Here is a 72,089-nt window from a genome sequence, read left to right as displayed (position 1 = left end):
AACCAATTGACACAGATAACCTCCGCCCCATCTCTCTCACCTCATGCGTGGGCAAACTAATGGAGACGATGGTGCGGGATCGGTTATCTACATATCTTGAACACAAACAAGTCTTTGCGAGCACCATGTTCGGATTCCGCCCACACAGATCCGCACAGGATGTCCTCCTGCAACTCAATCGGGAAGTCCTTGACCCCCTCGAATGCCCCCATAATGACCGGGTAGTACTCGCCTTGGATCTTAAAGGGGCATTTGACAATGTAACACATGAGATCATACTCACTAACCTAAGTCACACCGACTGTGGCCTCAACACATTCCAATACATAAGCCATTTTTTAATGGATCGTCAATCCTACATTCGAATTCAAGATAGAGACCATGGTCCTTACCTACTCGGCACGCGGGGAACCCCACAAGGCGCGGTACTTTCCCCGCTGCTCTTCAATCTGGCCATGATGCACCTGCCGGCCCAGCTGAGTGGTGTCGCCGGCGTACAGCACGCCCTGTACGCTGATGACATCACTCTGTGGGCCACGCAGGGCAGCACAGGAGACATTGAAACCAGCCTGCAAACAGCGGCGACGATAGTAGACCGCTACGCCCGCCGCTGCGGTCTTCAATGTTCCCCTCAAAAATCGGAATTTGTGCACCTCCGCCCCTCACAGAAGTGCACAACTAAAATATCTCTCTCTCTTGAGAGTGGTCCCATACGCGAAAGTGATGAGATACGGGTACTCGGACTCTACATCCACAAACACAGGCAGTCAGACACTACATTGGCCAAACTCCGTAAGGTGAAGGACCAGGTGGGCCGCATGGTCCGCCGGGTTTCCAACAAACGCGGTGGGTTACGAAGTAAGGATGCCTTGCGGCTGGCAAATGCCTTCGTAACTAGTCGAATTCTCTATTCGACTCCTTATCTCCACCTACGGAAACAAGAGGAGGACGCCCTTGAGGTCATCCTTCGCAAAATTGTTAAACGTGCCCTTGACCTCCCTATCACTACTTCAAACAGCCGGCTTATGGCTCTTGGGGTGGTGAATACTTTCCGGGAGCTCCGGGAGGCGCACCTTACAAACCAGTACACGCGCTTGTCGCTAACGGAGTCGGGTCGCCGCCTTCTTGCTCGACTCCATATCCAACACACCCCTCCAATGGAAGACAGGTTTCGCATCCCGGAACTGTGGAGACGTGCCCTCCACGTGCGGCCTCTTCCAGCAAACATGTCACATGAAGACCATAATGGTCGGCGCCTGGCACGAGCGGAAGCGCTAGCCCGATATTATGGCAACAAAACAGGTGTATACTACGTGGACGCCTCCGGCCCTCACCATGGGGGATGGTACACGGCCGCGGTAGTTCACAACAGCAACACAGTTAACGGCCTAACTTTTAGAGCTCGCAGTGCAACACAAGCAGAAGAGATCGCGATTGCTCTCGCGGCCTCACATTCCAATTCAAAATACATAATCACCGACTCGCGAGGGGCCTGTCGGAACGTCGAACAAGGCTGCACTCCCTTCCTAGCCTATCGAATATATCAAAATTGCATACGGGATACGGACCCCGCACACCGTTACCTCATATGGGCCCCTGCTCATCAGGGGTTGGCAGGAAACGAGGCAGCAGACGCAGCCGCCCGCGCGCTCTCTCACCGGGCTGTTTTCTCCTCCCCATCCGATCAGGAACCCGATTTTAATCCGGTCTATACATTCAAAGATATTACAACATATTATCAAAATTGTCATCGCCTTTACCCTAGCCCATGTAAAGGCCTGAAGAAGGCGGATGAGCGGCTCCTTCTCCGCCTTCTCACCAATACTTTGCTGTGCCCGGCAGCGCTAAAACATTTTGACCCCTCCTTTAGCGGCAGCTGCCCACACTGTAGTGCAGTGTCTTCTGACACCTATCACATGGTGTGGGCCTGCCCCTCCAACCCCGCTATTCCCCCCATCCCCAACCCAACCCGGGAGGACTGGGAGGCGACCCTGCTCGGCTGCCACGACTTACAGGCCCAACAAGCCTTAGTCGGGCGCGCCCGGGCGGCGGCAACCGCCACTGGGGTCCCATACTAGGGACCTCCACCTAGTGTTTGTAAGGATCGGTCCCTTACGGGCTGATCCAAACATACCTCCAGTTCATTCGAAATAAATGTTTTCACCACCACCACCACCACAACGTTCTGCGACCTACGACCGGCCCGTGCATGCTGCTGCTGTCACCGCATCGTTTGCTACCTCCGTGAGCCACCCTGACGATCTGCGCGAACTGATTCGCACCATCGTGCATGAAGAGGTCCTGAAATTTTAAGGCGGAAGCCTTTAATGCCTCATCGTTGTAGGCAGGAGTTGTCGACAGAAATGTCACGCATTTCAATTGGTCGAAACTATCGTGAAGTCATAGTGCGCGAATTTCAAACGGGGCCAATTAAAGGGATCGTATAGAGATCCTCCGAGTGGGAATGAGTTTAGTTAATTCCTTAATCACCACATTAGCCTAATAAACCTTTCTAATCAGACCAGATAAATAAATAAAACCGAGTAGGAAATTTGTCGAGTTCGGGAATCGAACCCCGGTCTCCGGAGTGCGAGATGAGCGTGCTAATCACTCCGCCATGCCAGCTCGATGGTTTGTAATGAACAAAGGCGCGTCTAGTGAATTCTGTGTCTTCGTTCACGCCCATCTTCCTCCCTTCCCGTTACGGCGAGGTTCGGGTGTCCACAGAGGTATGCGAGACACACACATTTCCTTATCTCAAAAACAAATTTACCGACTAGAAAGGCGTAGAACCGAATGGGCGATGGCGTTGTGGACTCCCTGGCAGCGTTGCAAGATGCTGTCACGTTTCACTCTTAGAGGCGAAGCTTTACATCTTAACACATCAGTGACACAAGCAGCAACACCGCGTTTAAGGCTTTCGCCTCACCGCACTTTAGGTGAACAAAGTGCCCCCCTGAATTTGCAGCCCTTCGCAGGCTGCGCTAGGTTCGATTTCTGCTCTTGTTCGCGAGGAGGGGCAACAGGCGTTCAGGGCTCCTGCTGTCGAAACACCTCCTCTACCAGGAGACTGCCACCGCCCCACCTATGCTGAAATTGCGAGGTGGTGGTGGTGAAAAACGTTTATAATGCAATAAATATTTACAGAGAGGTGATTGGGGTAGGCCCTATTGGCCCTTTCCCCTAACAATACTAGGTGGAGCCCCTATTCCGGGGCCCCATTGGCAAGCAACGCCGCCCGCGTACGGTGAACCAAGGCCTTTTGGGTCTTTAGGTTCTGACAGCCGAGCAGGGCCGCCTCCCAGTCCTCTCTGGTGGGGTTTGGGGGGGATAGATGGGTTTGACTGACACGCCCAAACCATGTGGAAGGTGTCAGCCACCTCCCCACAGAACTGGCACGCGCCATCAAAGGATGTATTGAAATGTTTAAGCACCGCCGGGCACAGTACAGTGTTAGTAAGAATATTGATGAGGAGGCGCTCGTCAGCGCGATCCAGACCCTTACCCGGCTGCCGTTTCGCCCTGACCGTTTCCGGTAACGCATCCTGTGCCGCTGTCCTCAGTGCCTATAATATCTCGGTTGACACCCGTCATCCGTTTGTAGAGGAAAGGAGGAAGTGGGAGTGAAAGAAGAAAGAGAAAAAGGGGCCGTAATGAAGAAAATGGAAATAGTAATTGAGGAAAGGAAATTACGCAGTGCTGTCTCACATATCTCGGTGGACACCAGTCAAAAGCGTGACACCTCTGCTGACAAGCTTCTGCTGGCAAACGTCTGTCGACAATGATGACGTATTGCCTGTCGACAATGATGACGTATTAAAGGCTTTCGCCTTAAAAATGCTGTGGTTCAACTACTGCTGAACCTGGTTAGAAAGCGAAAGCTATGAGATATCGGGCAACTATATATACGGGGCTTGGCGTCTGTAAGGTTGAGTGCATTTTCGACACTGCATAGGGAGCGCACCCACCCGGCCACCCTGGGAGGTGGCAGTTAATGGTTGATCGCCAGAGTTCGCTCACCCAGTGAACCCTGCGGCATATTGCAGCATAGCCGCGTGTCTGCCACAACGTCGTCAGCGCTAGAGCATGCAGCCCACATCTCTCTGTCATCATCCCACGTACCTGTTAGCGCGATTGAGGCATCTACTGACCCAGGGAGCCAGTTATGCGCACTTACTTTCCTTAAAATTATGGCAGTGTAAAACATTTCCAACGCCAACGCCAATAAACACAATGAACGCCGATGGATGGATGGAAAGAACTTTATTACACAAAAAAAAAATCTTCCAGGGTGGTACCCTACTGGTCCAGAAGTCCACGGACTTGCGGTTCACGTAAAGCCTGATCCACCAGCCATTTCTGGCCGGCGGACTAAGGGGTCCGTAAAGCAGCCTCCCAGGAAGAATCAGTGGGATTGGGGATGGGGGGTACTGCCTTTGTGGAAGGACATTCCCAAAGGTAGTGGAAAAGTGTGGATCTGGGTACGCCACAGGTGGTACAATCAGGAGGATTGGTTGGTTTTGGTTTTATGGGGTTTAACGTCCCAAAGCGACTCAGGCTATGAGAGACGCCGTAGTGGAGGGCTCCGGAAATTTCGACCACCTGGGGTTCTTTAACGTGCACTGACCGCACAATACACGGGCCTCTAGAATTTCTCCTCCAAAGAAATTCCAGCCGCCGCGGCCGGGATCGAACCTGCGTCTTTTGGGTCAGCAGCCGAGCACCATAACCACTGAGCCACCGCGGCGGCTCTCAGGAGGAAAGGTGGGGTGAAAGCAAGAGAGACGGTGGGGGGAAATAAAACAGCCTGTCTGTAATTGTCGCCATGTGGCGCTGGATGAGGGCGACAAGGTACTGTGGGGTGGTGGTAGTGTCGTGCAGCTGAGTTTGTAGAATGTTGTAATTTGATGATATGTATACAGGACCGATGTAGTCTTTCGCATGGTTGGGTGCCTGATCCGCCGGGGTCCGGGAGGAGAGTTCTCGGGCCAGCGCATGAACGCGCTCATTACCGGAGATCGAGGCATGCCCAGTGACCCACGACAGAGTAACCGTTCGGTCGAGAGAGGTGACTGTGGCAAGAATACGATGTGCTGCCGGCGTCGCCACGCCCTTTAGGTAGTGGCGGTACGCGGCCTGGGAATCTGTGCAAATTTCGGTTACGTTTTTGTCAATGGTGGAGTGGGCCAGAGCAAGTGCGATGGCGGCTCCTTCCGCTTCTGCAGGCGAATTAGTCCGGATAGTGGCGGCGGCTCCCACGGTGCCGTCTTCATAGGCAGCGACTGCCGTGAAATATCCTGGTTTCGAATTTTCTGCCGCGTCGACATAAAGGATATCGGAGCGGTTGCGGTATGTTTTCGTGTAATAGCTCGCTCGTGCCTGCCGCCTACCCTGATGGAGACTAGCGCTCATAGTGCGCGGTAGGGGCTTATGATCTGTCACTACTGCTATCTAGCTTGAAGCACGACTGAGGTGTCCACTGTTCGAAGGGGGCAGTGATGCGCCTTTCCTTTTGCTTTCCAAGCTCGCACTTCATTGGTTTCGTAGCTTAAACCGCCGGTAAGGTGTCCACTATCCTCGAGGGGGGGGGGGGGGGGGGGGCGTTATGCGCCTTTGCTTTCGAAACTCAAGGTCATTTCAAGGCCAAATTTCCACGGTCTGCGATTCGTGGTGGTGGTGAAAAACATTTAGAGTGCAATAAATATTTGCAGAGAGGTGATTGGGGTAGGCCCTATTGGCCCTTTCCCCTAACAATACTAGGTGGAGCCCCTATTCCGGGGCCCCATTGGCAAGCAACGCCGCCCGCGTCCGGTGAACCAAGGCCTTTTGGGTCTTTAGGTCCTGACAGCCGAGCAGGGCCGCCTCGCAGTCCTCTCTGGTGGGGTTGGTGTTGGGGGGGATAGATGGATTTGATTGACACGCCCAAACCATTTGGAAGGTGTCAGCCACCTCCCCACAGAACTGGCACGTGCCATCAAATGATGCGTTGAAATGTTTAAGTACCGCCGGGCACAGTACAGTGTTAGTAAGAATTTTAATAAGGAGACGCTCGTCAGCACGATCCAGTGCCTTACAAGGGGCCGGGTAGCGTCGGTGCTCCTCCTTGTAGTAATCGGTGATGTGTTTGAATGTAAGGGCCAGATTGTCTGATTTGGAGTAGGCGTCCAAGGACAGGCAGATAGCCCGGGGAGAGAGTGCGCGGGCGGCCTGATCGGCCTGTTCGTTTCCCTGGAGGCCCTGGTGACCGGGGGCCCAAATCAGGTTGCGTGGAGTTGGATCTTCGCATTGGCAGCTATATTCCAATATGCGCCAGGCAAGCGGGGTAGCCCAGCCCAACTCATAGTTCCGACAGGCCCCTCGCGAGTCGGTGATGATGTGTTTCGACTTGGGAGTAGTGAGAGCCAGAGCAATGGCAATCTCCTCCGCGTGTGTTGCGCTGTAGGCTTTGAAAGTGAGCCCGTTGACTGTGTTTGTGTTGTGTACGACTGCGGCCGTGTACCACACCCCGCGGTGTGGGCCGGCAGCGTCCACGTAATACATGTTGTTGGTTACCATAGTATCGCGCCAACGCTTCCGCGCGCGCCTGGCGACGACCGCTATGGTCTTCTCTGGACATGTTGCGGGGAAGGAGTCGGACCCAGAGGGCGCGTCTCCAGGGTTCTGGCACTCTCTCCCTTTCCTCAATAAGGTAGTCATGTTTGATGTGTAGCCGGTCCAAGAGGCGGCGACCGGACGTGGTCTGTGCAAGACGCGTGTATTGGTTGACTAAGTGGGCTTCTCGAAGCTCCCGGAATGTGTTTACCACTCCCAAGGCCAGAAGTCGCTAGTTGGACGTGGTGACCGGGAGGTCGAGAGCCCGCTTGATGACTTTCCGGTGGATGACCTCCAGTTGGTCATCATAATGTTTGCGCAGGTGCAAGTAGGGGGTTGAATAGAGGATTCTACTCGTTACGAAAGCATGGGCAAGCCGCAGTTCATCCTTGCTTCGTAATCCGCCCCGCTTGTTGGAGGCGGACCATGCAGCCCACCTGGTCACCCACTGTGCGAAGTTTGGCTAGGGTAGTGTCGACCTTGCGTTGATGGTGTATGAAGAGACCAAGGACGCGGATCTCCTTGGACTCCCGGATCGGTCCCGAGGGGAGACTGATGCAAAGCGGAGTTGTGTCCCGAGGGGAGGGACGTATGTGCACAACTTCTGATTAAGATGGGGCGCACTGGAGTCCGCAGTAGGTCGCGTAGTCGTCGACTAGGGTCGCCGCTGCTTGCAGGCAGGATTCCATGTGGCCCAGGTTACCTTGCGTGGCCCAGATTGTAATGTCATCCGCATAAAGAGCGTGATGCATCCCGGGCAAAGAAGACAATTTGGAGGGAAGATGAAGCATTGCCAAATTGAAGAGGAGGGGAGACAGGACCACGCCTTGAGCTGTTCCCCTCGAGCCGATGGTGTATGGCCCGTGTTCCGCATCTTGTATGCGTATGTAGGCTTGACGGTCTGTAAGAAATTGTTTTATGTAGTTGAATGTCTTGTGGCCGCAGTTGCTGTTACTGAGGTGGTCCAGGATTACTTCGTGTTTGACGTTGTCGAATGCGCCTTTAAGATCCAAGGCCAGGACCACCTTGTCGTTGTGGGGACATCGACAGGGTCTAAGATGTCGTGGTGAAGCTGCAGAAGTATATCCTGTGCTGACTTGTGAGGGCGAAAACCGAACATGGTGTCCGCGAAAGTGTGCTGTGTTTCGAGAAAATCGGAGAGTCTGTCGCGCACCATCGTCTCCATCAGCTTGCCGACACAAGATGTGAGGGAGATGGGGCGAAGGTTCTCCACATCAATAGGTTTGCCAGCGTCGGAATAAAGGTCACGATAGCCGATTTCCAATCGAGAGGGAGAGGAGTCTCTCCGTCCCAAATGCTATTGATGTATTTGAGGAGCGCGGCGTAGGCTGCGTCGGGAAGGTTGGCCAAGAGCTTGACCGTAACCTTGTCGCGCCCGGGTGCAGTGCCCCGCTTCATCTTGCTTAAGGCTGCCCGGAGGTCGTGGAGTTGGAAAGGCTTGTCCAGCTCCGTGTTCTCTTCGCCTGCATACGAGTACGCCACCTGCCGGGGGTCCTTAGTGGTGCACAGGTAGCGATCCCTGAGCGTGTGCGCTAGCTGTTTTGTCGTTCCTGTAAAGTTGTGCAAGGCCCTATGTAACTGGCGTTGGGTTTCCGTGCGTGTTTGTATTGGATCGATGAGAGCGCGGAACAGGCGCCACGTGTTGCGGCCAGACATCTGGCGAGCAGCCGCGTTGCACCGGTCCACCCAGTTAGTGTCGGCTAGCTGAGTAGCATATTCCGCTGCCTGTTGTGTGAGTTCAAGGATGCGGTTCTTTAGGCGTCGGTTATGTTTCTGTTTCTTCCATAGCTTCGTGAGGCTGCGACGGGCCTCCGAAAGGTGGAGAAGGTGGTTGTCCACGTCTGTTTGTGTGTCTGTGAGCTGTATCTGCTTTTCGTGTTGTGGGAGTGTAGACGTGAGCGATCTGGACCAGGCGTCGTATCCCACTGGAGGTGGTCTACGATAGGTACAGAGGTGCGGAAAGTCGTCCAGTCGGGGATACGAGCTTGTTTTAGTGGGCGTTTCAGGGGACGCATGTAAATGGTTGTTGATTATACAGTGATCACTACCTAGAGTGTCCTCTGTATTCATCCAGTCGGCATGGCGTATGTTGCGTGTAAATGTGAGGTCCGGGCAAGTATCTCGTTGAATGGAATTGCCGAGACGTGTTGGGTTGGCGGGGTCAGTGTGCAGGGTGAGTCCAAGTGTGGAAAGAAGTTCCGCAAGCTTCCTCCCACGCCTGTCCTGCCGGGGGTATCCCCATAGCCTGCTCGGTGCGTTGAAATCGCCGACGATTAGGAGGGGATTCCTACCCGCCACCTGCATAGCTTGAGTGAAAATTTCATTGAAAGTGACGTTCTTAAGTTTCGGTGGGCAGTAAATATTTAGAATGTGTACAGGTGGGTCAGACCGCTTTAGGGGCAGCACTGACACCATCGTGTATGGGAAAGGCGGTGTTGTGGGAAGTGTGACCTCCTGCGCAGTGTATCGCTTGTGAACAAGTATACATGTCTGCGGGTTGTGTTGAAATGTAGTGCAGTTTGTGAGTTTGGCACCGGCGCCGGGTTCCTGAAGGGCAACCACGGCGACGAGGAACTCAAGGTTCTCAAGATAGAGGCGGATATGAGTCCGCTTCTTGTGGTTCTTGAGACCTCGGCAGTTCCACTGCGTTAGTGTAAGCGGCTGAGTTGTTCTTGCTCGCGACTTAGGGTTGGGGGCGATGGTCGGAGGCGGAGGGTGGGGTCACGTTGTTAAGACTCCCCAATCCGCTAATGCCCGGCGCAGACGTGCAGGAGTCTTCCGAAAAGTCAAACTCATCTGGAATAGCTCTATTGAATTTTGAGGGGCGGTTAGCGTCCCTGATGGGTCCTACGCGTTTAAGGACGCGCGGATTGTCTTTTATCCATTTTTGGATAATGTGCGTTACGGCTTGTGTCACCTGTGCGATGACACTCTCCACCTGACGCGCGATGGTATCATGGATAATTTTGGGGAGGTCAGCCAATTGCGTTTCAATTGCGATCACCCGGGTCTCCAGGGCCGCGGCGCGACTCTCCACAGGAGGAGGGATCTCTCTGTCTGTTATGTTTTCTGCCTCGTCGCTCGACGCGGGCGTAGTATGGAATTGGGATTTGAGCGAGTTAAGCTTACTGGCTAATTTTTCGTTTTGAGCTCGCAAGAGGGCGAGCTCGCGCTTGAGTTCCTGCGTCTCGGCGGTGTTGGAGGAGGAGAGAGGAGGGGAAGGAGAGAAGGCGACCCTCGCCCAGCTGCCTACCTTGGGTTGGTTGCAGGCGGCGCCGCCAGATGAAGCGCTGAGAGCTGGGAACTCCGCTGCTCCGGGTGGTGGCGTTACTGTTGCTGTCTTGCTAGGGGGAGGCATCACGCCACGCAGTGGCGTCTTCTGGTTGTTTTGCTGCCGCCCTCCCCGTGTAGGGCCGGCTCTGGCTCCCTTGGATGGCGTCCTGGGCCCTGGCTGCGGCAACTTGATGAATTTGGCGGTGCATTCGCGTGGGCTGGTGAGGTGCGGGCCCCCGCAGATTAAGCACATAGGATTGCAGACGTGGGGGGCCATCCCCTCAGTACCAAGCCCCACGTTTTGGCCACAAAGGCCGCATCTTTCCTTGACCGGGGTGGGACAGTTGTCCACCCGGTGCCCCAGTGTGCCGCAACGGTAGCACGCTGGCACTGTTTTTTTGTACTCCTTGACGGGAGTCACTTCTGCGTTATAGTGGACGTAACGTGGAACGGTGCGTCCCTCGAAAGTCAACACAGCTACGTTTGATTGTCCCAGCTTGCGCACATGAACTAGTTCACCACCGCGCCACTGCACATTATGTTATAGTGACTCACTTGTTTCTAAGTTGTAAACAGATATCACACCGCGACACACATCACCGGTGAGCTTGAGGTGGCCGTGAAATGCGAGCGATCCTCTGCTGGTGTTGAGTTGAATGTCCGTGAGCAGCTTTTTAACCACTTCTGGGTTCTGCGTGCCACAGACGATGATGTTCTGTTCCCAATTTGGTGAAATGGTGATGGAGTTCATGTGCTGCCTACCGATGAGTTGCGAAATGGCAGCGCCGAGCTCACCTTGCTGGAAGGCCGTCTTGAGGGAGACCGTACTGCGTGGCCGCAGCACGAACACGTAGTCGTCAGGGTTCATCCTGACCGTTGGCTTGGGTGCCCACTTCGAGAATGAGAGCCCGAGGACCCGTATTGAAGCCTTCACTTAAAACCTTTTGGCGTTTCTTCATGGCGGACGCTGATGGCGCTCGGCGGAGTTTACATGCGTCGCGATGCAAAGCTGTAGCGCTGACCCAGCTTGGTCTACTCGTGACATTGCGCACAAAAACATTATCGTTCATTTCAAACACAGCATGAAGAGTGCAGCGACACTCCATTTGCTCTTGCTGGCTTACGCCTAATCGTACGCGGTACAGCAACTTCGTCCAAGCATGTACTACCGCGATCAAAATATTACGAAACGAATGATCTCGGAAAATGTGAACTAATGCTCTGCCTGGCCAGGCAGGGCAGGGGTATTGTCCGGATAGAGCGTTCAGGTCCCCTCGTACCACTTTATATATATATATATATATATATATATATATATATATATATATATATATATATATATATATATATATATATACAGGGTGTCCCAGCTAACTTGGACCAAAGTTTATAAAAAAACTAAGCGTTCTTCAGAACTTAAATCGCGTGGATGATGTTCCGGTGTATCTAAAGTTACAGTACCATTTTTTCGGTTCTCCTATTTGAATAATTAGTCGAGATAAATAAATTAACTTTTTAAATATAGCTTGAAACGTTCAGGCGTCAATAGGAAGGTTGTGGAGCTCCACAAATATCGACCAACCCAGGCACTTCCAACGAGATAAACTTCGCGTGGCCGTTTTTATTCAGGAAAAACGAAAGCCCACGGAGTTTAAAAAATACCACGTGACAGAGCGCTCCGTGCGCCCGGATGCGCCGCGATTACAGCGCTCTCATCAGTGCTTTGAAAGAAACATCACCCGCTTCGGCCCTTTCGTGCTGTCCAAGACAGGGCTTCGCGATGTGCTTGGTTCCAAGATAAGCGCCAGAGGGTCGGGCGGGAGTTGAAAGAAAGCGCGGCTCCCGTTTCTGAGGGCAATAACTGCACACTCACGTTAGCAGAATGCTTTCGGATGAACGATGACAATCTCGTGAGTTTGCATTTGGGAGCAAGATCCCAACTAGCAAAGACGCATATAGCAAGCCTGATAACGTCGTGTGATTTACGCTGAAAAGCAGGAGCCGCGCTTTCTTCCGCCGCCCGTACCCACTGGCGCTTATCTTGGAACCAAGCACATCGCGAAGCCCTGTCTTGGGCAGCACGAAAGGCCCGAAGCGGGTGATGTTTCTAACGAAGCACGGATGAGAGCGCTGTAATCGCTGTAAGCGCTGTAATCGGAGCTCCACAACCTTCCTATTGACGCCTGAACGTTTCAAACTATATTTAAAAAAGTTAATTTATTTATCTCGACTAATTATTCAAATAGGAGGAGGGAAAAAATGGTACTGTAACTTTAGATAAACCTCAATAACATCCACGCGACGTCAGGTCTGAAGAACGCTTAGTTTTTTTTATAAATCTTGGTCCAAGTTAGCTGGGACACCCTGTATATATATATATATATATATATATATATATATATATATATATATATATATATATATATATATATATATAAAGTGTGGTACGAGGCACGGTGGCACTGCAGGGATGCGGGTCGCTGGAAATCCGTTTTCTTTCATGACGCAGTTTTTCAACAGTCTACTCCTCCACATCTTGGCTGGGACCACGGCACAGGCGAACGAACTCCGGACGGCACGAGGCACTACCCAAGTCAACCAAGTGCAGCATCATCAACTTCCGATGGCAGCAAAGGCATACGACCCGGTCCACTCATCGGGGACAAGCTGCGTGGTGTCAACTGCGCATCAGCTGACTAGAGCGCCACCGCAAGGCTGGCCTATGTGTGCCACCAACGAACGCTCAGCTGGCTTTGGGCACGGTGGCACTGCAGGGATGCGGTTCGCTGGAAACCCGTTTTCTTTCATGATGCAGGTGAGGAAATAATATGGAAAATGTTTTAGATCAAGTGACCCTTGTTTGATAGTGCTGCCGTGCTCGCGGCTGATAAGCTTTGTGTTTTGCTTGACATCATGTTTGCGAAAGCTACTTTTGTTGGGAGGCGATATAGAAACGAACGAGGATCCGGATATTGCACGACTTGCCAAACAACTCAAGGAAATAGCCTCAGACATCAAGGTTTGGTTTGGTTTATTGGGGTTTAACGTCCCAAAGCAACTTAGGCTATAAGGACGCCGTAGTGAAGGGCTCCGGAAATTTCGACCACCTGGGATTCTTTAACGTGCAAGGATATAAAGGAAAAGAAGCTGGTGGAAATTGATAAAAAACTAGACGCGCTAACCCGAGTAGAAACTACCGTTGCCAATTTCCAAAAGCAGCTAGATGATATGGACTCTGTAATCATCAAAATACAGAAAAAAATTCACGACCTTGATAACCGTAGTAGACGATCCAACCTGACTATATCAATCAATCAATCAATCAATCAATCAATCAATCAATCAATCAATCATTTTTATTCAAGACAACGGAGGACGTGACAAAAGGCGAAAAAGTGCCTGACGAGGTCACGCCACCCTGTGGCAAGCAGCGGTTTGACACTCATGCACAGTTTACAAAGTGTTAGGTCTTTGCAGAGAAATATCTAAGATGAAACTGTATCCCCCCCTATTATATTTTTTTACAGTGCAGGAATATGTACAGGAACGGAATACAAGAATAAGTGCACAACTTCTACTAGCAATGCATGTTTACAAAACACTTCCAAACATAAAATACATGTACACTATCGAACTTGAAGCACATGAAACAAAAATTGAAACAAAGAAGAAAAACATGAAAACATGAAACACTAGTCTTCCTTTAAGAATAATCCCTTCAGTGTTTTCTTAAACCTGGTTAGTGAAAGATTTTTGGTTAATAGGTCATGAATGACTGGATAGCTGCTTATTAAATCTGCTATCTGACAGCTTAATTTTTGATGTCCATAGTTGGTTCGAGCTCTGAGCTTGACTATGATGTTCTTCCTTAAACCGTACACACTTCTTTTTTCCTGGTATTTTGTTTCATAGGTAGATTTATACAACCGGTATTGGCGATAAACTTCCAGACTTAGTCTGTATTTGTAAAACTGAGGCATTTGGAGTATTGCATACAATTTATAGTAGGGCGCACAACTAGAGGACTGCTCCAAGTTACCGATAGCGCGTATTGCTCTTTTTTTATTGATAATAAGGAATCTAAATTTGTTTTCGTCGTGGTTTGCCACACAAGAGAGCAATAGCTAAAACGTGAATATATAAGAAAGGAATACACCAGTCGTTTGGTAGAAGCTGCCAGGTAACACCTCAGTCTGTTTAAGATGCCTAAGGCACGAGAGAGATCAGTTCTAAGCGTGTGCATGTGAGCATTCCATAAGAGATTTTCGTGGAATGTGACAGCTAGGAATCTGGTAGTAGAAGACTGCTGTATGTCCAGGCCAATAAATTTAAACTTGTAATTGTATGCATTTCCGGGCCTTTGGAGCGAAAGAGTACATACTTTGTTTTGTTTATGTTTAATGCGAGCCGGTTACTTCCCAGCCATGAGGTTAAGCCCAACATCCAATTGTTTGCCTCCCTGAACAGCGCATCTAAATCCCTACCCGAAAAGAACACATTGGTGTCGTCCGCATATAAAACCAAATTCGAGGCACCCGATATAATTACATTATCATTAATACAGATGAGAAATAAGACTGGCCCTAGGATGGACCCTTGTGGTACATCATACAACAGTCTTTGTCTCTGAACATACACCATTGATAACAATGTACTGCTCACGTGAAGTTAAATAACTCACGAGGAGAGTCCCAGCTATACCTCTTCCACCTTAATGCTGAAGCTTTTTTAATAGTATATTATGTTGCGAACTATCGAGCGCATTTCTAAAATCGTATTTTGTTTCCTTTGTTTCCAATATTGTGCAGAATTTCATCTTTTATTCCAAGTAGTGTTATTTCTGGCGATTTGTTTTTCTGGAAACCGAACTGTTGCCTTACGATAATATTTATCGAGGTTAGAAATCCAACAAGCCTTTTGTTTATAACATGCTCAGCTATTTTGGAAAATACCGGAAGCACAGAGATCGGCCTGTAATTGTTCACGCACCGAAAGAGCCTCCTTATGTATTGTTGGGACTGGGAGTCCGAGCCAGGAAACGGTCGAGACGACGGTGAGTCAAATGATTTTTATGTACAGTATGTACAAGGGCTTTTACATGATACAAGGGCCAAGAGAACCACGGGCTAGCACAAAGAAGAAGGGCGGCCCCGGCGGCGAGCGTAGCTCCGGCGTGATGGCTCTTCTGCTGCCCGTCTGCTTTCGTTTTGCGGGGCCCAAATCAATGCCCAACTCTTCATAAATTTCGACGAGTTCATATCTCGTCTCGTTTCTTACTATGGCGTTTTCCCGCTAAGTTCTGGTAAGTGTCGAGCATACGATCTAGCAAAAACACGATTGTTATGCTCAACCGTTTCCAGTGTACTAACTACCCTCTGCACCTTGGCGTGCGTCAACATAGCGTACTTTCCAATCCAAAGTACGTAAAGTTTCACGCTCGCGTGGCCAAGAAATTCTGTTTCGTTTCGTTTGCGATATGCCAAAATATTGCCGATTAATACATGACTACAGAAAAGGGTTTGCTATTGCGTAAATTGCTTCCACTGCGTCGTGCTAGAAATAACTGAGCATTATTTTATCATTTGCACGGACGCAATGCTATTCCGGCATAACGTACAGCTGACATTGAAGAAGCGAATTCATTTGTCTTCTCACTATGATACCTTATAGTGCGGCAATATGACCAACAACAGAAAGACGCGTTCTTTCTTACTGAACTGCGGAAAACTGCAGAAGACAAGTTTGATTTGCCGAAATTGTGAACCTGTTGTTTTCAAGGTCCGTTTTCATCTTGAACATATGTATAGCCAGAAATACTTCACAACCGAAGTTTCTCTTGGTGTCCTCTTGGTGACTTCATAACCTATCCTCCGTTCTACTGCTTTTATGCCTGCGTGTTTTTTGTTGCTAGCTGGCTTTGAGACTGCTTTCTGAAGACTTTGTAAATTGATAGCGTTGATAAATGCCATAATTTCAGCACATTAATATCATCTTGTTATAAGGTAGCGCACCCGTTCCGTGCGCTAGATGTCTCCGAAGGAGAGGGTTCCCTGTCGCCGCACTGCTTCAATAGTTTTCCGCAGGCACATCATTTTTGTGGCGTATACGTTTTGAAACCAAGCGCACAACACAATGTGTGCTCCAGTTCTGAGGGCAAAAAAAAAAATTGCTCTGGTACACTTTTTTTATTGTCGTGATCATTTAAAAACGGCATTCTTATAATGTCCAACAATCAGTGATTTTTCTCACAGTAATATTCGGCTGTACGCAGTTCAGCTCGAACATGTATTCGCAGGACCAGTGAAGGTCTTTCATGCGGCTGAGTGTAGTCCATAATGTACAATTTGTCTTCTCTGTAAAGAAGGAGGATGAGGACAAGGTTAATTGGGGAGACATGGGAGAGGCCTTTACCCTGCAGTTGGCGTAGTCAGGCTCATGATGTCGATGATGTAAACGAGAATGATGCGCATCGCCAGAGTTGTTTTGCCCGTCAAATCCGACCATTCGCCGTAAGCTCGACTGCTGCCGTGCGTAGGTTAACTGGATTGCCAGTACTCAAAGCTTTGTGTGCATTAAACATACTATTCCACGTGGGATGATTTCGAGAGGGTTCCTTTTTTTTACAAAACTGGGGCTCAGCTTGAGGCATGTTTGATGATGATGATGATGAATGATTTTTATGGTACTAGGGCATCTGGGCCAAAGAGCGCCATGGCACAAGGTTTTTTCGCTTGCTCAAGGTGGGATCAAAAACCCATTTCCGAAGCATTTCACTCTGAATAAGCCGAGCGCCAAGCCTGGGGAAGCTTGTGGCCATTTATCACCGGTGGGTACCCGGCGGCACTGGGGATGCGAACGCCGCACCTTCCGCATCTGAGGCGGATGGCCAAACCAATAGGCCACCGCTGCTGTCTTCTAGCACATTTGGCTGCTTACTGAAGGCTCACGGCCCTTTCATAGGACTTTGAAGGTTGCAAGCAAAAGACCTCAGGCCATGAGATTCCGTGCAGGCGTTCTTGAGGAATGGAAATGTGTGCTGATTTGGAAACGCACAGTCATCACGACAATACTAGAAAAGGCAAGTCGTGCCTGACTTGAAAGTGCCTGCGAGAAGAGTCCGGCTAGTTGGTACTGCTAGGTACTGGTAGTGAAATCAACCGGTGCCGAAAATTCTGCGCAAGGTATTTGTTTTTGTTTTAACTTATTTCTCCTTTTATTCCATTAAGTTTCCCTGCTACGCAAAGCGTATAAGACAGCGCTCCGACTTCCGCGCAACACGTCAACCGAAAAACTCATGGCCCTGGGATTACATAACACCTTTGAGGAGCTACGAGAGGCGCAGCTTGAGTCGCAAAAACTCAGGCTGTTGCAGACAACGACTGGAAGAGCGCTCCTGCAGAGGCTCGGATACCGCGAGCAGATGCGAGAAATGACGAGGACGGCAACGATCCCCGACGAGCTTCGCAAGACCCTCAAGGTAGCGCCAATACCAAAAAACATGGATCCCAATCTCCATCGAGGCAGAAGAGAAGCGAGGGCCGACTTCATCGAAAGAACATACGCTCCTCAAGCCACGACCGTGTATGCAGACGCGTCTTGGAGAGGAGGAGACACCAAAATCGCTGTGGCGGCGGTGGTCGATTCGTCTTTACGCGAAATGACCAGCGCGTCTCTCCGAGGCTGCACAGCTGCAGAGTCCGAGGAAGTAGCCGTTGCTCTAGCGGTGGCGGAGGGCTATAGAACCGGGCGGTCGCTAACAATACTCACCGACTCTCAAACAGCCTGCCGAAATTACATGAATGGCAGGATAGGTCGTCACGCGCTCCGTATACTCCTCGCAGCGAGCGACATAATTAAAAACCAGGAAGAACAAAGCGACAAGATCCCACACGAAATTGTGTGGGTACCGGGGCACACGGGGGTGGCAGGGAACCAAGAGGCCGACAGGATAGCTCGAGGATACATTACTTTCCGAGCATCCGATGAGCCCGCGGAACTCGCGCCAGCACCCAGGGATTACTCGGCCATACTACAAAACTACAGAGGCAGAAGATTGCGGTATCCCCCACCGCACAAATCTCTCAGCAGAGAGGAAGCTGTCACTTGGAGACAATTACAAACAGGCTCTTTCCCAAACCTACATATACTAAACAAAATGCACCCTACCATATACGCGGACAAATGTCCCTGGTGCGACGGAAAACCTACTCTCTATCACATCACATGGGCCTGCCAAAAGATAGACGTGGTCCCCAAAATACAAAACCCGAGTGCGGAGCAGTGGGAGACTCTGCTGTCCAGCGACCGCTGTGAAGACCAAGAAGGTCTGGTACAGCGAGCTCAACGGGCGGCAGTGGCCAGCGGAGCCCTGGACTGAGGGCAACCGACCACTGATTAGAGGCGGACGACTTCGACAGAGAAGACTCCTGGGGGTAAAATCAAGGAGAAAACGTCTCTGAAGATGCTCCCAACCCGCAGGAAAAAGGACTAGAGTAAAATAAAGTTTTTCCTTCCTTCCTTCGCGATAGGTAAACCCCTGCAAGTTGTCATGAATTCGTTCGGCGCTCGAACTTTACTTTTTTATTTCACAAAAGTCAGGCCCGCGCCTACAGCCGCATATTGGTTACGGTATGCTCTATTACAGCGGCCGCCTTTTTGGAAGCACATGACATATATCCTACTTCCGACACTAAAGCTTTTGCTTCGCAGTTGCTCCTTATTACATTTCTAATGAGGATGTGCATTGCAGACTTCGTCTTATCTTATCTCATCCGACCTACTCCGATGTATGCACTCCCCAACCCGATGAAAATCCCGACCAGAAGTGACTTTGATAAGTCACTTCTTGGTAGAGCGACTGCTCCGGTGAAGCGGTGGTTCCGGGTTCGAACCCCGGACCAGGATGAATTTTTCTTTAACTGCGAAGTTTCTGAGAAAGGTGTGTAGCTTTCCTTTGTAGCCGCATGGCTAAGCTTGGGTGGATGTCAATAAGTAATTACTTCCTTATTACAAATCTACTCCACCTTGGGGGATTCCCCTAAAGAAGTGACCGACTTTGATAACAATAAATAGTAGCGATATCTCTATACGGTAGACATTGTATAACTGACTACTCACAGCGATACTGCATGAATGACAATGTAGGGAGCAGGTCAGGTTATCTTGATATCCAGGTGAGTTGGGAAGGATTGGGTGGTGAAAAATGAAAATCAATAGACAAACAAACAAAGTAGCCTCGGCAGTGTGCATGCTGTCCTACGCGCTCACCGCAACAATGAGAATAGCAATATAAAAACATCAAAGATAAAGCGCGGGAAACGCTCACTAATCTCAAGCGACAACTAATTTTTATAGAACCAAACTCAGCGTTTCACGGAGTTTTTTTTATTTGTTTGTACAGCCGAATTGATTTTTAATAATATAGCGCAAGCGTCGACCGAACTACTGGTCAGTGCCTGGTAACGGCGATACGCATGCAACAAGGCGAGAGTTTGCGCATGCGCACGAAGGCCGAGCGTCGTCTGCTACGCTGTTCCCGGCACGAGTACACGCGCCCTGCCACAATATCAGTTCGACATATCCCGCCAAGTCGTAGAGCGCATGCGCATGATTAATATTTGAGACGTGCCTACGCGGTGGCTCAGTGGTTATGGTGCTCGGCTGCTGACCCGAAAGACGCGGGTTCGATCCCGGCCGCGGCGGTTGAAGTTCTTTGGAGGAGAAATTCTAGAGGCCCGTGTACTGTGCGATGTAAGTGCACGTTAAAGAACCCCTGGTGGTCGAAGTTTCCGGAGCCCTCCACTACGGCGTCTCTCATAGCCTGAGTTGCTTTGGGACGTTAAACCCCATAAACCAAACCAAACCATGAGCCGTGATTTCTTTCTCCCTCTTTTTTTTTGCCTAATACGGGAGACCTGCCTGGCGATGCAAAGTTATGATAAGGAAAAATAAAAGGAAATAAATATAGCAGCACATTGAAATCTTTGCCTGGATCGCGATAAACGCGGTTCTAACTAGCTCTTCGATCAGCCTTGCAGTGTCTCGACGGTACAAAAAGGCATCGCAGCTTTCAAACGCCTTCATCGGTGGAGAACGCCTCCACGCGTGCCACTGGAACGACGCCACCGCCTCATCGCAATGGTGCTTTGCGGCAAGTGTCGGAATGAAATTGCTAAGAGCGTTGGCGCCACTCAGGCTACCGCGTAAGCAGAATAGTTCATGCTTATCGCCACGAAAGGCGCATTTGTGACGCTCCTCAACATTTCAAGCGCAAGACAACCGAACAAGAGGACCATGCCATTGTTGCTGCGGCGTGTGTAGCACCGTTCATGACTGCTGGCTAATTAATTGAAGCAGGTTGCTGGAGTGGACGTGAGTGACAATTTGGTGTGTGTCCGACTTCGAGAAGCAGGTCTTCGCAATCGAGTTGCGGCCCAGAAGCCGCAGCTTTCGGCACGCGATCATTTTGAATAGACCATGGAGGACTAGGAAAATGTTGTCTTCACAGAGGAGTCCGCGGTTAGCACAAAATGGAACCAGCAACAGAAAGGTTACCAGCCAGACCTCATGATGTTAGTAATTTATCGTTGTTCATTTTTTTTCGATTTGTCTGTGTTTGGCTTACATCTACGAAAGTGTATGGCATTTGCTTCATGGGGTGACATGTGATTATGAATGTCAGCTGTCACTGTTCAAGAAATAGATGATGCAGCACAGGCGGGTAAAATGGTTCCTAAAAAGAATTACTTATACTTGGTAAAATTTTAAAGTTGCTTGCTGAGATTGTGGATGGATTATACTTCCATGTGAAGATGGGGTGTATTGTCGCTGTAATATTTTCTTTAGGTCTCGTTTAATATTTTCTAGGAGTCATTCACGCAATATATGTTGTTCATAAAATTTTCTTCCACTGTTGCAGGTTTGATCCACACTATGTTCAGAAGGTCAAGTCTAATGGCAGGACGAGCGTAAACATTTGGGGTGTAATAACAAAAGCCGGCCTTGGTCCACTCCGTCGTATATCGGGCCGCTTCTGTGCTGAATCATACCTGGAATTTATTAATGAGGAGCTTCTTCCCCATCTTCTGGACGGCGTTTTCTACGTTTTCTACCTGCAGCATGACCTGTCACCGGTGCATGCTGCACGCGCCGTGACTGAACATCTGGAAGTAGGCATCAGACGTTGTCTTGGCCTCCCCAGGTAGCGGACCTCAATATAATTGAAAATGTTTGGGGTATCCTCAAGTCCAACTTGTCAAAAATGAGTCTGCACGATGCACCGCCATACGACATGTGGGAAGCCGTGAAGAGTGCATGGGATGCCCTGAAGGATGACGTGGACCTTGTACCCGTACTCTTCGACTCGCTGCCTAGGCGCATCGCGGGTGTAGCTCCGTCCGGAGGAGAATTTCAGCGTTATTAACTTATAAGTCTGATGTGTGAGAGCCTTGAGTCAAGGTCCTGTTTCAGTTCTAAAATGCACCGAGGAAATAAAGGTTATTTAGGGAAAATACACAGAAGTGTTCAACTTCCGCGGATACATGCCGCTATGCCTTACTACCCCCTCCTCTCCTCAAAAAAAAAAAAACGTGCTTATACACCCTATGCTTCTGAATGCATTCATCGCTCCTAACCTGGCGACCACCATTTCCAGCTCAGGTGACGCATACAGGAAGCGGCAACCTTCTTGCAAAAAAAAGGAAAGCACAACCATTCGTGGCTCCGCCCCTGCCGTGGTCGCTCAGTGGTTACGGCGCTTAGCTGCTGACCCGAAAGACGCGGGTTCGATCCCGGCCGCGGCGGCTGCATTTCGATGAAGGTGAAATTCTAGAGGCCCGTGTACTGTGCGATGTCAGTGCACGTTAAAGAACCCCAGGTGGTCTAAATTACCGGAGCCCTTCACTACGGCGTCTCTCAAAACCTCTGTCGCTTTGGGACGTTAAATCCCAATAAACAAACAAACAAACAAACATTCGTGGCTCCGTGTCTTTGCTCGTCAAGTAGTCCAGAAGTGAGCGAGTAAACTGTAGTGAATTGAGACAAAAAGAAAGACAGCATAAGTGGCCTTGGTCCAGAGCCACAAAAACCTAAAAATGATAACTCGCAAGGAGGCACTCTCCGCGGAAGGGCACGTTTGAAAGCAGCGATGCCTTTTTATACCCTCGAGACACTGCAAGGCTGATTAAAGAGCTGGTTGGAACCTTTTTTATCGCAATCAAGGCAATGGCTTCAATGTGCTGCTATATTTCTTCCGTTTTATTTTTTCTTATCATAACTTTGCATCGCCAGGCTGCTTTCCCGTAGTAGGCAAAAAAAATAAAGAAATCACGTCTCATGCAGTCTCACATATTAATAACGCGCATGCGCTCTACGACTTGGCGGGATCATGCGACCTGATATTGTGGCGGGGCGTGTGTCCTCGTGCTGGGAACTGCGTAGCAGACGACGCACTGACTTCGTGGGCATGCGCGAACTCTCACCTTGTTGCACGCTTATCGCCGTTATAAGGCACTGACCAGCAGTTCGGTCGACGCACGCGCTATATTATTGAAAATCAGGGCGGCTGTACTACTTCGGTTACTTCCTGGAACAGCCTTTCTTTTCTCATTAAATCCGTAACTGTGGAAAACAGAGGAATGTCTGAAGAAGCGATTCTGGTATATAGCGGTCCCCGGACATTAACTCACAGAGCTACGAGAGCATTTAACTAGCCTGTTCAAGGCATTTTAATACAGCGTAAGATCTTCCCCGTGAACTGCATAGCTCGAAGTACCACTGCAGGCAGTGAGCCACAGATTGTGTGCGACCATTCAAATCAGCCATTTTTTTTTTTCGCACAAGCGTCACGATACCTTAGCACATAACACAGATTGAAGGAAGGTCGTAAGCAGTCTGGACGCCCTCAAGTTTGAACAGAAAAAGCTAAAGAGAGCTGTTGCCTAGTGAACGAATGAAAGCTTAATTCCTGTTTGAGGTGTACTAGAACCTAAAGCTAGTGAGCTGTGAGATGTTACGGATTAATCAGCTTGCTTCTGGAAGTGTTGTTCTGGGTTTTCATAAAATGTCGCTTTAAACTTCATAGCATTAGAGGCCCCATGGGGCCAGAATGCGCCGTCGGTCATAAAATTCGCCTCTCGGCTGGAGGGATGTGACGTCACTAGACGGGAGCATTTCCATTGGCTCTAATAAAAACGTCACCAGACGGGAAATGACATCACTTCCTGTAAAGGCATCAGCATTTACTAATGGTATCGCATTGCCTACATACAGGGTGTTTCGCCTTATGACGCGTTCACACTTGTCAAAAAAGCCGGAAAACGAAGTGTATTCACTTGGCAGAAAAAAATTAGGACCTGTTCTCATCTGTTGACACCCGGGCGAGGCGGAACAGGGGCGCCGCTGCTGTTTCTCGCTTTTCCGCACCACGTCGCCGCAAGTGGCGTACACAGATATAGCGAGAAAAGTGCATAAATTTACGCTGTCTACGTACCATAAGCGTATGCATGTTTAGATACACGAAATGCAGGCCAATTCCAACCTTTTTGTACAAAGTATGCTAGCAGACTCTCAACTATAAACTGAGCCTAGTGGCGCCATCTGGTTGTCAGGACGGGAACCATTGCTGTCAACAAACAGACTCTTCTGTTAAGCCTGGAAGCGGCAGAATCGTCGCTCTGAACTTCAAAAAAAAATGCAAATTTATCACTTATACGTTTTCTTATAGGCGAAGTGAGATGAAATGAAAGAGCGGTGCCCCATTTACGGCCAGTGAACTTACTGAAAAATGCAGCAACAACGAAGAATTCAGTGTGCGAAGCGAGGGGTCCTGCTTCGAAGGGCGCCGCTGTTTTCGTGGCCGCGGAATTTTTCCGGCGGCGTAAATAGGCCTGGACCGATCGGCCTCGCCGCGTTCTGCCCTCGTCGGTGTCAAAAGCACCCGAATCCCTTCACTCGCGGGATTTTTGGTGCAAGTGTGTACGGGCCTAAAGACCTTACACAGTTCTTGAAGATAGGCTTTTTATTGCGAAGCAATACTACTTTTGCTACCACCTAGCCCGTGCCGTGCCGCGGCCGCATAGCCACGCTTGACCTTTCGCGTGACCTCGCTGCGTGACGTCATACCATCTGTGTAAAAACGGGGCCCCATCTCACACCGTCGCCTTGCGCGGCGCATAGCCACGGCCGTGGCCTGACTCCCGCTCCTCTCACCAGGGGCGCTGCGCGCTATGTGACGTCATACCATCTGCTTAAAAACGGGGCCCCATCTCACGCCGTCGCCTTGCGCGGCGCATAGCTACGGCCTGACTCTCGCTGCTCTCACCAGGGGCGCTGCGCGCTATGTGACGTCATACCATCTGTGTAAAAACGGGGCCCCATCTCACACCGTCGCCTTGCGCGGCGCATAGCCACGGCCCGACTCCCGCTCCTCTCACCAGGGGCGCTGCGTGCTATGTGACGTCATACGATCTGTGTAAAAACGGGGCCCCATCTCACGCCGTTGCCTTGCGCGGCGCATAGCCACGGCCGCGAGCCATACTAGCAAAATCATAACCAGAGCATCACCACAAGCGGTACAATAGCAGAACCAAGTATTGCTGCAATTACCAGGCTTAACCAAGCTAAGCCACCGCCAATTTTTGAGTTATAGGAGCGGTTTTTTTTTGGCATACCATTGTCCACGGTGTATTACATAGAATAGAGCCAGCATGTGCTAACGAGCTCGCTGATTAACTAATATTTAATAGAGAGCTATCTGTTAGGCTCTTAATTACTGAGAGGCGTGTAGCCCACCGTAATTAATATTCATTACAGTTTTTAGAAGATTGAAAATGCTGTTACCCTCTGCGCGGTGTACCAACAAATCTGGGCCTTTTCGCCAAGTTACGTGCAGTGGAGATGTAGCTTTTGCGTGCAAGCTTATCGAAAGCGCATGTATTTTGGCACCTTGTTGTCAAAACTTGTTGGGCCACAGCGCCGAGGGTAACTATGTTATCTAAGTTCCAAGAAGTGATATGGATATTACTTACCATGGGCTACACGCTTTCAGTAATTAAGGAGCCTAACAGCAGTATTTAAAAGTTAGCTGTTCAAAATATTTAACCAGCCTGCTAGTTAGCACGGCATAGCTGTATCCTTAGACACCTGGCAATGCTATGCCGAAACAAAACGCGCTCTTGAAACTCAAAAAACCAGTTAAAAAAAATTGTGTAAAATCGTAAGTGAAACACCCGGCATAATAAATCAGGTGTCCTTGTGAATTTTTCATGTTCCTTCGCCGCTGCACATCCATGAGATTCATTCCTTTTTTTCATCTTTTCTTTATTCTTTCCTACCCTAAGCGCCGTGTAAAAGAAAAAAACTATACTCTGACCTAACTTACTACCCTTGCGTCTAATATCCTCCCTTTTGGCAGACAACAACCCCTTTCCTGTGACCGTTATGAATTGTGCAAATTTGCATTCCAGTTGCGGTTTCCTTCCGTCCTTCTTTGGCTCGTGCACGCAAAAAAAGAAACAAAAAACTGTACAATATTTCCAAGAAAGACTGTTCATTATTTGGCGAGTTAAGACGACAGGATTATCCAGATAATCAATGATCTTATCATTTGAAGGTTGCCTTGCGGTCTTCCACTACATTTTCGACCATGCGTACGACGAGCACTTAAAAGTATTCAAAATACTACAATTACCGGCGTTAAATGACCGATGGAGTAACTTACCTTTTCGTCCAGGGTATTTATCGCCGATTAGAATACAGTTTTCGCTAGCGTACAGGATGTAGTACACTGGCTTATAATCTGGTGGCCGCTTTCCACCACCTGTAAAAAATGGCAGCGGTTCAAACTGGCTTGAACCTAGTTATACGAGCGACTGCTGTGTTAAGCATGGTCTCCACTGTGTCAAACCAAATGTCAAGGTGAAGGTCAAAGATAAAGGTCAGGTACCCAATGATCATAATCACTTGATCACACGGTCATACTACCATAGCTTCGGCTGAGATCTGGGCGAGTTCGTATGCATTCATACTGGTGAACAGCGCAAAAAAAGCGGAAAAAGCTGATAGTCAGCGCTTGTCTTGTTGTTGTCCCGCCTTTTTTGCGCTGTTCAGCAGTATGAATGCATAGCTTGGGCCCTACCTCCCCGCGGTTAAGTTCGGTTTAGCCAGCCGTTCCATGAGCTCCTCTCCTCGGGCGACGCGTTTCGACATCGCCGCCGTAGACGAACCCTGTTACATTCATCCGCTCTTACCATACCCTCCCTATTAAGTGCAGTGTAACCACAATTGCTTATAGTTCCTATTACTTGCCGTAAAAAAAAAGTCTTCATCCATTCATCGTGCCATGAGAAATGAAAGCATATCGGTGAAGTATCGATCAACTCCTTTCTAATGGCATGCGTTTCGTCGGTCTACCCAAATGTTCGGAGTACTGGCCCAGCGAACCTTCTTTGCCCTTGATGTACCCAAGCAGCACAGGCAATCCATCCAATATTGCAAATGCATTGTTTCACTCTGGGTCTTTGCTGGACCGGCGTTTGCCAAAACGTTACTAATATTGGGCCAATTATTTGAGTTGCATGGGTAGTGTGTACCGGCCTATGTCATGCAATGGTGTTATAATGGACGACGGCAGAAAATTAGGCCCCCGTATCCAACCACTAAATACATAGCTGCATTTTCTTTTGATATCGGAGGATAGCGAATCATTTCAAGAAGGAGAAAATACTTACCTTCAGCCTTTACGTGAATGTATGCTTCATCTTGCTTTCGTGAGTAACTCAGTGTGATTTCAAGATCGTATGATCTGCAAGGTAATTTTACACACATTGTACGCTTTTCAAGCACGTGCCTGCCAGCAAAATATCTCGTTGCAAATTTTTATATTGACCCGATGAGGCTCGTTAGGAAAGATCTTAATTGGATGTGACATCAGTAAGGATGTATGCTGTTGGACATGGAAAAGAACAGCATCATTCACTGCTATGATAAGCAGTTCCTTCGAACCTTGAACCAACGTGCCTAAAAAAAATATACATTTACGTGTAACGGACTTTCTACCGTACTGGTTTCCTCTGTTCATGCGGTGTCTACCTTTGCCGCCCTTTTAGCTGCTTTGTTTTTTGTCAGGTTAGTGCAGTTTAGTCACTAGCTGCGTGCTTTGTAAACGGCCTGAATATACAGGGTGTACACGCTAACTTTAGCCAAGGGTTAAAAAATAAAATATTTAAGGTAGGCCAGGGAAACCACTTACATACGTCTACTAACAGGTTTGCGCATCATAGGCAATTTTTTGTTTTGCAATTTTTTAATTAGCAATTAAGATAATTTTTCTAAATTCGTAAATATTGACTTTAGGCAGAAAATGCGAATTGATAAGTTGGAGAGCACCTTCAGAAACCCCCATTCCATTTGTTTGCGGTCTAGAAAACCTCATCTGTATCTCTTTTCCGAGCTCCAAAGAAACCCCGTGAAATACAAAAAAAAAAAATCACGTGACGAACGCATTCGCGCGCCACGATTGTGATGCTCTCAACCGTGGCTTGAGTGAACGAAATCGGCTGCTGTCAAGGCGCGACGACCTCAATCCGCCGGCAGGCCGATATGTCAATGGTGGTTGCGGCGCCCGCGCTAGCCAGTCTACAAGCATGACGGCGCAAGTTGTGAACTATGAAATGGCCAAAGGCGACAAACACAAATGCGACCAGTTTTATTCGCCACTGAGCAGCAAAAGAAGATAGGCAAGTATTTTACTTATCTTTTTGCCTCTCAGTGGCGAATAAAACTGGTCGAATTTGTTTGTCACCTTCGGCCATCCATGTCATAGATTGCAACTTGCACCGTCACGCTTGCAGTCTGGCTCGCGCGGGGGCCGCAACCACCGTTGACATATCGGCCTGCCGGCGCACTGAGGTCGTCGCGCCTTGCCAGCAGCTGATTTCGTTCACTCAAGCCACGGTTGAGAGCAGCACAATCGTGGCGCGCGAATGCGTTCGTCACGTGATTTTTTTTTGTATTTCGCGGCCTTTCTTTGGAGCTCAAAAAAGAGATACAGATGAGGTTTTCTAGACCGCAAACAAATGGAATGGGGGTTTCTGAAGGTGGTCTCCAACTTTTCTATTCACATTTTCTGCCTAAAGTCAATATTTACGAATTTAGAAAAATTATCTTCATTGTTAATTAATCAATTGCAAAACAAAAAATGCCTATGATGCGCAAACCTGTTGGTAGATGTATGTAAGTGGTTTCCCTGGCCTACCTCAAATATTTTATTTTTTAACCCTTGGCTAAAGTTAGCGTGGACACGCTGTATACGCTTTCTGGACGTATATAAAGTTGTGCAGTAAGTACCATGTCGGAAAAAGAAGAAAAAACTTGTGGCGCAGGCGTTGCTTGCCCGCCTGGCACACAGAGGGCCTGGGTACGAACCGCCGGGTAATTTCTTTTTCGAATGGTCCTTTTCGTGCGGACTCACTTTGCCGACACGCTTTGCCGACACGCTTTGGCAACAAGTCCAGTACAGGCCACTCATGAGACAAGAAATGCTTTAACGTTAAAAAGTAAATCAAAGAGCCTGTATTCCGAAAGTTCCAGCGTGTTTCCTTCACTGTGTTAGTCCTTAATATGAAATCCCTAGCTGTTGATCGATCAATACTTTTTTTGTTTATGCCCGTAAAAGGCTTAGTCGCCAAGGATTATCGGCACAGCTGCTCAGCTGGCAGCATGTGAATGTAAAAGAAGCATTATGCCAGCTGTTTATGTTACACACTGTTCTTTGTGTAGCAAGAATTACATGCGTTCTGAGCGAATTAGAAAAAAAGAGGACTTAGAAAACAGTATTATACTGATAGGTTTCTACAAAACCGGATGCTGATTTAGGCGGATTCATGATTTCGAGGGCACCGCCTGATAGCATTGAAGAAGCTTCAGCCCAGTGACAAGTTATTAGCTAGCTACGACTCCAATTACTACTTTGGAAGAAAAAAACGCAGACTCCAGAAAAGTGCCGATTTAGTAAAGATGCGAAAACACCACACTGACTTCGACTGCCCGCCCTGGATGAGCATCGTCAGGTGACTGCTGATCTGACGCCGGAGATGACGTATAATCGTGCCCTAGTCGTCCGTATGTGGGAAGTAAACTTCGTGTTTTTGATCATTTTTACATGTTTTTTTTTCGACCATCTGATGTTCTTTAACGTACACTGACATCGCGCAGTACTCGAGCTCCTAGAATTTCGCCTCGATAGAAATTCGTCCACCGCGACCGGGATCAAACCCGCGTCTTCGGAGTCTGCACCCGAGCGCCATAGCCACTGAGCCATAGCGGCCGCTGGTCCCAATGTGGGAGCTGAACAGTCGGAGACAGAAAAGCATCATGCAATGAACGCAATATCTTAGGGCTAAATTGTCGCCCTATTGAAATGGTTTCCTCATATGACTTTTAGGGTTTATCTCACCGTACGTCAGGAGCCGAGTTTTACATGATGCGTCCTGCTCTCGCTTTTGCCAAACACATACCTGTTGTCTTTATACCAAGCGACAAAATGTTGAAAGTGAATCAAATAAGACCTCCGTTCATACTACTTACCTGTATAACTTCTTTCCCTGGAAAGAAAATACGTATTCATATTTAGTACTGTGTATCGGTCAAGCATTGAAGCAACCTTTAAAAACCAACATTGCCATACCGGTAGTAACCTATGGGGTGGAAGCGTGGAGGCTAAAGAAAAGCGTTCATTTTAACCTAAGGGCATTGCAGCGAGCTATGGAAAGAAAATTGATAGGAGTAACGTTAAGAGACCGGAAGCGGGCGGAACGGGTGAGAGAATAAACGCGAGTCCATGACATCCTGGTCGAAATCAGCAGGAAGAAATGGGCTTGGGCAAGGCATGTAATGCGAAGGCAAGATAACCGCTGGTCCATAACCATAACGGAGGCGATTCCAAGAGAAGGCAAGCGTAGTAGGGGGCGGCAGAAAATTGGGTGGGCTGATTAGACTAAGAAGTTGTGGGAATACGGTGGCCACAACTGGCAATGGACCGGGTTAATTAATTAGACTAGCCCGGCTAGCCGACTAGCCCAACAACGTACGCTCTTAATTAGAGAGACCTGGGAGAGACCTTTCCACTGTAGTGGGCGTAGTCAGGCTGCTGATGATGATGGTTCCCATAAGTCTTTTTGCTGCTTCCTTACGCTCAAAGCCGCAGGCACACGCTTTATTATTTTCTAGGAAGAAGTGGCCTTGGGCAGGGCAGGTAATGCGAAGGCAGATAACCGCTGGTCCTTAAGGGTAGCGGAATGGATTCCAAGAGAAGGCAAGCGTAGCAGGGGGCGGCAGAAAATTAGGTGGGCGGATGAGATTAAGAACTTTGAGGGAATATAGTCGCCGAGGCTGGCGTAGGACGGGTTAATTGGAGAGACATGGGAGAGGCCTTTGCCCTGCAGTGGGTGTAGTCAGGCTGATGATGATGATGATGATATCAGCTACGCGCAACTGCTGCCACTTTGTTCCAGATTGTTGTAGTTGCTGTCTCCCCTTATCTCAATGGTTCCTCAGGACCTTTAAATTGTGCAAGACCGAGAGCGGCGGCCATTTTATTCGCCGACCGCCGAGCACGCGTTTTGCTGCGCCGCCGCTGTAACATTCAATTCTTTGTAGACGCAGGTCTGCCAAACAAACAGCTTATTTAGAAGCCCTTTCGCTGTCTTCCTGACCACTGTACTGCCGTAACGCGACAATATACACCTTTTATCGCCCACAATTCGATGCATGAAAAGCCGTCTAGAAATGATGAAATGTTTTCTAAAGACGTTCCTGGCCTGCAGTTGAGGTGATTTACGGCGTTTTGAGGAACTGGGGAACGATCTTCAAAGGGTCACTCTGCGGTTGTTCTCTAACCTGTAGGCATGCTAGTTAAGAAAAATGAAAATGTCGCGATCATGCAAGCACGTCGGCAAGGTTAACCCGGCAACGCATAGTTGGCTACCGGTGCCAGGCATTAAGGACTGCTAAGACGCTGAAGCATTCGCCGTCTTCCTGACTTCCTTCCGACGCCCCATGAATAACAGTAAAATTTAATTTTAGCTGCGTTGAATGGAGTCTCAAAAAATTTTCAAAAAGCTTATTAGGTTGTCAGCTTTTGTTTATTAGTGTAGATTTTCACATCTTGTTTTGAGAGAGTGATCTACAGACTTGGGGAAAAACCTGAGACGATACTCACCTTATTTAACATTTGGAACTGCACATTTCGGTAGAAGGTGTTGCCATGTTCACGTTTATACTTAGATTTGAAGCAGCTGAACGGATATTGTTTGGTCATATAGCCAGACATCGATTTTTGGTAAATGTCATCGGTGCTTTTAAACCACTGCGAAGAAAGAGCAATAGTTTTTAATTTCAGAAATAATTGCTGCTTGGAGAACAGGAGGAATTGATTGACCAACGCAGACCGCGTTAGGAAGTAGGGCACTGAAATGGTATCACGATGACCTACCGCTCTTGTTTTGAATCAGCTCCATTTTAACCCGGAAATCAATGACAAGCATATGCTATAAATTGTGCAAAGGCGAACCTTTCGTTCATGCGCGCACAGTAATAACTAAACGTCACAGTAAACAACAATCCTCAGTTCCCGGCATATTTCTCGAATCTGTGTTAAGTATCAGCTCCCTGAAATATTGTACGGCTGCAGTAAGGGCAGCCAGAAAAACTGACCCCCCCCCCCCCCTCCTTAGCCTTGCTGTAAAAGAAAAAGAAAAATTTTAAAGGCTAACGCTGCATCCGATCGTGGTGGAAAATTTTTCAAAGTATACCACTCTCATTTTGGGCCCATGTTGAAAGGTTTATTTTTTTAGCCTCCTGGGAATCAGCCAAAATTTGATGAGTTAGAAATAAATTATGTAAAGAGCCGTTTTCCAGAAAAAATAAGCTCGATTTTTGCAGTGCTGCAAAGTAAGTATCTTGAACCATTCAAGACTGCAAACTGGGAACATTTATCTGGCGATATCTTTGACTGGTAATTGCAGAGCTAGTGAGCTAACCTAAACCGATCTTTTGTCGGCATGTTCTTATCATTAATGTGTGGAAGCGCTTTCCAAAAATTGGCTGTGGTTTAGTCTGTTTAAACCTGGAGTAACGCGAGACCTGGAGTGGTTTCACTATCAGCGGCTAGGCGTGCCTTCCAAACCGCGTTGTTGTTACGCCGCCTATCAAGGCGTATCGCACGCTCTTCCTCCGTCTCATCGGCTCGCCGTCTCCTCTTGGTCTCGTTCCAAAGCCGAGCCCTGGCTTCTTTCGGAGCCGCCGGGCTCAGCTCGTCCTCTGCTCTGCTCTACATCTTTGCCCCGGCGGCTCATTGTTGGTGTTGCGACTGAGAAAAGGATGAAAAGGAAAGTGCACGGGCCTGCCAACTGGCTCCAGCCGAGCGACCACCGCTGCCACGTGCAGATAGAGAGAATAAAAAGATCAGAAGAAAGACAAAAAGAAAAGAAAAGACGCCCGTCGCAGCACCAACCGCGTCCGCCGAAGCGGACACTGGCTGAAAAAACAGATAAGCGGCCGTAGCCGCGCTTCGTCACCACCTGTTGTTGTTGTTGTGACTAAGAGAAGGATGAAAAGGAAATTGCACGGGCCTGCCAATTGGCTGCAGCCGAGCCACCACCGCTGCCACGTGCAGATAGAGGAGAGTAAAAGATCAGAACAAAGAGAAAAAGGAAAGAAAAGACGCGCGGCGTTGCAGCAACTGCGTCCGCCGGAGCGGACGCTGCTGAAAAAAGATATGCGGCCGATCCCGCTCTCGCCGAAGCGAGAACAGATACTCACCTGTTGTTGTTGTGAATAAGAAAAGGATGAAAAGGAAATTGCACGGGCCTGCTTACTGGCTCGAGCCGAGCCACCACCGCTGCCACGTGCAGACAGAGGAGAGTTAAGAGATCAGAGGAAATAGAAAAAGGAAAGACAAGACACGCGTTGCAGCAACAACTGCGTCCGCCGGAGCGGACGCTGCTCAAAAAACAGATAAGCGGCCGAAGCCGCGCTCGCGGAAGCGAGAACAGATACGACAGATACTCCCCTGTCCAAGCCGCCTACTTAACCCAAATTCAGAACGCCACTAGCTCCGATTCCCTTCACCTCAAACGTAAGACAGCCTCCCGCCAGGCAGCGAAGGAACACGGTTCAGGCTCGGCAGCTGTTGGGTCGGTGCGGCCTCTCGCTGGGGTTGCGCTGGCTCCCGGCCAGAGCTAGACCGCTCCCCCGTAAATAAATAGAACAACATGGCTAGCACATCTAATAGGAATGATAAAAACCTTGAAAAATTCCAAATCATTCAATGGAACTGCAGGGGTTTCAGGGCTTGGAAAAAACGGTCACACCTCCAGCTCTACCTGCAGTCCCTAGGTGACATGCCGGCACTCGTTGCCCTGCAGGAGCCCGGCATAGATGCTAAATTATCAGGCTACAGCACCTTTCAGGGGGGCCCCTCTACGTGCATCCTGGTGAATAAGGCTTACACCGGGGTTCAGGTCGACTTAGACTTGAGTACCGAGCAAGAATATACAATGGTCCGGGTACTGCCTCTCAGACGCCGCGACCCGTCAATACATATCCTCAACATATACTGCCCTCCGCATAAGCCGCGCGTAACTTTTAATGAAATCTTCCTTCGCGCGATAAAAATGGCAGCCAAAGAGCCTCTAGTGATCGTTGGAGACTTCAATGCTCCCAGCCTTCATTGGGGCTACCACTTCGAACAGGCAAGAGGACGTAAGCTGGCGGAGCTCATCTCCACACTCAGCCTCACGTTGCTCACGGACCCGGCGTATCCCACCCGAGTGGGGAATTCGGTAACCCGCGACACGTGTCCAGACCTTTCTCTCGTCAAAAATGCTAGAGCGGCTGCTTGGGAGAACTTGGGAGATTCTCTAGGCAGCGATTACCTCCTTCTCCGGATTACACTCATGGCGAAGGCAGCGCGCAAAAAATGGGGTCAGGCCAAGCTGACAGATTGGCACAAATTCCGAAATCACACTATCCCTCCCGTACTATTTTCCAGCGGCTACGCGGAGTGGGCTAACCACATATACAACATTCAGAAACAACACGTCACAACACTACAAACCACCGAAGAGATCCCCGCAGTGGACACCCACCTCCTGCATTTGTGGGAGGCGCGCCGGAGCTTAACTAAACGGTGGAAAAAGCAGAAAACTAATCGCAAATTACGCGACCGCATAGTCAAACTCACAGAGCAAGCTGCAGCGTATGCTGCCGAACTCTCAGATTCAAATTGGATAGCACGCTGCGACGCCGCAGCTAATCAGATGAGCTCGAAGGGGACGTGGCGTCTCTTTCGCAGTCTAATCGACCCCTCTCAAACGAGAGGGGAGACGCAAAAGCAGCTCCGGCGGGCTCTGCAAGGGTATCAAGGTACGACGGCGCAACTTGCGGACACTCTGTGCGACAGATATCTTTGTCGTACGGAGGACCCGCCTGGGCCTGAGTACATGTACTCTGGCAGGCCTAATGAAACACTTGATGCCCCTTTTGAGTTGCACGACCTTAAGGCGGCCTTAGCAAAAATGCGCCGGGGTACGGCTCCGGGACGGGATCACATAACAGTGAACCTGTTGGCGAACCTACCGGACTCAGCCTACCTCCATTTATTAGAATACATCAACCAGATCTGGGACGGTCGTCCACTCCCTCCCGAGTGGAAAACGCCACTTGTGACGTTTATCCCTAAAACAGGTAAGGCCGTGAATACGGACAACCTGAGGCCCATATCACTGACCTCATGTGCGGGCAAGCTTATGGAGACGATGGTTCGGGATCGCCTTTCTCCATACCTGGAGAGTAAGGGCTTCTTTGCAGTTACCATGTTCGGGTTTCGCCCCCACACGTCTGCACAGGATGTCCTTCTCCAGCTGCACAGGGATGTAATACGACCCACAACTATGCAACACAATGACAAAGCCATCCTCGCCCTTGATCTGAAAGGAGCTTTCGACAATGTTAAACACGGAAGCATCCTGGCCAACTTGAGTTCTACCGATTGTGGGGCTAGGGCCTACGCGTATGTAAGAAATTTCTTGACTAATCGCCAGGCCTTTCTTCGGATTGAGGGCGAGGAATACGGCCCTTACATGATGGGAACACGGGGTACACCTCAGGGAGCGGTGTTATCACCGCTCCTGTTCAACATAGCTATGATGCACCTCCCAAGCCAACTGGCCCGGGTGGAAGGCATTCAACACGCGTTGTATGCAGATGACATTACAATTTGGACCACTGAGGGGTGCCTTGGGGACATGGAGGCCCGCCTTCAGCAGGCCGCTTCCATAGTCGATGCGTATGCTATTGACTGTGGGCTCCAATGTGCTCCAGCGAAATCAGAGCTTTTGCATGTCAGAGCGAACCCAAAGGATAGGACAGCAATTCATATCTCTCTGTCAGGAGGTCCTATTAGAGAGGTGGAGGAGCTCCGTATTCTGGGCCTTTTCATTCACCACAGACTCAGACCGGACTCCACCATTCTCAAACTCAAGAGAGTAGGCGAACAGGTAGGGCGCATGATCCGCCGCGTTTCCAACAAGCGGGCGGTCTGCGGGGCAGGGACGCGCTTCGGCTCGTCTATGCCTTCGTGACTAGCCGGATCCTCTACGCCGTGCCATATCTCCGCACTACTAAGCAAGACGAGGCGCGAATAGACGCTGTCATCCGCAAGGCAACTAAGCGAGCCCTGGATCTCCCGGTGACTACCTCTAATGCCAAACTCAAGGCATTGGGGGTGCTAAACTCCTACCAGGAGCTGCGGGAGGCCCACCTCGTGAACCAATACACGCGGCTCATGCAGACGGCCCCTGGGCGCCGCCTGCTAAACCGCTTACACATCCAACACGACTGCACTCCAGAGGAGGCGGAGCGTATCCCAGTACTGTGGCGCCATATGCTCTGGGTCTCCCCGCTCCCCCGTAACATGGACACCGACATGCACGTAAACAGGCGACAAGCGCGGGCTCGGGCTCTTGAGAGACAACACGGCTCCCGACCCGGTGTATATTATGTAGACGTAGCAGGCCCATCGCCCACGGGATTTTACACGGCCGCTGTCGTTCACCAGGAAATGCACGTTGATGGACTCTCTTTTCGAGCCCCGAATTCAATGCGAGCCGAGGAAGTAGCGATAGCGCTTGCTGCCGCCCACGCCAATTCGAGAATCATCATTACGGACTCCCGAAAAGCATGTGATCATTACTTGGCAGGGGAGATCTCCCCCTTAGCTGCTTGCATTCTAAGACGGACTGCCACTGATCCAACACCCAAAAGAATCATTTGGGCTCCTGGCCACCAGGGCTTACGAGGTAATGAGGCCGCTGACGCGGCTGCCCGAGCGCTTACTCACCGGGCTCCTCATCCCAGCTCTTCTGGCTCGGAGACTAACCAGCCGCTGCTGCGATTCAAGGAAATTATAACGCATTATAGCGACATCCACCGCCTTTTCCCGGCCCCTGCAAAGGGGCTGAGTAAGACGGAGGAGCGAACTTTAAGGCGCCTGCAGACAGGTACTCTACTCTGTCCTGCAATCTTAAAGCATTACGATCCTAACACGGATGGGCGATGCCCACACTGTGGGGAGACCTGTGATATCTTCCACATGGTGTGGGCATGTACTCAAAATCCCCACCTCCCCCCTTCCCCTACCCCTTCCAGAGAGGCATGGGAGACTGCCCTTCTCAACTGCTCCTCGCTTGAGTCCCAAAGGGCTCTGGTGAAACGGGCTAGAGACGGGGCATTGTCATGCGGTGTCCCGGACTAGGGACGCCGACCATGTAGCGTGGCCACTCTGTGGCTCCCAAACTCTATTTCAGAAATTAAAAGTTTTCACCACCACCACCTCTCCCCCTCTCCACTCCGCCCCTACCCTCACTCGACGCGGCGCATGCGCACAGCTGTTGCAGCTTGGTTTCGCCGGCGCGCCGTGCCGCCGGCAGCAGCAGCTGCTCCGCACCACGTGTCCAACCCACGTGACCAACAACGCCGCACGAAGCTCAAGGGGTGCCACGTTGACCGCTCGAAGAGCTGGCGTAGTGTAGCTCTCGCTACAAAAATGAAAAGCCAGAAGGCCTCATGAAGCAAGCAACCCTCAAAAGGACACATTCAAGAAGCCATTCGTCAAAGCAGGTACTATTGTAATACAGTCAAACTCTGATAACTCGAACACAGATATAACGATTTAGTCGACATATTGAACAAACATACCATTCCCCTGCAAATACTTTGTATAAGTCCAGGAATGTCACGTGGTATATCCTACTTCATTTTTGCCTTTCGTTGGATACATCGAACTCAGCGCCAGGAAGGCTACAGCAGCCGACTTGTTCAGAGTCTCCTAATAATCTCCGCACGGGAGCCAATCGGAAAGTTCCACTCTTTTAAGCCAATCAGATGATCGCCGCCGCATGGAAATATGTGAAGCAGGACAGAGTGGCCGAATGTTTTCGTATGGCAGGCCTTCAGTGGCAGGAGGCGGTTGTCCGGAAGCGTATTGACGACTAGGGAGATATGCACGACGCGTTTCGTGACTTGCCCTGTTTTCCGGGGGCCGTATTTCCAAAGTGACAGAAGAGAATTTGCTTAACGCTGACAGATAAGTTCACGCTGTAGCCAACCTCGCTGACGAGGACATTGTGACGGGAATTACTGGTACTCAGGCGACGACGATCGTTGTTGTCGCCAGGAGGAAACTCGCGTGCACAGCTGCTAAGCTGGCATCAGCGTTTAGCTTTATTCGGCGTTGTTGCTGCGAGAGGAAGCGTACCGGGCTCTCGCACATAAATCGAGACCAGAGCTTCCGCGTTATTACCTAAAGAAGAAGCAGTTAGAACAAGTGATATTTTTTCGTGAAATAAAGCCTGCCTTCACGTTAACTGCCTAACTTTGCGGTTCTTGGCTGGCCCAGTAAATAAACTTGTGTTCGTAACCAAGTTGAACGAACGCGAAATCAACGAGATATTTTTCATGAAAAATACAGTTCTTCGTCAGCACTCTAAGAGAAAGCTCGCAGAACAAAAAAACTATTTTTCGCGAGTATTTTACCTCGAATTTATGTGTTCGCGCTCATGCGTTTCAAGAGTACAACAGTAGCACTCAGTCAAACAATGTTTTGACAATGTAATTGTTCGGCTCATGAAACATGAAAAAAATGACAAAGTAGGCCTTAATAGGCCGAAGAGTAGATGAACCCAGCCCATGTTTAGTGAATGTAGGCTTGAGTTCAGAAAAGTGACGACGAGATTCTTAGGAGAACAACTTCAGCAAAAAGCGCAGAATGCAATGCTCACCTGTTCTGGTCTCAGTTGCCTGGGATCTTTATATATATTTGGTACCAGAAAGTGATTGAAAAAAAAAGGCGAAAAAAAAATTAATTAACACTTTGTGCTCAGCTTTTCATCAATCTAATCTCATATTTACTCTGTATGTGCATATGTAAGCAGCGTTTTAACACCAAATGACATAACATGAAACTGCCTTGCTGCAAGTGCTGTCTTCTTATCACTTGTGAATGTTAGAGGGAGAGAAAAAAGAAATATGACAAGTGTACCGAAAACATCGTCGATGCATTTCAGCGTACAACCCAGCCACAGTGTCTCTACGTTCGACTGCTGTTGCGAAAGTCGCAGGATCGAATGCGCGCCGTGGCGGCCGCTTTTGATGCAGGCGAAATACTAAAACACTGGTGTGCTGTGCGGTGTCAGTGCAGGGTACGTATTCCGAAGTAGTGAAAAATAATCGGTGGCCCTCTCTTATGGGCTCCTCCACTGCCCATGCGTCGCTTCGGGATGCTAACCGCATGTGCCATACCATGCCACATTATACCTGATAGTAAGTTAAAGGCGCCAAAAACCACACTCACACACACGCTCCTACTTCCCCTACTACACTCACCGCTACCCTCACAGTGAGGTGGAGGTGAAAATCGAGTTGCGATGCAGTTACTGCGCCATTGCTTTCCTCGAAAGCTGCGTGCATTGTCGTTGAAGTGCGTGGACTCGCCTCTGTTCGGGCCGTCACTACTTAAATGTGTGCCGGCATTTCTGAGAACCACAGTATTCGATTTATTTCCTTCACAACCCTCCACCTCGAAACCTGCACATCTGTGGGAAGAATTGGGTTTCAAGGATGAAGTAGGTTAAAGAAGACCGGGTGTGGATAGGAGATGGAAAGTAAATAGTTATTTCATGAAACGGATATAAGTCGCTGTTGTGTGCGAATGATTGCATTTGTTGCATATGTGCCCGCAAATGAAATTTTTGTAGCCCTTGTCATCGAGTTCCCCTGTTAAACCTCAGAGGCACGAACATAACGGTAGGGGGCTGATTCTTCGCTCGTGGAGTTTGCCTCCTCGAGAGAATTCAAGAGAATTCAAGAAATGGAGTCCACAGTTTTTACCAGTCACTTTGGAACACAATCTCTGTATTCCAATGTGCCCCATGTCGCCTTCTATAGGCCAAGGGGAACATAAGGATGCTTAAGACTTAAGGCCTTATTAACCACATTCGTAAAGAAAATGCAGCTGCATTTAAATGGTTTCTAAGAGGCTGTGGTCTCTAGAATCAGTGTCTAATGCTCTTGCGATTTTCCCACCAAAACATCTTTGGGAGCCAGTTCCATTTAACTTACATGGTACACATGAGTCAACCTTCTAGAATTTTTGAGTGCCTTCCATTGAAATCATACGGGATTATAATAATAGATCCACTATTCCACCTTAATTCATTTTGTGAGGTGAGCGTACCTGCAACATTTAGGTCGTCCTTAGGGAACTTTGGGGGCTTGCAAACTTCGAAATTCCGGGGACCTCACATTGTCAGCCATGTTGATGCCCTAAGATTGGTCCATGGTGGTCACGCGGTGGTGATGACGTCAAGACCCTTTCAAATCTTCGCATTCAAAGATCGCGGGGAGTCGTCGTGCCCCTACTGGCACAGTAATGCTGTGGTTCACGATACGACACGGTCCCTCCCGGTTAGTGTTTCAAACACAGCCAGCGGGGGTGCTTGGGTGACCCAGGTTGCTGTCGCTGAACTCCCGTAAGGCTCATGTGCAGCGCAGCAGTGGGCATATGGCAACTGGGTTGGATTTGGCAACGGTGGGAAGTTTGCTCACAGTCCAGTAGGCAGGTTGCCACCTTCCTCGGTGGGCAGGTTGTGACGACGTCAGAAGGTAATGTGACCTCTTTAGACCAATCAGCCAATTTCGTAGGGAATTTAAAATTTCGGGGTGCTCTCTGATTGATCAGTCTGGCTCACTGTAGCCATGACAACGTCATCACGGAATCGACAAATCAGGTAATTTCGTTGCGGAGAAGCAGTAAAATGCATTATGACAGCCTAAATGCTGTATCATGAAAAAATTGGCAGTGGCTTAGCTCAGCTATGCCAGGATATACGTAGCGATAGTACAGAATTAACTCGGTTTCACCTTGTCCTTTAACTTTGGTTGCTCCTCCCGGTTAAGTGTATTTGTTTATCTTTGCTTCCATCCCCCCCCCCGTCCTCCTAAGTCATCGAGGCGGCAACCTCGGGGTCGGGCGAGTTGAGATTCTATAGTCTCCAGCGTAGCTCGGCAGCAGCCGAACTCTCCTTCTCCATGGCAACGACTATACCCCGCGGCTTTATCACCCTGCATTTATATGGCGGCGCAGCCTCCTCGCGCAAGCGCAAAACTGCACCTGTTGGATGTACGCGAAACGGCGAAACTGTGGCCAGTGTAGCTCTCGCTACAAAAATGAAAAAGAACATGTGTTGTGGGGAACAGGACGGCGCAGCAACCGTCTCAATATCTGCGGACACATGTGGGGGGGGGGGGGGACGGATGCGGAAGGACTGAAAGAAGTTAGGGGAAGCTAGAGCCATGGGCCAAGGCTCTGGAGTCTTTTAAATGTGCACGGACGTCACTCATCCAATCGGACTTTTTTCGTTTGAATTCAATGAAAAGCGGCCGCTGCCAATGGCATCACTTGATCTCGTCCTGGGCATCCTGAAGACATGTCCACTGAACAGCCGCGGCGGGTCGAAGTCTAAACCTCTCAAACTATGGTGTACTGCATTTCATTTCATACAGATGTATAGGAAAATAGAGCATAAAATGTTGTCATGAGGGCCGTCATCACAGCGTCGTCGTCAGGCATGAAAATTAGTCTGCTCGGGTATTACGAGACAAGCCGACCACTGTTTCACCATAACAGCTGAAAAAAAGATGCACTGACGCAAGCCGCGCGGTCAGTTGTCAAGGAGGAAGCTGCATACCGAGGTGAAGTAGTTCATGCACCGTATAGACTGGGATAATAGTAATATTTAAAAGTTTTTCTTTTTGCCAGATGGCTCCCTGATGAATAAGCGGTAACATGATTATTACTGCAAAACCAATGCATGCACGAGGCATGTGATCCAGAGGTCATGTGAATTGCCAGAGGGAACGTCAGTTTATGCATACGACTGTCTCGAGGCCTATAACACCTGACTGTGGAAAAAGGGTGGAGTACATGACATTCTAAGATGCACTATTTTTATCTAGGGCAGTTTTGAACTCCTCAGAGCACCTGGTAGCTTTTACGCAGGTGCAAAATTAATAAAACCCTTATGATGTCTAGCCTGAAATGGGGTATGGAAATAAACTACCAAAAATCTAATTACATGCAAGTAACAAGGAAGCAGATTGTTATGATGTTTCGATACAATATCGGTGAAAATTCCTTAGATCAAGTAAAGTGTCTCAAGTACTTGGGAGTGACATTAACAAATAATCTTGACTGGCGCACCCATATTGAAAATGTCTATTTAAAAGCCTACCAGAAGGTCTGTTTCCTGAGGAGGAAGTTGCCGAATGCGACTAGAGAAATTAAATTGATTGCGTACAAGACGTTCGTGCGGCCAATAATAGAGTACGCAAGTGCAGTGTGGAGTCCTCATCAAAAGGGTTTAAAACGGAAACTGGAAAGATTGCAAAGGATGTCAGCACGTTTTATATGCTCTAAATACCGCCGCACTGATTCAGTCACAGCAATGCTAAAAGAGTGTCAGCTAGAATCACTAGAAGTAAGAAGACTAAAGCAGAAATTGAAACTTTTTTTCTGATAATGAATGATAAAGTCAAAGTTAATAAACATCACTATGTTGCACCTCCCCTGAAGCGTTGCCCTCGGAAAAATCACAGTAAGGTATTACAACCTATTATTTCACGTACTGATGTCTATCGCTACTCCTTTTTTCCCGATGCTGTAGAAATTTGGAATCAACTACCAAGTGACGTTGTGGACCAAACAGATGTAGACAAATTTGTGATAGGTGTGAACGCGTTCCTGGAAGATTGCTGTGCAAATCTGTAATTCTGTGCATTTGAGTGTTTCTTTTTTTAGCGAAGAGAATTGCACTTGTGTCTGTATATGTTTCCCTCCCTGTAATGACCCTCATGCAGAGGGTTAACAGTATGAATAAATAAAAAATAAATAAACTATGGCGCAGGTGATTCCGTACTCACAGCATTCTCTCTGAGACTTAACGCACTGGTAGTCCCATCGCCGGAAGTACCCAGGCAGGCAGTGGCACTTGCACTGTCCGGGCTTGCACTCTATAAAGGGCACTCCTTCACAAGTGTCTTCGTACAGCTGCCAGCCAACGCACTTTGCCTTTTCTTGATTAGGGCTCCAGCACTCTGGACCATAAAAAAACAAGCATGAGCGGACGTTATAGTCATGAACGCGAAAGAAAGGACACACGCAAAGCACTGCAAAGAAACTAATGAGGAAAATTCAATCCCCCAGGACAGCAACGGACCAATCAGTGCAAGGGTCATGGGCGAGTTTAAGACGAATGTATTCAAGGGCTCTCCCACGAGTCTTTCGCAAAGTTCTCAAAATCCTCTGTACTAGGCGTAAGCATTTCTTGACTCATGAGTGGCGTGGATGGAAGTTGTAGACGGGAGTTTGTGGCCGGAAGTTTGTGGATGGAAGTTTGTGGATGGAAGTTCTCCGCACGAACTGTTTGCCATACGTTGCAAGGCAAATATAGTAACATGTAAAAGTTCATAAGCGACAGTTGATAAGCAACATATATGTAATGAAATGAACAAAAAATGAAGGCAATAAACATAAAATAAAACAAAAATAAACCGTGTACAATTAAGATATTTTCGCATTAACGATACAAAAAAGCTAAAAAAACAAAAAACAAAAAAGTACAACTGAGTGCAGTCTAAAAAGCATTAATAAGACAAAAATAAAGAAAAAATTGCCAACGATTACGTTACTTCCTAATGCGAAATTTGAGCGCACCTCATCACCTCTTTCCGCTTTTGGATAGACTGAGGCAAGGAATTCGAGCAAGACATGTACGCACAGTTACAGATAACTTGTCATTTTTCACGCATTTTCCTTCTTCAAGAAACACTCCACTAACAGTTCTTGATTGCCATGAAGGAAACTTTGCGGTTGGAGAAATAGATGGATATATGCTCGACTTTCTCCGCCAATGACTGGTTCTGAAAGACGAGGTCTGGGCAAGTATTTCGTGAAGTTGTCACAGCCGTGGAAGGCGTTATGAGCGAGAGGAACGGGATGTTCACCCGCATAAGAGCTAAGAAATTCCTGTTTGTCTCTATATGTACAGGTGCCGTTAAAAGTAAATTTAAGGCAATATTAACGACAAAATTTATTCATTGTCCCCCAATTCATGCATTCTTGAATACATATGAGCAGCCTAATTGTAATTTTGTGAATTGCACTGTGCATCAACAAACATGGACCATTATGCTTTAGACTGAAAGAAAATTAAATATTCTTGGCAAAGTCGCCTTCCATTTACTTTTGACGGCGGGTGTACATTAAAGTCCCCACCCACCTTGCCTCCCTGAGAGGTGGCAGTTGATGGTTGATCGCGAGAGTTCGCTCACCATTGTCAGCGCTCACACATGCAGCCCACATCTCTCTCTCATCACCTCACGTACGTACATATACGCGCGATTCATGCTTCCGCTGACCCAGAGAGAGTAGGGGGGGGGAGCTAGCGTCGGTGACGGGAGCGGTCGCATACTGCGTCGGCTCCGTGACAGATCGTAATCAATTGCGATACACCAACTTTCCCCCTGCAAGCCTGGTATCATCGTCTCCAGGAACCTCAGCGGCACCCGTCTATACCACGTTTGTTAAGGTGGGGCCAATTTTTTACCACTTTTCGGTCATTTGAAGCTTTCGTCACGCCGCAGTGGTACTAAGCCTAATGACGCCCGGGCCTGCGATGGCCCCGGTCGGGGATCCCTCGGCTCTGGCGGCTCCAAATCAAGTCACCGAATACGACCCGCAGTCCTTGCAGATCGTAACAATGGATACCCATCAATCCGAAGATACGCCTCAAGGCCAGGATCCTCTACCAGCCGAGGACGATTACCTTCAAGATATGGTCCGCGTCTGGCGCGGAAAGAAGAACGCGGCGGCGGCATTGAGGGACGCTGGTGCTGGTGCCACACAGCAACAGGCGCCGGCAAGCTCTGCGAATACGCAGGGCGGGAGTGCGCTGAACGCAGCCTCGGAGAGCTCCAAGCAACTCCGGTGGCGGCCGCAGAACACGCCGCGCATTGAAAAAGATGACATCGTCGTGGTGCTGAAACCAAGGCACAAGGTCGACGTCCAGGCAACTTTTGGTCCTGGACAAGCCGGCGCTGCAGTCCGCAGCATCCTCAGGGACGACGCAAATGCTGGACTTGCGGTGTGGCCCGTTTGGGACCAAAACGTCCTTGCATGCGCACTGAAATCAGTCGACGCCGCGGAGAAGCTACTCCGGGATATTGTGTTGCCGGTAGGAGAACGCGCGCTGCCGTTCCGGGGACACCCTAAAATCTCCGGTGCGTTCTGTCGAGGCGTCGTGACTGTTTCAACAGACGAAACGTCTGAAAGCGTTAAACGAAAACTAAGTGCAGAACCAAATGTGGTGTCGGTGAGCAAGCTAGGGGGAACCCCGGTTGCGGTGATCACCTTCGCGGGGACCCAGGTGCCACGGACGGTGTTGTACAGCTACGAACGGCTCCCTGTTCGCCTGTACAAGAAGACAGTGCCTGCATGCCACCGCTGTGGCACAGTGGGCCATCGGGCCGATGCGTGCCCGCGACCGCAGCCGGGGCGCTGCAAATGCTGCGGAGTCCAGGTTCCCGATGCCACTCCTGAGGCCCGGTGGAGCATGACTGTGTTCCGAGCTGCCTCATCTGCGGAGGCGGCCACCCTACCGGAGCTCCTGGCTGTGCCGGTCGGTTCCGGAAAGCCATCAAACCGAGCTCCCCTGCCTGATCCAAACCGAAGATAAAGACGGGGCCCAACAAGGCTCCTCCGCCCAAGGCCAAGAAAGCGCCAGCCGATCAGGAAACCAAGGCCCAAACCGGGCCATCGAAACCTGTCAAGTCCGCGACCCAGGCGGTGCCCCCGGTCCTCAACGCCAGGGACTTCCCGCCCTTGGCACCCGCCCAACCATAGGTGAGCAGTTGGAGTAGGGCAGCCTCCGGCCCCCTACCCGTCCCTCCCCTACCCGTCCCTCCCCTACACGTCTCTGCCCTACCGAAACCGCCCAACAGCAGCAGGTAGAGGAGCTCAGGCGCCAGAACCAAATTCTAGCGCGCAAAATTCAAGAATTAGAGGCCAAACAGGCCGGGTCATCCGAACCAATGCAAGAAGCTGAGCCAGATGACGAGGATGGCGGAAAATCCGTAACATCTTGCCTCACTAGCGTCTCGCGGCAGAGCAGAGAACGGTAGTTGGATCTGCTGGTCGCGTCGTCGGCCTAGAGGCACTGCAGCTCCAAACCGAGCAACTGGAGGAGCAAGTGGCGGCCGTCCCGAATCAAATCATGTCAGCAGTCCGCGAGTCCTTCCAGGACATGTTCAAGGCAGCTTTAACGCAAGCACTTCCCGACCTTATGGCCCAGGTCACTGACTCGGTCCTTAAAGCCGTGCAGCTTTGAGTCAGCACCCAAATTAAGAACGACACTTGCTGCGAATCCCCTCACCTCAAACGTAAGACAGCCTCCCGCCTGGCAGCGGGGGAACATGGTTCAGGCTCGGCAGCTGGTGGGTCGGTGCGGCCCCTCGCTGGGGTTGCGCCGGCTCCCGGCCAGAGCTAGTCCGCTCGCCCGTAAATAAATACAACAAGATGGCTAGCACATCTAATAGGAATGATAAAAACCTTGAAAAATTCCAGATCATCCAATGGAACTGAGGGGGTTTCAGAGCTTGGAAAAAGCGGTCACACCTCAAGCTCTACCTGCAGTCCCTAGGTGACATGCCGGCACTCATTACCCTGCAGGAGCCCGGCATAGACGCTATATTATCAGGCTACAGCACCTTTCTGGGGAGCCCGTCTACGTGCATCCTGGTGAATAAGGCTTACACTGTGGTTCAGGTCGACTTAGACTTGAGTACCGAGCAAGAATATACAATGGTCCGGGTACTGCATCTCAGACTCCGCGACCAGTCAATACATATCCTCAACATATACTACCCTCCGCATAAGCCACGCGTAACTTTCAATGAAATCTTCCTTCGCGCGATAAAAATGGTAGCCAAAGAGCCTCTAGTGATCGCTGGAGACTTCAATGCTCCCAGCCTTCATTGAGGCTACCACTTCGAACAGGCAAGAGGACGTAAGCTGGCGGAGCTCATCTTCATCCTCAGCCTCACGTTACTCACGGACCCGGCGTATGCCACCCGATTGGGGAATTCGGTAACCCTCGACACGTGTCCAGACATTTCTCTCGTTACAAATGCTAGAGCGGCTGCCTGGGAGAACTTCGGAGATTCTCTAGGGAGCGATCACCTCCTTCTCCGGATTACACTCGAGGCAAAGGCAGCGCGCAAAAAATGGGGTCAGGCCAAGCTGACCGATTGGCACAAATTTCGAAATCACACTATCCCTCCCGTACTATTTTCCGGCGGCTACGCGGAATGGGCTAACCACATATACAACATTCAGAAACAACACTTCATAGCACTACAAACCACCGAGGAGATCCCCGCAGTGGACACCCACCTCCTGCATTTGTGGGAGGCGCGCCGGAGCTTAACTAAAGGGTAGAAAACTAATCGCAAATTACGCGACCGCATAGCCAAAGTCACAGAGCAGGCTACAGCGTATGCTACCGAACTCTCAGATTCAAATTGGATAGCACGCTGCGACGCCGCAGCTCATCAGATGAGCTCGAAGGGGACGTGGCGTCTCTTTTGCAGTCTAATCGACCCCTCCCAAACGAGAGGGGAGACGCAAAAGCAGCTCCGGTGGGCTCTGCAAGGGTATCAAGGTACGACGGCGCAACTTGCGGACACTCTATGCGACTGATATCTCTATCGTACGAAGGACCCGCCTGGGCCTGGGTACATGTATTCTGGCAGGCCTAATGAAACACTTGATGCCCCTTTTGAGTTGCACGACCTTAAGGCGGCCTTAGCAAAAATACGCTGTTGTACAGCTCAGGGGCGGGATCACATAGCAGTGAACCTGTTGGCGAGCCTACCCGACTCAGCCTACCTTCAGTTATTAGAATACATCAACCAGATCTGGGGCGGGCGTCCACTCCCTCCCGAATGGAAAACGTCACTTGTGACGTTTATCCCTAAAACAGGTAAGGTCGTGAATACGGACCACCTGAGGCCCATATCCCTGACCTCATGTGCGGGCAAGCTTATGGCGACGATGGTACGGGATCGCCTCTCTTCATACCTGGAGAGTAAGGGCCTCGTTGCAGTCACCATGTTCAGGTTTCGCCCCCACATGTCTGCACAGGATGTCCTCCTCCAGCTGCACAGGGATGTAATACGACCCACAACTATGCAACACAGTGACAAAGCCATCCTCGCCCTTGATCTGAAAGGGGCTTTCGACAATGTTCAACACAGAAGCAACCTGGCCAACTTGAGTTCTACCGATTGTGGGGCTAAGGCCAACGCGTATGTACGAGATTTCTGGACTAATCGGCAGGGCTTTCTTCGGATTGAGGGCGAGGAATACGGCCCTTACATGATGGGAACACGGGATACCCCTGAGGGAGCGGTGTTATCACTGCTCCTGTTCAACATAGCTATGATGTGCCTCCCAAGCCAACTGGCCCGGGTGGAAGGCATTCAACACGCGTTGTATGCAGATGACATTACAATTTCGACCACTGAGGGGAGCCTTGGGGACATAGAGTACCGCCTTCAGCAGTCCACTTCCATAGTCAATGTGTATGCTATTGACTGTGGGCTCCAATGTGCTCCAGCGAAATCAGAGCTTCTGCATGTCAGAGCGAACCCAAAGGATAGGACAGGAATTCACATCTCTCTGTCAGGAAGTCCTATTAGAGAGGTGGAGGAGCTCCGTGTTCTGGGCCTTTTCATTCACCACAGACTCAGACGGGACTCCACCATTGTGAAACTCAAGAGAGTAGGCGAACAGGTAGGGCGCATGATCCGCCGCGTTTCCAACACGCGGGGCGGTCTGCGGGGCAGAGACGCGCTTCGGCTCGTCTATTCCTTCGTTACTAGCCGGATCCTCTACGCTGTACCATATCTCCGCACTAGCAAGCAAGACGAGGCGCGAATAGACGCCATCATCCGCAAGGCAACTAAGCGAGCCCTGGATCTCCCGGTGGCTACCTCTAATGCCAAACTCAAGGCATTGGGGGTGCTAAACTCCTACCAGGGGCTGCGGGAGGCCCACCGCGTGAACCAAAACACGCGGCTCATGCAGACGGCCCCTGGGCTCCGCCTGCTAAACCGCTTACACATCCAACACGGCTGCACTCCAGAGGAGGCTGAGCGTATCCCATTATTGTGGCGCCATATGCTCTGGGTCTCCCTGCTCCCCCGTAACATGGATACCGACATGCACGAAAACAGACGACAAGCGCGGGATCGGGCTCTAGAGAGACACCACGGCTCCCGACCCGGTGTATATTATGTAGACGTAGCAGAGTCATCGCCCACGGGATTTTACACGGCCGCTGTCGTTCACCAAGAAATGCAGGTTGATGGACTCCCTTTCGAGCCCCATATTCAATGCGAGCCGAGGAAGTAGCGACAGCGCTTGCTGCCGCCCACGCCAATTCGAGAATCATCATTACGGACTCCCGAAAAGCGTGTTATCATTACTTGGCAGGGGAGATCTCCCCCTTAGCTGCTCGCATTCTAAGACGGACTGCCACTGATCAAACACCGAAAAGAATCATTTAGGCTCCTGGCCATCAGGGCTTACGAGCTAATGAGGCCGCTGACGCGGCTGCCCGAGCGCTTATTCACCGGGCTCCTCATCCCAGCTCTTCCGGCTCGGATACTAACCAGCCGCTGCTGCGATTCAGGCAAATATTAACGCATTATAGCGAGAACCACCGCCTTTTCCCGGCCCCTGCAAAGGGGCTCAGTAAGACAGTGGAGCGAACTTTAAGGCGCCTGCAGACAGGTACTCTACTCTGTCCTGCAATCTTAAAACATTACGATCCTAACACGGATGGGCGATGCCCGCACTGTGGGGAGACCTGTGATATCTTCCACATGGTGTGGGCATATACTAAAAATCCCCACCTCTCCCCTTCTCCTACCCCTTCCAGAGAGGCATGGGAGACTGCCCTCCTCTACTGCTCCTCGCTTGAGTCCCAAAGGGCTCTGGTGAAACGGGCGAGAGACGGGGCATTGTCATGCGGTGTCCCGGACAAGGGACGCCGACCATGTAGCGGGGCCACTCAGTGGCTCCACAACTCTATTTCAGCAATTAAAAGTTTTCACCACCACGTGACCCCGAAAGGCAGTTAAGCGCACTTGCTTTCCTTAAACTGATCGGAGTGTGAAACGTTGTCAACTCCAGCGCCAATGAACACAATTAACGACAGTGGCCTTTGACTTCAGCGCCGCGTGTCTGGCACAACGTTGTCAATGCCTGCAGCCTACATCTCTCTCTCTCTCTCTCTCTCTTTCATCACTCTACGTACAGTCAGGGAAAAAGGCTCCGGACCACGTGTTCCGCAAACGAAGCTTATAGCTTTACTATCAGACAGCGGCTGGAGACCACACTTGTGCAGATGAAAGAACAAATATTTAACTTTTACCTCCTCAAGTGTGGTCTCCAGCCGCCGACTAATAACAGAGCTATCGGCTTCGTTAGAGGGACACGTGGTCCGGAGACTTTTGTCCTTGGCTGTACTTATAAGCGCAATTCAGGCGTCCACTGACCCAGGGAGCCGGTTATGCGCTCTTCCTTTCCTTAAAATGGCACAACGTTGTCAATGCCAACGCATGCAGCTCAGTTCTGTCACTACCCCCACGTAGCTTAAAGCACGATTGAGGTGTCCACTGTTCCAAGAGGGCAGTTATGCGCCTTTCTTTTGCTTTCCAAGCTCCGTCTCCATTGGTTTCGCAACTTAAAGCGAGACTAAGGTGTCCACTGCTGGTTACAATGGACAAGAGACGGATGGAGAAACGGGCGCAGAAACGGGCGCCAAAGACCTGCGCTCTAAAATTAAAAATGGAGGGTGGTGGTGGTGATGTGACATTTTTATTAGAACATAATAAACATAATAATATTAGAACATAATAACATCCTTTGTATTAGGCGTTCAGTACGTCCTGGGCCAAGGCGACGAGGACACGTTGCATTCTCAGATACAGGGAGGCAGAAAGGAGGGAGATAAAGAGGACAGGGAAAGGTTTTTCGCAATTCCGCTCTTAAGCAGACAGAAGTGCAATCCTGTAACTTTTTGCTCTCACATGGATGAAAATGCTGTTCGCCCGTGTCTTTGATGAGACGGCCCATAGCGTGAGATCAAATGGTAAGAGCCCATTCCTATGGAGTTGATAAAATGCGCAGTCTCTGTAATCGACGGTTCCCTATTAGATAATATCTAAGCTTTCGGCGCTCAAACTAGATGCCCTAACTTTGTCATGGCTCCGTAATTTTCTTTCGAATCGGCAACAGTTCACAGTCATTAATAATCACTTATCTCGTCTTTCTGATGTTACGTCAGGTGTGCCACAAGGGAGCGTCCTTGGTCCCTTACTTTTCTTAATTTACATAAATGACCTGCCGTGCAACATTTCATCCCGCATACGAATATTTGCTGACGATTGTATTGTATACCGATCCATAAAGAGTACTGACGACCACATTTCACTTCAAAGTGACCTGGATTTAATTCATGATTGGTGTAGAACATGGCTAATGACCCTAAATGTTTCCAAGTGTAAAATAATCTCTTTTTCTCGAAAATCGGCAAACTCTTACTTCCCTTACCACATTAATAACAACATATTAGGTCGGGCTACTCAATACAAATACTTAGGCGTTCACTTCTCACCGAACCTTTCTTGGACTGCTCACATAACCACCATTGCTGCCAATGCTTCACGATCATTAGGTTTCCTGCGCCGCAACTTACAAAACACTACTGCTAATGTGCGTAAACAAGCCTATATAACTTTTGTTAGATCTCAGCTCGAGTATGCGTCTTCCATCTGGTCTCCTCACCAAAAGTACTTAATTGACATGCTAGAAGCAATCCAAAATAGGGCTAGTCGATTTATTTCACGAAATTATAGTTTTCAATCAAGCGTTACCCAAACGAAGCTGGAACTTTCTCTCCTTCCATTAAGAACTCGTCGAGACGTAGCCCTTTTATCTCTGTTTCACAAATTAATCCATGCCACTCAGTCACCTTTATCGCACCTGCAACGACCCTCTTATTCATCAACCAGATCGCACAATAACCTCAACTACACGCGCATTTATGGCAGTACTCACGCCTTTAACTTTTCTCCGCTCCCACGTGCTATATGTCTATGGAACGATCTTCCAAACTGCATTGCATCGCAGCGCAACCACGGCACGTTTCATAATCATCTGGTCAAACATTATATAGATAACACCTAGCACGTTTTCTTTGCCCGAGTCATGCCTGTTTTGTTTTTGTTTTTTTTTTGTCACACCCTGTTTATCAGCCCATTCGCCTTCCTGTGTATTTGCTCATGTTCTTTTTTTCCCGTTACTATTATGTCGTATTTATATTCTATTTTTTATTTAATGTTTTTCTGCATGTATTTTGTACTGTCGTGATAATTTGTAATCAGCTTTTAGAATGTAACAGTGTTTGTTTCTACGCATTTTTGGTTTCTTCTAGCTACTGTTGCACATATATATTGCTCCCCCCTTACTCAATGCCTCCCTAGAGGCCTGTAAGGTACCTGTAAATAAATAAATAAACCACAGTGATGGCGACCGTCTGAAATATTTAACACAGTCATAAAGTACCAATCACCAACTTTTCAATACTTTCCTTTTAAACTAGAAATAACCGGTCGGCCTCCATCTTGGAATTTTGTAAAGTGCAAAAAAGCTCCCTGATCTGTCAGAGCCACCACAGATGCGGATGATCTTGTTTCTGATTTGTTACGAAGTGAGTCCAGTTATATGACAATTTCACAATAAATTTTAAAGAAGCAAGCTGTCCCATTTCCACAGGACTTAGTGTTAAGCACGTTGAGAACGGATTCGAAACAAACTGCGAACGATATATAAGGTATCAGGCTTTTGGCAAAGCCGTCGATGGAAGACACAGTTGTGCGTCGTGTTGATCATATGTCGTTTGCCCATTTACACTGTTTCGGCACAGCTCAACAAGATAACAAATATTCATGCAGTGGTTCTTACCTGAATTTCCGCAATATTTGCGTCCCTATTGTAGTACTCACTTGGATAACATGCACGCATGCGCGGAAGTGTACAAACGCGTAAATAGCTATATAGGTAAAGCTCAAACTCGGTTACGGCTTCAATACCTGCTTAATCACAACTGATGTAGGGCTTCCAATAACGTTTTTCTCTTGAGTAGTTGATCACTTTGAGGTCTGTAGAGCTGACTCGCCCAGGAAAAAAAAGTAGGTAGGCATCTGTGGAAGATTAAATGGGAGACTGACCTTCACAGAAGAGTTTAGGTGCGCCAACCAAGGTTCCCAAGGTTGTGAAAAGAGTGACCTGGAGCACGTCCATAGTGCTGGTTTCTGGACTGCCCTGCAGTGTAAAAAGTTTCGTCAAAGACGTTGCGTCCGCTAGAAGCGTTGAAGGTTGTCATTTTAAGTAAAAAATTTGGAGTTAACTGTATTTATCACAAATTTCACATTAAATTCAGTTTATTTTTGTCAAAAAAAAACGAACGAGGCCTCGAACAAAAAGTGCGCCAAGTTCACCCGATTGTTCAAGCCCCCCTTTTCATCAGATACTGTGACGACAGAATTCTACTCTAACAATATGTACGCTCACATTTTACAAAACAAAAAGAAAATGTAGCTTATGCCGAAAGAACCAAGTAAAATAGATCACATAATGGCGTTTTCCAGTTATGCAATTATAGGTAATATATGCAAGTAAAAAAATTATACCACAGATCACATCAGGCAAAAACAAATAGCAGTGTTTGATAGTGCTGTTAAATTCCGTGACCTGTTCCTTGCGCACCGAAGACTACCTGAAGCTTGGGGATGTTGGAGTGGTTAATATTGCCACACTGAGGAGTAGAGTCACTCTACTGCTGGCACTCTGCCAGCGCCGCCTTGTGACCGAACCATATAGCTTGGCGCTTGGCAGAACGTCTTCTTCGTCTCGAATGAGCGCGGCTGTTCGGCGATCTTCGTCCCGGTAAACGGCTGGGCTCTGCTGATTCTTGCTACATTTGCCATTTGGTGGAGGTGCTGGGCTCCATCACATGTACGCTGACCAGGACGGTAGTCTGACGTTCGTTCACAAATAGAGCCGCCGCCTGCGAGGCCCTTTTACCCTTTTATTGGTCCTCTCAAAAAAAAGAGGTAAAAACATAAAAGAAAGAGAGAGGATGCCTGGACCAGCAATGCTTTGCCAGGCTTAACGCCAATTCAAAATAAATGAAAAATAACTAAATGTTTCAAAGAAGAAAAAAAAATTAAGCGAAAAACAGAGCATAAAAAAAATTTCATAAGAAAAGAAAACAAAAGTCTCGTCATAGTAAGTTAGACGCAGGCAGATAGCCAAAGCACAGCGTGCAGTCCGCGAAATAAATAAAAATAATAATAAAAAGAAAACCCAAGTCACAGCAAAGTCATTGTCACCATAACAGTCAAAGAAAGCACTGAGCGCCGGCCACAAAATAAAGATCACAAAAATAAAAACATAATCAAGACAAAAGAAAAAAAAAACCGAAGTCACAGTCACTCTGACAAGGACACAGTCACAGTCACGCAGTCAATACAAAGTCGCAGTCACACAGTCAAGGACGTAGTCACAGTCACGCCACGACAAAGCCACCTATGCTCAATAAAGGAGCACGGGGCGCTCCGCTGTGCAAAGCTTGGGGAAGAGAGATTAGAGAAAAGAGAGAAATCAGCGTGAATAATTTCGAATTGTACTACTTATGAGGTGAACCATTTGAAGGAGAAGAGCACAAGCAGCAGGGTTTCGGAGAAGGGAGGGGTAAACAGATGGTGTGATGTCCGATGAGCAAAGAGATTTTAAACGAGAAACTAAAGAAGCAGTAACAGAACAGTCCCGGAAGTAATGACGGATATTTTCACATAACAATCCACAGGAACAAGTTGAAGACGGAGAGAGGCCAAATCTTTTAAAATAGAACGGAAATCTACCATGCCCAGTAAGTAACATTATTAGAGGATTCCTGTGTAGACGAATAAGGGGAATGTTAAGTGTATCAGGGATCCAGTTGAATAGTTCAGTGCCACCATTATTCTCGCGCCAAAAAATGCTCCATAAAATAAGTGAAGAATGATGCAAACGGGAACGAACGCAACGGCGTGAAAGGGTAGAAATATATAAACTTCCAAACCAGAGTCACTGACAACGCCGGTGTGGGCCATGACGTCCACCACTGGCAGCCAGACAAGTCAGTACTCCAGCACTGCCCCGCCGTTCATTCTTCTCGCACCTCGGTCACCGCCAACCTTCGGTGGCTACAAGTTCGAGGATGTAAAGCATTGGTTTGCCAGTTTGGCCTTGTTACCGCGTTCAACAAATTTTAACAACGGATCAATGGAAACTGTCTGCAGGAAGCAGTGCTAATCCATTTCAAAACGGGACCCACATAAGCTACAGAAGCACTAGAATGCAGGCAAGGCTAGGCAAATCAACAAGAAGGAGTAACACTTTTTCTCTCTAGCCTGTCTAGACACACACTCTCCCGCGCTGAACAATCACTCCGCTAAAAAGCTCGTGAAAACCTCGCGGCGCTGATAACCTCGTGGCGAGACCGGGAGTGGAGGCAGGCACCCAGAGCCAAACGTGTGCGGCGGAGGGATATGAGGCGGAATGGTCCGAGGAGTCCGGACAGTGCTGGAGCTGTGGGGAGAAAGAGGGTGCAAGTTCTCAGCAATCTTCGTCATAAAGGGGAGCTTCGGAAAGGGATGTGGTCTCGGAAGGCTCAGGGCGATAGGGAAGAATGGTGCGTATGGTAAATGCTGGCCCACGGCCATATAGGAGAAGGAAAGGATTAAACCCCGTTGTTCTCTGCTGGTTGGTTGGTTGGTTGGTTTATGGGGTTTAACGTCCCAAAGCGACTAAGGCTATGAGAGACGCCGTAGTGGAGGGCTCCGGAAATTTCCACCACCTGGGGTTCTTTAACGTGCACTGACATCGCACAGTACACGGGCCTCTAGAATTTCTCCTCCAAAGAAATTCTAGCCGCCGCGGCCGGGATTGAACCCACGTCTTAAGGGCCAGCAGCCGAGCACCATAGCCACTGAGCCACCGCGGCGGCACATGCATACATACATACATACATGGATACATACATACATACATACATCCATGCATACATGCATGCATACATACATGCATACATACATACATGCATGCATACATACATGCATGCATACATACATGCATGCATACATACATACATACATACATACATACATACATACATACATGCATACATACATGCATACATACATGCATACATACATGCATACATACATGCATGCATACATGCATACATGCATACATGCATACATGCATACATGCATACATGCATACATGCATACATGCATACATGCATACATACATACATACATACATACATACATGCATACATACATACATGCATACATACATACATACATACATACATACATACATACATACATACATACATACATACATACATACATACATACATACATACATACATACATACATACATACATACATACATGCATACATGTCCGTGCTCGGGATTTAAGACCAAAATACCGCTACTGCATTCCTCGCTCCTCAACCTGTACGGAAAGCGCACACGTCATTACTATGTACCTGCCTGTTTCAATAGCTTGCCTCCTACTGTACTCCGCATGAAAACTAAATACACCCTGAAAAAAACTTTGCGGTATGTCTCCGCGTTGCTTCCTGCCTCGTAGTTATTTCAGCTATTTACTGTATTAATTTCAAATCACTGTAATCTCTCTTGATGTTGTAATAGTTATATATTTGTTTCACTCTGTTTGGTGACCATTTTCTTTTTTTGCAAAGTTCATTACAACGTCTCTATTTTCCTTTGTTTTGCCAATGTTCGCTGTCTGCCAGGCGCTGCCACTCAAGCCCTTTGAGGCTTTGGTAGGCCTGATTTATGTTGTCTGGCAATTGACGTGAATAAAAGTTCCATCCATCCATCCATCCATCCGTCCGTCCGTCCGTCCGTCCGTCCGTCCGTCCGTCCGTCCGTCCGTCTGTCTGTCTGTCTGTCTGTCTGTCTGTCTGTCTGTCTGTCTGTCTGTCTGTCTGTCTGTCTGTCTGTCTGTCTGTCTGTCTGTCTGTCTGTCTGTCTGTCTGTCTGTCTGTCTGTCTGTCTATACATACATACATACATACATGCATACATACATGCATACATGCATACATGCATACATGCATACATGCATACATGCATACATACATACAAGTTTTATTCTCCACAAAGAAGTGGAAGGAGGAGGAGGGAAAAGCCGTACATTTGCGGCTTGAAAAATCCTCCGCCCCTTACAGTGTATACAGCAGCAGAGTGGGGCAATAAACGATCGCATTTTTGTTGCAAAGAGAAACAAAAACACAAAAAAAGCAGTCTATCGCATCACAAAATAAAATAAGCCTAAATAAGAGTTTCAATAAAGCACTGGTTTTGGACGCCTGGGAAAACATTTTTTTTCTCTTTCCCTTTTTTTTAAACGTAAACAATGCAATGTAATTGAACATAAGGATAGACCTGTGCGTTCATTCACAAAACAAAGTATGAGTTGCAAAATATTTGTACATATTTGGAAGAGACATATTGGATACATCAGCGGCTTCTTTTTCTGCAGCATTCAATAATCGCGGAAGATTATACCGGAGTGTTTGTTGTCCATAGGCAGTGCGACATTTTGGAATATTTTCATCGTTCTGGAGTGCTGGTGCTGTAGGTGGGATAATTGGGTCTTAATTCTGCCATTGCAGTAAAAACTGTACTCTTTCGTTGGACGCTTAAACGGTACTGTCTGAATAATTTGTATTCCTATATATTTCTTACTTTTAATAAATTAAGCGAAGCAAAGATATGTGAAGAAGGTGCTGTGTATTCAGCGTTTTCAATTATTCGTACTATTTTTTTCTGTAGCCTTTCAAGCTTCAACAGATTAGTTTTTGTTGCTGTTCCCCAGACTAAATGAGAGTAGTTTAGGTGGGAGACAAAGAGAGCGTTATAGACCATTAGTTTAACTTTTTTTGGAAGAGTATAGCGGTTGCGATTTAAAATTCCAGTTATGCAGCTCAGTTTGCTGATTATACTATTTACATGATCATTCCATTGTAAAGTTGAATTAAAATATACCCCTAACACCTTGACAGTATCTACCACATCAATGGCTGCGGATCTAAACTTACGGTTCCTTGTGACGAAATTTGATTATTTTTTGGTCGAAAAATTACCACCTTTGTTTTGTTTGCGTTCAGTTTTAAATGATTGCTGGAAGTCCACGAGTCCAATTTACGCAGATAATTATTTCCTTTACTAATTCCTTCAGCTTCAGAGCGTGAAGGCACCAAAGTACTCGTATCGTCGGCATATATAACGAACTTGGTTTTTGAGCAGATGTGTACAATATCATTAATGTACAAATTAAATAGGACAGGGCCTAAAATGCTACCCTGTGGGACTCCTGAAATTATTTTTTTGCTCTGAGAAATGAAACCATTTATGTAGACATATTGAAATCTATTTGATAGGTAACTTTTGAGCAGAGCCAAAACATGTCCCTGTATACCAAAATGATGAAGTTTTTCAAAATTGATAGTATGACTAATATAATCGAAGGCTTGGCTAAAATCAACAAAAATACCCATAACAATACATTTCTCTTCAAACTGTTTTAGAATATATTCCTTATGGTCCAACAGCGCCAGCTCTGTAGACCTGTCCCTTCTAAAACCATATTGCGAAGTAGTTATTATATTATGCTTGCTGCAGAAACGCGATATTCTATCTAGGATGATTTTCTCGAGACCTTCCGAGAAGGCAGGAAGAATTTACACCGGTGTGTAGTTAGATACATCATTTTTATCACCTTTCTTATATAAGGCTATCATATGGGAGACGCATTTTTGTTGGAAAAACAGCGGTAGAAATGCAGAGATTAAAGATGTGCGCTAGAATTGGGCTGATTATACGTATCACATACATCACGGGTCTTATGTGTATACTATCGGCATCAACACTATGAGAATTACTTAAACTCAAAAAGAGAGAAGACACTTCATTTGCATCTGTTGGTTCAAAAAATATTTTGAGAGTTTTTCTGCCCTGAAGTTTTGTATGATGTTGTCGGGTTTTTAGTAAAATCTCTGTTAACAAAGTAGTCATTGAAAATATTTACCATTTCTTCTGCTTTTAATATCTGTCCTTCATAAAAAATTTCAACTATTTGTTTTTTCTCGCTCCGACCCATCAGTGCATTTAAGTTATTCCACATTAAGTCAGTCCGCTTTACTTTGGAACCGAACATGTTCCGATAGTACAGTTCTCTTCCTTTTCATAGCTGCTTAGTCAAGTCATTACGAAATTTTTTGAACGTAGCGAGATCAGATGCTGTACCAGTACGCATAAATGTTTTAAACAGGCGTTCTTTCTTTTCAATCTTCTTCAATAGGTACTTAGTCACCCACGGTTTTCGACATCTCTTATTACCCATGTGGCGTTTGAATACGAAGTGACGTTGGTATACCGAAAGAAACAAACACAAAAAGGCGTCATAAGCTACGTTCGCATTCAATTCCTGAATGACGTTGTCCCAGCAAACTGTTTCCAACTCATGATAAAAAGCTTCTAAAAGGGTAGGTGTAACAGGCTGAAAAAGATTAGACACTTTATGGTGGAAGTTTCCCCGAGTACTAAATTTTATGCTACAAAACACAGGCAAGTGATCACTAATAGGGTAAGTGAGAACACCGGAACTGACCAGGTTGGCATCATAATTTGTTGTTACTGAGTCTAGAATTGTTTGCGTGGACGACGTTAGACGTGTGGGAGAAACAATATGGATTATACAGCAATTAGACATCAATACAGTTTCAAAATTCTTTTTCTTCGTACAATTGCTACTCATATCAACATTAAAATCACCGGAAATTAACACATTGTATCTGCTTTGGTTAACAAATGACAATAGATTATCTAAAAAAAACAAAAATTCAAGGAGAGAACTATCGGGGGGGGGGGGGGGCGATAACAAGTTGCAATTCCAACGTCTTTGATTTGCAGACGAATAATCTCAAAATTATGTGTGACACAAGAAAATTCTGAAAGCAAGGCAGCTTGTAAGAGAGAGCTTACTAGCGCAGACACACCACCACCGCGACGAGTGGTTCTATAAACAGAAAAAGTTGTCATATGAGGAAGATCAAAAGTGTCAGAACTGCTTGTTTGCCATGTTTCTGTTACCATCAGAACATCAAAACAATTCTCAAGGTTTTTTAACAAGGAATCTAGTTCAGCAGCCTTGTTGAATACAGACTGTGCATTTAGGGGAAAGCAACGAAGACAACCATATATCTGACCACCACGCTCTCTTAAAGAGTTCTTCTAAGGTAACATGCCCTAGGTGCGCCATTTCAAGATAAGGATCACGGGTTTCCGTCAACACGAAAAGGGATTTACCTGCCAAGTGTGGAGAGGTCACTTACGCTCTTGATAACCTTAGCGCCATCGCCACTTTTTCTACGCACCAAAATTTTCCCATTGACATGCCACAGATATGCAAAGCCAGACTGTTTAGCCCACTCTTTTGCGGCTTGCAACAACACTCTCGAATAGTTGGTCATGTTTTCTTTGATGTACACTGAGTCGCTTTTTTCCTTAGAACCACCCTTTTCTGCAGCCAAGCGTCTCGAAGATCCTGCCGTACAAAAGGGGCAATGACACCTTTTTTCTTCCCTGGTTTCGACGACAACCTCTGAAGTGCGAGGGTGTCCGCCTCAGTGAGATGGTTCATGCCAATCTTGTCCGCCACTTCGTTGACTTTTGACAAGAGGTCCTCTCCTTCCGCCTCAGGAATGCCATGAATCTCAATGTTCAAGCGCCTGCTGCGCCATTCTAAGTCATGGACACTGAGTTGTAACTGAGCTATATCTTTTGAGCCAGCGTCTCTCACGAGCTTGCCAATTCTGCCTTTAATTCCTTTGATTTCCTTATCCTGCGTATCAAGACGCTCTTTTATAGTGGCAAACTCTTCAAGCAGCATCTGGATTGAGCTCTCTACTGCATCGAGCTTTTCGGTAAGAGGGAGAACGGAAGTCAGTTTCCTGTTCATTTGTACAATAAGGACTTTCAGGTCGGCATCCGTATTCGAGTCACCGTTTGAGGCGTCACCCTTGCCTCCAGTCGAACGTTTACACGCTTCACACTTCCAAGCCTTCTTAGTGGACCCTCGTTTTGAAGCAAATGTCGTTTCACTCATGCCTGAACATATCGCGCCATGAAAACAAAATTCACACTCGTTGCATGTAATAGCATTATCGTCATTCTTTAACTTTTCGCGACATTTGCAACACCGAGTCATGGTGACCAATATCGACTAGCAAGTTGGCAGCAGCGGCAGATAGCCAAGCAACATCCACGAGCTTAATATGAAAAGGTTTGACCAACCTGTAAAACACAGCGAAGAACGGATTATTCGACGTCCGCCCCTCTCCGCCGCTGCTGTCAAAGTGCCTGGCAAAGTACGCCCCCCGTTGCAAAAGGTTCCGCAGCTTTCGTCACAGCCGTCGGCTCCCGTTGATCGGCTCCGTCTTGCTGATATGGAAACGATGTTTGAAAACGGTGTTGCAGTTCAGTCTTGTCAAGGAAAAGAGGCCACGGTGAGATTCTTGTCCGAAGCACCGCGGAAACACTGCAGCATCTGCGACTGTAAAACACAGCGAAGAACGGATTATTCGACGTCCGCCCCTCTCCGCCGCTGCTGCCAAAGTGCTTGACGAAGTACGCCCCGCGTTGCAAAAGGTTCTGCAGCTTTCTTCACAGCCGTCGGCTCCCGTTGATTGGCTCCGTCTTGCTGATATGGAAACGATGCTTGAAAACGGTGTTGCAGTTCAGTCTTGCCAAGGAAAACAGGCCACGGTGAGATTCTTGTCCGAAGCACCGCGGAAACACTGCAGCATCTGCGACTGTAAAACACAGCGAAGAACGGATTATTCGACGTCCGCCCCTCTCCGCCGCTGCTGCTAAAGTGCTTGGCAGAGTACACCCCTCGTTGCAAAAGGTTCCGCAGCTTTCGTCACAGCCGTCGGCTCCCGTTGATTGGCTCCGTCTTGCTGATATGGAAACGACGCTTGAAAACGGTGTTGCAGTTCAGTCTTGCCAAGGAAAACAGACCACGGTGAGATTCTTGTCCGAAGCACCGCGGAAACACTGCAGCATCTGCGACTGTAAAACACAGCGAAGAACGGATTATTCGACGTCCGCCCCTCTCCGCCGCTGCTGCCAAAGTGCTTGGCAGAGTACACCCCCCGCTGCAAAAGGTTCCGCAGCTTCCGTCACAGCCGTCGGCTCCCGTTGATTGGCTCCGTCTTGCTCATATGGAAACGATGCTTGAAAACGGTGTTGCAGTTCAGTCTTGCCAAGGAAAACAGACCACGGTGAGATTCTTGTCCGAAGCACCACGTAAACACTGCAGCATCTGCGACTGTAAAACACAGCGAAGAACGGATTATTCGACGTCCGCCCCTCTCCGCTGCTGCTGCCAAAGTGCTTGGCGAAGTACACCCCCCGTTGCAAAAGGTTCCGCAGCTTTCGTCACAGCCGTCGGCTCCCGTTGATTGGCTCCGTCTTGCTGATATGGAAGCGATGCTTGAAAACGGTGTTGCAGTTCAATCTTACCAAGGAAAACAGCCCACGGTGAGATTCTTGTCCGAAGCACCACGGAAACACTGCAGCATCTGCGACTGTAAAACACAGCGAAGAATGGATTATTCGACGCCCGCCCCTCTCTGCTGCTGCTGCCAGAGTGCTTGGCGAAGTACACCCCCCGTTGCAAAAGGTTCCGCAGCTTTCGTCACAGCCGTCGGCTCCCGTTCATTGGCTCCGTCTTGCTGATATGGAAACGATGCTTGAAAACGGTGTTGCAGTTCAGTCTTGCCAAGGAAAACAGGCCACGGTGAGATTCTTGTCCGAAGCACCGCGGAAACACTGCAGCATCTGCGACTGTAAAACACACCGAAGAACGGATTATTCGACGTCCGCCCCTCTCCGCCGCTGCTGCCAAAGTGCTTGACGAAGTACGCCCCCCGTTGCAAAAGGTTCTGCAGCTTTCTTCACAGCCGTCGGCTCCCGTTGATTGGCTCCGTCTTGCTGATATGGAAACGATGCTTGAAAACGGTGTTGCAGTTCAGTCTTGCCAAGGAAAACAGGCCACGGTGAGATTCTTGTCCGAAGCACCGCGGAAACACTGCAGCATCTGCGACTGTAAAACACAGCGAAGAACGGATTATTCGACGTCTGCCCCTCTCCGCCGCTGCTGCCAAAGTGCTTGGCAGAGTACACCCCTCGTTGCAAAAGGTTCCGCAGCTTTCGTCACAGCCGTCGGCTCCCGTTGATTGGCTCCGTCTTGCTGATATGGAAACGATGCTTGAAAACGGTGTTGCAGTTCAGTCCTGCCAAGGAAAACAGACCACGGTGAGATTCTTGTCCGAAGCACCGCGGAAACACTGCAGCATCTGCGACTGTAAAACACCGCGAAGAACGGATTATTCGACGTCCGCCCCTCTCCGCCGCTGCTGCCAAAGTGCTTGGCAGAGTACACCCCCCGCTGTAAAAGGTTCCGCAGCTTCCGTCACAGCCGTCGGCTCCCGTTGATTGGCTCCGTCTTGCTCATATGGAAACGATGCTTGAAAACGGTGTTGCAGTTCAGTCTTGCCAAGGAAAACAGGCCACGGTGAGATTCTTGTCCGAAGCACCGCGGAAACACTGCAGCATCTGCGACTGTAAAACACAGCGAAGAACGGATTATTCGACGTCTGCCCCTCTCCGCCGCTGCTGCCAAAGTGCTTGGCAGAGTACACCCCTCGTTGCAAAAGGTTCCGCAGCTTTCGTCACAGCCGTCGGCTCCCGTTGATTGGCTCCGTCTTGCTGATATGGAAACGATGCTTGAAAACGGTGTTGCAGTTCAGTCCTGCCAAGGAAAACAGACCACGGTGAGATTCTTGTCCGAAGCACCGCGGAAACACTGCAGCATCTGCGACTGTAAAACACAGCGAAGAACGGATTATTCGACGTCCGCCCCTCTCCGCCGCTGCTGCCAAAGTGCTTGGCAGAGTACACCCCCCGCTGCAAAAGGTTCCGCAGCTTCCGTCACAGCCGTCGGCTCCCGTTGATTGGCTCCGTCTTGCTCATATGGAAACGATGCTTGAAAACGGTGTTGCAGTTCAGTCTTGCCAAGGAAAACAGACCACGGTGAGATTCTTGTCCGAAGCACCACGTAAACACTGCAGCATCTGCGACTGTAAAACACAGCGAAGAACGGATTATTCGACGTCCGCCCCTCTCCGCTGCTGCTGCCAAAGTGCTTGGCGAAGTACACCCCCCGTTGCAAAAGGTTCCGCAGCTTTCGTCACAGCCATCGGCTCCCGTTGATTGGCTCCGTCTTGATGATATGGAAGCGATGCTTGAAAACGGTGTTGCAGTTCAATCTTGCCAAGGAAAACAGCCCACGGTGAGATCCTTGTCCGAAGCACCACGGAAACACTGCAGCATCTGCGACTGTAAAACACAGCGAAGAATGGATTATTCGACGTCCGCCCCTCTCTGCCGCTGCTGCCAGAGCGCTTGGCGAAGTACACCCCCCGTTGCAAAAGGTTCCGCAGCTTTCGTCACAGCCGTCGGCTCCCGTTCATTGGCTCCGTCTTGCTGATATGGAAACGATGCTTGAAAACGGTGTTGCAGTTCAGTCTTGCCAAGGAAAACAGGCCACGGTGAGATTCTTGTCCGAAGCACCACGGAAACACTGCAGCATCTGCGACTGTAAAACACAGCGAAGAATGGATTATTCGACGTCCGCCCCTCTCTGCCGCTGCTGCCAGAGTGCTTGGCGAAGTACACCCCCCGTTACAAAAGGTTCCGCAGCTTTCGTCACAGCCGTCGGCTCCCGTTCATTGGCTCCGTCTTGCTGATATGGAAACGATTCTTGAAAACGGTGTTGCAGTTCAGTCTTGCCAAGGAAAACAGGCCACGGTGAGATTCTTGTCCGAAGCACCGCGGAAACACTGCCGCATCTGCGACTGTAAAACACAGCGAAGAACGGATTATTCGACGTCCGCCCCTCTCAGCCGCTGCTGCCAAAGTGCCCCCTGTTGCAAAAGGTTCCGCAGCTTTCGTCACAGCCGTCGGCTCTCGTTGCTTGGGTCCGTCTTGCTGATATGGAAACGATGCTTGAAAACGGTGTTGCAGTTCAGTCTTGGCAAGGAAAACAGGCCACGGTGAGATTCTTGTCCGAAGCACCGCGGAAACACTGCAGCATCTGCGACTGTAAAACACAGCGAAGAATGGATTATTCGACGTCGGCCCCTCTCCGGCGCTGCTGCCAAAGTGCTTGGCGAAGTACATCCCCCGTTGCAAAAGGTTCCGCAGCTTTCGTCACAGCCGTCGGCTCCCGTTGATTAGCTCCGTCTTGTTGATATGGAAACGATGCTTGAAAACGGTGTTGCAGTTCAGTCTTGCCAAGGAAAACAGACCACGGTGAGATTCTTGTCCGAAGAACCACGGAAACACTGCAGCATCTGCGACTGTAAAACACAGTGAAGAACGGATTATTCGACGTCCGCCCCTCTCCGCCGCTGCTGCTAAAGTGCTTGGCGAAGTACACCCCCCGTTGCAAAAGGTTCCGCAGCTTTCGTCACAGCCGTTGGCTCCCGTTGATTGGCTCCGTCTTGTTGATATGGAAGCGATGCTTGAAAACGGTGTTGCAGTTCAGTCTTGCCAAGGAAAACAGACCACGGTGAGATTATTGTCCGAAGCACCACGGAAACACTGCAGCATCTGCGACTGTAAAACACAGCGAAGAATGGATTATTCGACGTCCGCCCCTCTCTGCCGCTGCTGCCAGAGTGCTTGGCGAAGTACACCCCCCGTTGCAAAAGGTTCCGCAGCTTTCGTCACAGCCGTCGGCTCCCGTTCATTGGCTCCGTCTTGCTGATATGGAAACGATGCTTGAAAACGGTGTTGCAGTTCAGTCTTGCCAAGGAAAACAGGCCACGGTGAGATTCTTGTCCGAAGCACCGCGGAAACACTGCCGCATCTGCGACTGTAAAACACAGCGAAGAACGGATTATTCGACGTCCGCCCCTCTCCGCCGCTGCTGCCAAAGTGCCCCCCGTTGCAAAAGGTTCCGCAGCTTTCGTCACAGCCGTCGGCTCTCGTTGCTTGGGTCCGTCTTGCTGATATGGAAACGATGCTTGAATACGGTGTTGCAGTTCAGTCTTGCCAAGGAAAACAGGCCTAAGGTAAACAAAGTTGACACAGCTTGACACAAAATCTCCTCAAACGCGCAGCTAAAGGAGTGTCCTTTTAGCAGGAGCTGGAGCAAAGCCCGACAACCTCACCTTTCAGAAAGGCCAATAGTCGTTCTGCAACCAAAAGTTTATTGTTTCTTTCTTGCTGCCATCCTTGAAGCACACATCGCCCTATACAATGTAGAATTCAATCAATGACTGACGCATGAAGGCATGTGATGACGATCGTCGGCGGAGTTGCAACGGGCAGTACATGATGCCGGTATCTTTGCCGAATGCAAGGCTTCTAGGAGTCCTCACATTGACCTCTCGAGCCGCTGGCATTTAACAACCTTCATCCGGTCCTCAAATATCGCGTAAAGGAGTGATCGTTCACTCCAAACAAAAAAACAGACTGTGAATCCGTGAATAGAATTGCTTGTGTGTTTTTTTAGTACCGATAATAAAAATGTGATTTTCGGGTGTTATATCGCGAACCATCATCGTCGATGACTGAAAACTGCACAGCTATTAAACAAAAAATAAGTACCTTCTCTTATCAAAGCCGCCGAGTGATCATTGTTTGTGTTACAAATATAAACGCTCTGGATTGAGATTCTTCTAGCAGTATTAATTACGTTAGTTCTTTCCATGTTTTCGGTTTCGAGTCCTTAATCTCTTTCAAGTTAGTTTCGAGTGCTTAATCGCGCTTTCTCAGACTTATTGCCTCCTCCAGATGCTGCTGTGCTGAACATTCACATTACCGAACATTACTCATATTTATTCGCGTTAGCATTAAAATAAGGCGAAATAACATAATCTATATCAAAGTAGTTCTTGACAGGGAGAGGTTTGTAAGCGTGGTTAGCAACATTGGCTGATCCTCGGTAATGTCCCCTAATGGTGGAGGGTATAAAAAATGCGCTCTACGCAGACCATATTACAATCTGGACCACCAAGGGGATCCTTGGGGAGATGGAGACCGCCTTCAGCAGGCCGCCTTCATAGTCGATGCATATGCAGCCGACTGTGGTCCACAGTATGCTCCCGCGAAATCGGAGCTTCTACATGTCAGGACAATCAAAAGGACAGTACGCCTCTACCCATATCTCTGTCTGGTGGTCACATCACAGAAGTGGCACAGCTCCAGATGCTGTGTCTGTTCATCAAAAATTCAGGGGGCACTTTCCTGACCTAAAGTGCGGTGAGGCGAGGAGGAGGAGAAGGAAAAACTTTATTTTCGTCGACAAATGTAGCTGACGGTGTGGGGTTATAGCCCCATCAAGAGGCCATGAGCCCGTGGCGTTGGGCGACTTCTAGGAGTCTTGTCACAACCTGGATCTGAGTGTCCGTGTCGGAACTCAGCAGTGCGGCCTCCCACTGGTCTGGATTCGAGAGCTACAAGCCTTTTACCTTTTTATTGGTCCTCTCAAAAAAGAGGTAAAAAAACATAAAAGAAAGAGAGAGGATGCCTGGACCAGCAATGCTTTGCCAGGCTTAACGCCAATTCAAAATAAATGAAAAATAACTAAATGTTCCAAAGAAGACAAGAAAATTAAGCGAAAAACAGAGCATTAAAAAAAAACTCATAAGAAAATAAAACAAAATTCTCGTCATAATAAGTTAGACGCAGGCAAAAAGCCAAAGCACAGCGTGCAGTCCGCGAAATAAATAATAATAATAAAAAAAGAAAACCCAAGTCACTGCGAAGTCATTGTCACCGTAACAGTCAAAGAAAGCACTGAGCGCCGGCCACAAAATAAAAATCAGAAAAATGAAAACATAATCAAGACAAAAGAAAAAAAACCGAAGTCACAGTCACTAAGTCAAGGACACAGTCACAGTCACGCAGTCAAAACAGAGTCGCAGTCACACAGTCAAGGACGTAGTCACAGTCACAGTCACGCCACGACAAAGCCACCTATGCTCAATAAAGGAGCACGGGGCGCTCCGCTGTGCAAAGCTCGGGGAAGAGAGATTAGAGGAAAGAGAGAAATCAGCGTGAATAATTTGGAATTGTACTACTTATGAGGTGAACCATTTGAAGGAGAAGAGCACAAGCAGCAGGGTTTCGGAGAAGGGATGGTGTGATGTCCGATGAGCAAAGAGATTTTAAACGAGAAACTAAAGAAGCAGTAACGGAACAGTCCCGGAAGTAATGACGGATATTTTCACATAACAATCCACAGGAACAAGTTGAAGACGGAGACAGGCCAAATCTTTTAAAATAGAACGGAAATCTACCATGTCCAGCAAGTAACGTTATTAGAGGATTCCTGGGTAGACGAATAAGGGGAATGTTAAGTGTATCAGGAATCCAGTTGAATAGTTCAGTGCCACCATTATTCTCGCGCCAAAATATGCTCCATAAGAGAAGTGAAGAATGATGCAAACGGGAACGAACGCAATGACGTGAAAGGGTAGAAATATATAAACTTCCAAACTGGCCGGCACTACCAGCAGCTTGGTCGGCTAACTCGTTTCCAAAGATTCCACAATGACCCCGGATATGAAATAAAAGAAATGGGGCTAAAGAAGACAAACGAAAGAGATCTTTCTTAATTGCAATAATAGTCGGATTGTAAGAAGTAACTGAAGACAGCGCAGAAAGCAGAGATAGAGAATCAGTGGAAAAATGAACAGGCGTAGAGGGAGGGTTGTGAATAGCATAAACAACAGCAGAATGAAAGGCTACAAACTCAGCGGCATAGGCGCTAGAGGGTGGTTCTAAAGATAGACGGTGTACATGGACAATATTTTGTGTTGAGTTAAGAACAACAAATGCTGCACCAGCTAAGCGAGGAGTGAAAGACCCATCAGTGTAAATATGCAGGGCACGTTGACAAGAAAAGAATGCAGCTTCTTGAGAACTAAGTTGAACAAAAGAAAATTTAAATTTTAATGAGGGATGGTCTGACCAGGGATCAAATAAAGGTTGAATGTGAGAGGGATCATAAAAAGTATTGCCGTGCACTACGGATTGACGTAACGTGAAAAGCATAAACTCTGCGCATAACTGGTCCAGATAGATAGGCAGAGGAAGAACGTTCGCAAGAACATGAAGAGCAGCGGTTCGCGTAGTATGATAGGCACCAGTAAGAGCCAGAAGGGGAATTCGTTGAAGCGATAAAACATGATCTCTTAGCCGAGAAAGGGGGCAGTGAGACCACCAAGCTGGGGCTGCATAGGTAATTGTAGGGAGAATAACCTTATGATAAATTTGGCGCATATGAGAAGGAGAAACACGAAAATGGAAATGGAACCAGTTAAGGAGCTTGGTGGTAGATGCAAGAATTTTTGTTTGCAAATAATTAACATGGAGAATAAAGCTTAAGTAAGAGTCAAAGACAACACCTAATAATTTAATACTCGGTTCACACTTGAGACTGTAAGTGTCTAGTCGAATAGTCGGCTTACGCTTATGTAACGCCGGAGCTCCATTAAAAAACAAAACATAAGAACACTTTTCTGGGTTTAACTGAACGCGGGACGTGGTACACCAGTTTTGGATTAAAGTTAAAACATTTGAGCCCAGCGTTGACAACTCGCGGCTAGTTTTGCCAGGGATGAGTACAATGGTGTCATCTGCATATGCCTGAATGTGGATAGGTGAGGGCACAGGAAGGTTTAGGAGATCATATAGCAAAATGTTCCAAAGCAGTGGCGAAAGTGGTGAACCCTGCGGACTCCCGAGGGAAGAAGGCACAGAAAGAGTACAAGAAAGAGATTGATAGGTCAAATGGCGGTTATGAAGGAAAGACTCCAGAAGGGAATATAGATTTCGAGGGCAACGATGCTTTCGTAAAAAATGTAAAACCAGAGGGTGCCAAACACTATCAAATGCTCCTCTGAAATCCAGAGAAATTAGAACCACAGGAATTTTTTGTTGTTTATAACTATGTAAGAACTCCCGCAAATGATATAGAGCCTGAACAGAACTGCGACCATGCGTGAAACCATACTGATTTCTATGAAGTAATTTATTTTGGCGCAGGAAGTAATACAGCCGACCATATATTAAACGCTCGAGCACCTTACCGAAAGACGAATTAATACAGATCGGTCGGTAAGAATTTGGAAGGTGCTTTGGTCTGTTCGGTTTGGGAATGAAAGTAATTCTGCCAATTCTCCATGTCTGCGGAAAGTAACCCAAGTGCAAGGCAGAATTAAAGAGGGAGACGAAAAACAAGGGATGAGGGTTAAACAAGGCGACAACAAAACGGGGAGAGATAAGATCAGGCCCTGGAGAAGACGACAAATCTAATGAATTGATGACAGCTTCGATCTCGGCAGCAGTGAACGGTAAATCTTGGACTGAGTTATTGTAAGGCTGCGCAGTAATGTCCCGAACATGAGTATGAAAAGGGAGATCACGGGAAGTATCATCTGTAGCGACGTGAGTACGAAGGAGCAACTGTATAGCGTCAGGAAGCGTTTCAGTATATGTGCCATCAGCGTACCGTAGAGGAGGGATAATGAAAGGGCACCTGAGCTTGCCAAAAGCATGTTTATATGGCTTACCAAAGAGATATTTACGTGTAGCTGTGGAGCAAATCTCTTTTATATAACTATCATGTGTGGTTCTGATGTTAGAGCGATACTTAGCAAGAGCTTTATAATAAATTTAACGGTGAAGAATTCTCAGCTGTGGGTCTGAAATGCGTTGAAAACGGCGACGAAGAGCGCGCACACGGGACCTCTCCATGCTCAAATCAGCCGTCCGCCAAATGGAACCCTCGGGAAAATGTGGTTTAACCAAACGCAAGTTTTTCTTGTAAAGTGACATAAAGGTGGCGTTAAATTTTGAGAGGACATGATCGAGAGCACACGCCGAATGAAACTGATAGTTGTAAAAAGATTTGAACCAAGGCAACGAAGTTAACTGCGCAATTAAGCGGCTGGAGCTGGCTCTGGTGAGCCGCTTGAACGGCGATAACGGTTGGGAAAGAAAAGAGTATGTAATAAATCTGTGTTCGGAAAGAGATAAATCAGGAATGACTTCCCAGGAGTAGCCCTTTGCAAGCAAACTAGGTGAAGCGAGACTAATATCAATCCAACTGGAAGCATATGGAGTTTCATAAGTTGGTAAAGAGTCCGGATTATTCAGAAGAACCAGGGCATTAGAAGCCGCAAAAGCTTCAACATGAGTTCCTCTAGCATCAGTGGTATTGCCACCCCATAAAATGTTTTTTGCATTAAAATCACCGCAAATTACAATTTTGTCAGTGGGTGAAGTCTGGATACAAGTGGTGAGCAAAGCCAGAGATACTGTAATATCCGCGCGAGGCGGTACATATACTGCTACAAAAAGGAATTGATCAGTCGATGTCGAACATACGATGGAAGCAACCTCAGGAGAAATTAAAGTAGGGAAGATATCAAAGGTAGGATTGTGTAGCAATATGACACACCGAGGATTTTCGGGAGACAGGATTTTGTAAAAAGTGGAGGGAATTCCTACAAATTCGTTATGGGTAGTAATATATGGATCTCCGACAGTGGTGATTGTGATATTATTGTCCAAAATATATTTAACCATCGGGGCAGTCGCACACCGGGTGTGATCCAAATTGACTTGGAGAAAATTGATGTGGTCGGGCGGAGGACACGGGGTTACATGAGGAGCGCTACGAGCCATAATTAGTGCGGGAACGGATTCTCTCCGTACGTTCACGCAAGAGTGAACAAGAGACATGCCCCGCAGGATGATCGGACGGGCGACCGGCGGCCGCGCAAGGGGCGCACTTCCGTTGGGGATCCTGGATAGAAATTGGGCAGGCGGCCAAGGCATGTGACCCCGCACAGCGGGTGCAACAAGCCCTTGAAGGATCATTTTTCAACGTGCAAGCCGTCAAAGCGTGGCCATATTGAGCGCAATAAGTGCAGAGCGGCACATGCAGGTCTTCGCGCACCTCAACTGAAGTCCACCCGAGGGTCACGCGACGTGCCTCGCATAAACGGACGAAAGCAGGAGGATCCACCTCGAGGACGTGGACGAACTGTCCGGATTTTTGGGGAAATGAAAGTCTGACCTTACATGAGGATGGGTCCAGATGAAGATTAGGGTTACGGCGGTTGAGTGCCGTAACTAGCTCCTGTGGCCGCACGTCGGGGTCGACCCCTGCCAGGCGAATGTTCGGGTTCCTCTGTCGCGGGACACAGACCTTGATCGCGGTTCTAGTGGAAT

General features: G+C 48.4%; 1 protein-coding gene across 1 annotated transcript; it reads right to left on the bottom strand.

The window, feature by feature from the left end:
• Positions 1 to 16,101: 16,101 nt before the first annotated feature.
• LOC149348282 (uncharacterized) lies at positions 16,102 to 55,256 on the bottom strand. The gene is made up of 9 exons (XM_089585788.1): positions 55,158 to 55,256; positions 52,855 to 52,948; positions 42,421 to 42,594; positions 38,223 to 38,248; positions 31,103 to 31,249; positions 29,470 to 29,486; positions 26,613 to 26,686; positions 25,604 to 25,702; positions 16,102 to 16,238 (listed from the first exon to the last, which is right to left on the bottom strand). The coding sequence occupies exons 2-9, from the start codon at positions 52,925 to 52,927 to the stop codon at positions 16,102 to 16,104; spliced, it is 747 nt and encodes a 248-aa protein (XP_089441914.1). The 5' UTR covers positions 52,928 to 52,948; positions 55,158 to 55,256.
• Positions 55,257 to 72,089: the final 16,833 nt, after the last annotated feature.

The sequence above is a fragment of the Amblyomma mixtum genome, chromosome 4, assembly GCF_055824585.1.
Source record: "Amblyomma mixtum isolate Tamu chromosome 4, ASM5582458v1, whole genome shotgun sequence".
NCBI classification, from domain to species: Eukaryota; Metazoa; Arthropoda; class Arachnida; order Ixodida; family Ixodidae; genus Amblyomma; species Amblyomma mixtum.
Note: the sequence above shows the minus strand (reverse complement) of the source record. Positions and strands in the feature narration are given on the sequence as shown.

Coding starts and splice junctions, on each gene's coding strand:
- LOC149348282 (XM_089585788.1), bottom strand. CDS start 52,927: ATGGACGTGCTCCAGGTCACTCTTTTCACAACCTTGGGAACCTTGGTT. Junction 42,595..52,854: donor ACCTAAACTCTTCTGTGAAG/GTCAGTCTCCCA, acceptor TTTATGGTCCAG/AGTGCTGGAGCCCTAATCAA. Junction 25,703..26,612: donor CATTCACGTAAAGGCTGAAG/GTAAGTATTTTC, acceptor CATTTTTTACAG/GTGGTGGAAAGCGGCCACCA.